This window comes from Nuphar pumila, chromosome 3 (assembly GCF_984573655.1).
Source record: "Nuphar pumila chromosome 3, dmNupPumi1.hap1.1, whole genome shotgun sequence".
Classification (NCBI taxonomy): Eukaryota; Viridiplantae; Streptophyta; class Magnoliopsida; order Nymphaeales; family Nymphaeaceae; genus Nuphar; species Nuphar pumila.
Window position 1 is genome coordinate 4,912,191 of NC_143251.1, and position 72,089 is coordinate 4,984,279.

At 39.1% G+C, this 72,089-nt stretch overlaps 4 protein-coding genes across 5 annotated transcripts; all 4 read left to right on the forward strand.

Moving 5' to 3' along the window:
• Positions 1-3,782: 3,782 nt before the first annotated feature.
• On the forward strand, positions 3,783-6,739 carry LOC149841711 (cysteine proteinase mucunain-like). 2 transcript variants are annotated; one of them, XM_089998662.1, is made up of 6 exons: positions 3,783-3,944; positions 4,159-4,650; positions 5,270-5,505; positions 5,590-5,730; positions 5,823-6,275; positions 6,405-6,739. In XM_089998662.1, the coding sequence occupies exons 2-6, from the start codon at positions 4,182-4,184 to the stop codon at positions 6,498-6,500; spliced, it is 1,395 nt and encodes a 464-aa protein (XP_089854788.1). In that variant the 5' UTR covers positions 3,783-3,944; positions 4,159-4,181; the 3' UTR covers positions 6,501-6,739. The 2 variants fall into 2 exon arrangements, with proteins under 2 accessions (XP_089854788.1, XP_089854789.1); XM_089998663.1 differs by having other exon boundaries at positions 3,785-3,944; positions 4,166-4,650.
• Positions 6,740-15,323: 8,584 nt separating this feature from the next.
• LOC149841712 (cytochrome P450 81Q32-like) lies at positions 15,324-31,806 on the forward strand. Its single transcript, XM_089998508.1, has 4 exons — positions 15,324-15,626; positions 21,810-21,935; positions 22,189-22,338; positions 31,050-31,806. Exons 1-4 carry the CDS (start codon positions 15,324-15,326, stop codon positions 31,671-31,673), a joined length of 1,203 nt encoding a protein of 400 aa, XP_089854634.1. The 3' UTR covers positions 31,674-31,806.
• An 8,348-nt stretch (positions 31,807-40,154) lies between these two features.
• On the forward strand, positions 40,155-40,985 carry LOC149841713 (MFP1 attachment factor 1-like). Its single transcript, XM_090001127.1, has one exon. It carries the CDS (start codon positions 40,213-40,215, stop codon positions 40,648-40,650), a length of 438 nt encoding a protein of 145 aa, XP_089857253.1. The 5' UTR covers positions 40,155-40,212; the 3' UTR covers positions 40,651-40,985.
• Positions 40,986-57,951: 16,966 nt separating this feature from the next.
• Positions 57,952-59,276, forward strand: LOC149841714 (transcription factor bHLH112-like). Its single transcript, XM_089998509.1, has 6 exons — positions 57,952-58,131; positions 58,234-58,377; positions 58,494-58,559; positions 58,660-58,725; positions 58,812-58,847; positions 58,952-59,276. The coding sequence occupies exons 1-6, from the start codon at positions 57,952-57,954 to the stop codon at positions 59,108-59,110; spliced, it is 651 nt and encodes a 216-aa protein (XP_089854635.1). The 3' UTR covers positions 59,111-59,276.
• Positions 59,277-72,089: the final 12,813 nt, after the last annotated feature.

Below are 72,089 nucleotides of genomic sequence, written 5' to 3' on the forward strand. Positions count from 1 at the left end.
CTGAATCCCACAATTTTAAGTGATCTGTAACTTATAACTTGGTATATGACTTTCCACAAAAGAAATTTTGCTATTTTATCTTATGGGATGGTCAAATTTTCTACATACAAAAGATTGATAGCACTTTGTTGCTTGATTCCTTTCTCACCAAGGGACGGAGGCCTTTTTCATTGTATTTTGAATAATTTATAAAAAGGTGCAAAACATTTGACATATTTACAAAGACAGGCTTAATGTTTTGCAATATTACGTTTAACAGCCTAGGTTAACAAAATATTTCTCAAATGACCACTTCACCGACTGAACGGAACCCATCGATGTTTCAAAAAGTTACTATTTTACCCCTGTACTGAAAATGTAGACGAGGGTGTTTGCCGACCGCCGGACTTCGCTGTTCTCTCTCTCTCTCTCATTAATCCTCTATAACATTTTCGTTATTCTCATCTCCCCATCACCACCGACACACCATTTTTGTAAAACAGAAACCATTCTCGATCATTTCAGAACTTTACACATCCCAATCGGGTTCTTCCCAAACATTAAATGAACACCACAGAATTGATGGGTATTATATCGATTGATCTTTCATTTCATGCATCTGAAACGTGCTTGATACTTTCAAAGAAAAATTACCAAATTTTATCCTTTAAACCATGACTAAATGCCCTTCTCTTCCATTGTTAATCTCCCGAAATGTCTACAAGGGAATTCCAAGCCCTCCGTTCACCCCCAAAAGGTCCTTTTCAAGCTCCAACAAGTTTCACAGTATGAGATGCTGTTGGTCATTTGGGCTGTGATCCAGCAGCGCAAGGAGAATATCGTTTTCAGAATCATAACTTAAGTACCTTAACAGTATTGGCATCATCTCCAACAAGCTCGAGATCGTTGAGCTCTCCATCATTGTTTAAGGGATGAAGGAGTGAATCGAGTTCCTGTGGCAGGGCCTCTGAGATTTTCGCGGAGAATTTTTCAGTGTTTCCTGTCCGTCGATTTAGTGGCGAGGAAGCTTTGAGAGAGAGAGATAAGGGTTAAAATTGACTTTTTTCACTCACAAACATTAAACTGAAATTAGATGATGATGTGACTTTGAGCCGCTATTTGAGATATACTTACAAAAGTTGACCATTTGAATGTAATATTGCAAATGTTAGGCCTGTCTTTGTAAATAAGCCAAACAATAGGCACCTTTTTGCAATTTTTCTTGTATTTTTTTTATGTCTTTTCTCTCTCTCTCTCTCTCTCTCTCTGTATATGAGTTGTATCAGCTCTTCAGACCTAATAGAGGAGAGAAAAAGACACTTTTATGCAGGCGGCTCTCTGACATGGATCTCGTGTCGTGTCTTCATAAATACTTTTTAATTAAAAAGTGCATAAGATTAGTATATCCCGTGTCCTTTTAGGCGTGTCCATGTGACATATTCGGGCAACACAAACAATTGGTATGCACACCTTTTGACTGCAGCCCAAACCATTTGCAGCCTCGTTCATCTGGTGGGCTGTCCGTAGATTCAACATTTTGCACTGTTTTTTTTTAAAAAAAATTGATTGGTGAACGGTGAGCGATAGGACAATTTTTTTTTCCCAAATACAAGATGATATACCACGAAAATTGCTTAAACATCGAAGGGCCTAAAGGTCATTTCTGGCAACCAATAAAAGCAAAAGAACAAACCAAAAAAGAAGTCAAGAAAACGGCACCGTAGCAAACACTGTTTTGCTTCACGCAAGGGGTAAAGGTGCAAGTGCAAGCGTTCATCATTATGACAAAAAAGTCGGAAAAGGTTGTAATTTAGTCAAACGACTAGAGCGATAAGGAGCTAAACGGATGATGAGAGTCTGTGTGGACCTGGTGAAGGACAAGCGATAGGGTTGGAAATTGTGTCCTGTTTGGTTTAGGTTAAGAAAATACTGTAGTTGGTCTAACCCTTCCCAAGACATCATGGTTATTTTGTCTTTTAAGTCTTCCTGTGCTCATATTTTAAGCCATGGTTTGATATTCAGAAACTCAACTCGACCCTTTTTTCTTGGCCTAGCCAGAGCCCAGGTCCTGTAAAAAATTATAGGACGACTCTTACAGTAGTCTATGCCTAGCCCATTCATGCTAATAACGACTTGGCAGAATTAGTATGTTGGCCAAGTCAAGCCGATCTAGTCCAGGTCACTGAGCCCATGCTCATTTTTGGTAGGTTTAGCTTAAAACTTGGCTTTGTAAGAGATATTTTGCGACAATACTGATGGTACACGAAATCTAAGGTTGACCTGGTAGAGTATGCAACTACAAACTAGAGGGAAGATGTGGGTTCAAGAAACTTTCTTGTTCATATCCCCAACTATCCACAGAAAATATCACACCATTTGGACTCAAAGTAATTCCTTCACTTTTTGTGATCTAAAAGCGTCCATGCATGCAAGAAGTTAGCTTTCTCTCTCTCTCTCTCTCTCTCACACACACACACACACACTATATATATATATATATATATATATATATATATATATATATTATGTGTGTGTGAAAATATTAATAGCTGCTAAACAGTTTTATGTCCCAAACATCCTAAATAATTTTTAAAAATCATAGTTGCATGCATGTTTTGCATAATTCCAATCTGCAGATGTGTTTATCAGTGTTTATTTACAGAAAACCACATTATGGCTCATATCAATTTAATGAAAGAAATTAATTTTTAGGTATGTCAAGTTCCATTAATTTTTTGCCACTCTAAAATCACATCTAAATATGAAAAATATCTAATCTAACATGTTTTCTGCTAAGTATAGTTTGGGAGATAGAACTGCTTATGACCTGCGGATTACCCCTCTCTCTCTCTCTCTTTATATATATATATATATATATATATATATGTGTGTGTGTGTGTGGATTAATACATATATTTCGTAAAGAAATACATTGTTTTTTCAATGCTAAAAGAAACATGTAAACGGTCCCAATGGAACCAAATGTTATTAAGTAATGACAGCAGAAATTACAAAAAGTATTTTGCAAGAGGTCTGTCGATTCTGTCCAATAAAAGTTCCACGTCACATGATGAACCATCCAATCAGGATGATGCAAGTGTGGGACCACCCATCCCAACGCTGGCTGAGGTCAATGATGAATACGGCTGGTGAAGGAATCCATCTCATGTTCCAATCAATAATTTTGCACTGAACGACCGCACATACCCTTAAGCCCTTTGCATTTCTATTACAACTAGGACTTGGGGGACACGGTTAGCACGTAGGACACGGGGGACCACATGTGCCTTGTGTCTATAAAACTTCCTAACCTTTTTTTTTTTGTTGTTGTGAAGGTCAGGAGGAGTCTATACAACCTCCTTAACATTAACAAGCTAGGTTAGTTGCTCGTTCCTTGCCGCAAGGTTGAAGCTGGGTATATGTGGGTAGGGGACCTCAAGGTTTTTGATCAATTGGAAGCTAGCCAATGTGCGGTCAGTGATAGAGTTTTCTCTTGAATTATCCAAAAAAGAAGTTGGGTTTGACCAAGCTGTTCAATGCTTGGTACGAAACTTTTGACTAGGACCACAACCGAACCCGAGTCCTAAGTTCCTAAACGAGTTGGGTGGGTCGATCAATAAGTCAGGCTGTCAGGGCTAGCAATGTAACTTCATCAGCAAAACTCGGAAAAAAAAAATAAACAAAACTAAAAAGGTAACCCGTGAATATAGCCAAAGTTAGAAAAGTAACCATGGTCAATGGGGTTAGGTTTGTTAGTGGTAGAGTTGTAGACGCTTTAAATAAGGGAAGGGGGGTCCTGCGATTTAGGCCCTCACAGCCACAGGGTGTAGATTCTCCTTCAGTTGGGTGTTTTTAGGTCCTCCTCCTTTGTCTTCTGTCCTCTCTGTCCCTCCATTAGAGGGCTGATTCAGGACACTCCGGAGCCACAAAGGAGGAGGCCTCGTGTATCCCCTCCACGACACTAGGTACTCTCTCTCTCTCTCTCTCTCTCTCTCTCTTTTGCTGTGGCTATTGCTGTTTCTGGTTGACACAGGTTTTCAATTTTAGCCATAAGAAGGGCGAATTTCTAGTGGGTTTCCTTTTATTTTTTCCTTCCCAGAACAGCCTTTCTTCTTCACATGCCTGATTTGCTAATTGGGTTCCTCTATTTCTTTCCGTTCTGCGTTTGTTGGGTGTCAGTATACAGTATTGTTGTTGCATCCATGGCGTCCAGGACTCTGGTTCTGTTGTTGGTGTGCCTCGTTTCGGTCCTCGCCGCCGTCTCGGCGGCGCTCGACATGTCGATCGTGAGCTACGACGAGCGGCATCCGAGCGGCCGGACCGACGGGGAGGTGAGCCGGATTTATGAGTCGTGGATGGCGAGGCACGGCAAGGCCTACAACGATCTGGTGGAGAGGGACAGGAGGTTCGAGATCTTCAAGGATAACCTCCTCTTCATCGATGAACATAACGCCGGGAACCGCTCATACAAGTTGGGGCTCAACCGGTTTGCCGATCTCACCAACGAGGAGTACCGATCGATGTACTTGGGCACCAAGATGAGCAAGAACCGACGGCTCGCCCGTTCGCCTAGCCCGCGGTACGGCGTGAAGGGGGGAGAAGAGCTTCCTGATGAGGTCGATTGGAGGGAGAAGGGCGCGGTCACGCCGGTGAAGGATCAGGGGAGCTGCGGTAATCATCAAAATTATCTTCTTGTTTTATGTTCTTTCTTCTTTGCTGTCGATGAGATTCTGTTTGTGTTTGGTTCATAGTTACCGGAAGTTTCTTGCTACGTGGGAAAGATTGCTTTAGAAGTGAAAAGCTCCTCTCTCTTCGGAAGGGAGGGGAATTTCTGTTCTGAAATATGGGAAACTTAATTTCCTTTAGTGGGAATCTTGCTTGCTTCTCGGTTCCCAGATCGCTTCTCTTTCCCTTCCTTGAAGTTTTCCTCTTGCTTCTTGTCACTTTCCACTTGCTTGTTCACTTTTAATTATTTTCGTATTAAAAAGTAATACTTTTTATAACAAGCTTGCTTGTTGGTTTTATATCGTCGTCTTGTGTTCATGCCCATTTCTTATTTGCTTCAGGCTGTACTTCATTTTGTTTTTTATGTGTTTTCTTTTCATCTTTCATGCACTTGCATAATTGCCCCTTCCACTTCACTCATCGCTTCTTGGTAACTATGGCTTGGATTCTCGAAGCTAAACATAATCAATTTGAATTCGTGACACAGAAATTTGAAATCTTAGTGGAACACTTGATTTGTTATCTCATATCTGCTCTTTGCTGCTGCTGTTTGTGTGATTCTTAGGGAGTTGTTGGGCATTTTCGACGATCGCTGCTGTCGAAGGCGTAAACCAGATCGTCACCAACGATCTTGTTTCTCTGTCAGAGCAAGAATTGGTGGACTGTGATATCTCTTACAACCAAGGCTGCAACGGAGGCCTCATGGACTATGCCTTCCAATTCATCATCAGCAACGGTGGTATCGACACTGAAGAGGACTACCCTTACAAGGCCCGTGACGCTACCTGCGATCAGTACAGGGTAATTCATGATTGCCCCTTCCTCTTCTTCTTCTTCTCTCTGTTTCTCTGTTCTTCTGATGCTGATTAAGAGAATTGTGAACAGAAAAATGCCCGTGTTGTTACCATTGATAGCTACGAGGACGTGCCAGAGAATGATGAGGAGGCACTGAAGAAAGCAGTTGCTAACCAGCCTGTGAGCGTTGCCATTGAGGCTGGCGGCAGGGTTTTCCAGCTGTATGAGTCTGTGAGTTTCCTCTGTCAGTCTTGCCCTTGTTCTCCCAACAATTCTGTTAAGAGATGATCTAATGAAGTCATTTATTTCGGCATCGCCTGTAGGGTGTGTTCACTGGAATTTGTGGAACAGCGCTAGACCATGGAGTTGCAGCAGTTGGGTATGGAACAGATGATGGATTGGACTACTGGATTGTGAAGAACTCGTGGGGTGAAAGCTGGGGTGAGAAGGGATACGTTAGGATGCAGAGGAACGTTCCTGGAACTCCCACCGGAAAGTGTGGCATCGCCGTGGAGGCTTCTTACCCCATCAAGAAGGGACAGAACCCCCCTAAACCCGGTCCTTCTCCTCCTTCTCCAGTGAAGCCACCAACAGTCTGTGACAACTACTATTCATGCGCGGAGAGCACCACCTGTTGCTGCATCTATGAGTATGGGAGGTACTGCTTTGCGTGGGGTTGCTGCCCTCTTGAGTCAGCCACCTGCTGCGAGGATCACTACAGCTGCTGCCCATCAGACTACCCCGTCTGCAATGTGGATGCTGGCACCTGCCTTGCGGTAATAAATCTTGGTCTTGAATTATGGATCTTTGTTTGATTATTGGCTGTTTCATGCGTTTGTTTCAATATGGTTTTGTCTTTGTGATTTAATCTTGTGGGTTTTTTTGGTTTTGATTCGTTGATGCAGAGCAAGAACAGCCCATTTGGAGTGAAAGCACTGAAGCGCACCCCAGCCAAGCCATTCTGGTCTCTTGGTGCTCCTCGGAGAAGCAGCAGCGCTTAGATGTAATAGGAAGGAGACGCTTTGCTGGTTCCTGCTGCTAATAACGCTTCCTTGTGAGGGGAGGGGATTGCTCTGTCTGATTTTATTTCCTTGGGGATGCAAAGTCCATTATGGCCATTAAGGACGATGGGATTGGTTCTTTCTGCATTCATAGTTTAATTGAAGATTGTAAATATTTTATATGAACTAATTTCATATTGGTAATATTGCAGCTCTGAATCTATATCGTTAGTTTTCTATTTTGTTGGCATCTTTAAATGTTTCTTGATTGATAATGAGCCGTGCACGATAAAAACGCTGGGCTCATTTGCAAAACGCACTGTTGTTTCTTTTCTAGGCTTTCAAAGTGACTGGTTTGGAATGTACAAAAAGTTCTGGATAATGAGCCTTCTGTATTTGCCTTGTCGGAAGGCGTGCCTGGCATCCATCTGTAGGTCTAATCATCACCTTGAATCTGCAAGTGAAAAGAGTGTTTTTTTTTATAGGCAAGCTGGGTAAGGCAGACCCCTACGAGATGTCTCTTAAGCCCCATGTGGCAGAGGGATTCAAACCTATGCCCGACCCCGCTTACCACATGGGAGGGATACCACCTCAATGTGTTCTAAGACGGTAAAAAAAAATGTATATGTGATTCTATAAGGTAGGCAAAAAACTCTATATATTATTCTAGATATGTGCTCTAAGGCAGACAAAAAACTTTATACGTGATTTTATCATGAATAATATGTTTTAAGGCAGTAAAAAAAACTTTATATGTGATTATATCATGCTCATATATGTTTTAAGACAGTCAGAAAAACTCTATATGTGATTTTACCATGCTCATATGTGCTCTAAGGCAGACAAAAAACTCTATATGTGATTCTATCATGCTCATATGTGTTCTATGGCAGTAAAAATATTATACTAAAATATTATATAAAAGGTCAGTACTGATAAACAAAATATACTGAAATAAATTATATCCAATGCACCTAAATTAAGGCAATCAAAGTTACATGAAATCTAACGACATGCAATATATTGTATGAAACTTTCATACCTGAGAGGCACCTGCAATCGAAGTTTCCCTGTTCAGCAAAAAACTGTTGAACTCAGATCGGAGAACGTCGGCGATGGTTTCATGTAAGTGGTCACACATTGTGTCCTCAACGATCTGGCGTACATCATCACCAGAAAAAATAGGATGCTGCTTGGAGCTTATGTCGATGGAAGAAGTCTGTGAGCCATGACTGGAGGAAGCAATGACAGGTGAGGTGTTCATATTACTCCCAAACCCGAACACACGACCCTTTTTTGGTTCACCTACTGCAATCACCCATGCTGCAGGATCAAATGATGGATGCTAAGTAGAGTCATCGTCATATCGCTCTACCATCTGTTGCTCATATGCCTCCTACAAAATAATGTTTACAGTATGCATTAATAATTAAGAATTACAAAGAAAATGGTAACTTGTATATTGCAATGATTATTAATAGAATAATCTTTCCTGATAGTAATAGGGCCATGGCCCTTCCACTGTAGTTGATCATCTATTTCGTCAGATGTTTTTTTTGTTGCAGTCTTCATATTGTGCAGCATGTCTGCAAATCGATTGACAACCACATTCTACCACACCTTTCTTGCATCATGTTCCTCCACCGTAGTCGCGAAGCAATTCAAAGCCTATATATATTTTCAAAAAGTTAGTAGACATGACTATAAAAAAAAATTAAATACGAAACACATTAACTATGACAAACAACTGTATACCGTGAATGATGACCACAATCTGTCTATCACCTCTTTTGAATACTCTTTTCATTGAGCGACCGATCCTGGTAGATGTTGAAGAAGTGAATTCCTAATCTCGCGTACTACTTCTTGTGGCTCAAACCTCGTGCTGCACATGAATTGGTACACAGTAAATATCAATATAAAATATTTATAAGATATGCAATAAGTGAAAACGAAATACTTACGGTCGATTATCGATATACACTATTCGAATGAGTCTTCTTGTGCCAGACTGAGAATACCCTGCATCCTGTGTTGACTCCTGACTTGTGTGATCAACTGGTGTAGATGAGTTATGTACAGGCAAAACATCATCTGTAAAAAAATATGTTAGAAATTCTCAGAATGCGTATTTCAACTAATCAAACATCCAATTAGTTAAATGATATACCTATCACAGGAGCCCGTGAAGATGAAGGTTGAGCCTGACTACTACTGGATGAACGACCACTGTAAGCTCTACGAACCATATTCTAACAAATAAAAAATGACATACAATACATTCAAATAATTCGCATAAAGTATTACAATACATTCAAATAATTCAAATCATTCACATCAAAATTGTTTCTAAATTCTTCTTCATGAAACGTCCAATTCTGATAATCACTCACAAAACCCTTCTTGTATAGGTGATGTCTAACGCCATGAGGTTCTACAAATCAATTATTCTTATAAATCTTGCAGGGACACCTAATCCGACCTGTGGGATCCACTGTACTGACACTTGCCGTTGCAAATTCAATAAAACTTTCAACACCATCCATATATTCATGCTATAACTCATTGTCCACTATCCTACAGTACATTCATTCATGGTTTGCAGTCATTTTGTCGTATGATGTTACGAATAGTATCCTAACTAGTTAAAAGAGAACCATCAGAATGATATGATGAAAAAAATATCAAATTTATCATGCAATATATGATGTCATACAATCACAAGAATTATGATGCATGCATTGATAACTTAATATTTTCATGTGCAAACTATTCATTACACGATACATTCATTTGAATCATACTTTCATTATACAATTTCACATGGAAGCCATAATCAAATTGAAAGTAACTACATGCAAGCATGGATACAATCACATCAAACATTGCAATGCATTGAAATCATTCATATCAAACAAATGTCAAACATGTACCTGCAACAAACACACTTCAATATCCCGCTAATTACTACCATGCCTAGCATGGAATCCGTACTCCAAAAATAAGAACACTTCTATTCTCATACATTAAAATCATGCTCAGCATGATCTCCGAAATCCAACAAAGCAGTCCTAGATATCAACAACTAAGTGAGTGTGTGAACAATAAAGTGTTACATTCAATAAATTAAATAATATGTGATGCGCTTGCATCACTTACTCACCACGGGTATTTACCCGATTTGCATTGTTTTTGTCACTTACTTACCACGGGTGGCGGGGCACAAGCGAGTTCCGTTGAGAAATCTACAAAAAACACTATGTTAAAATGAAGTCAGCACCTGCCAAAAAAAAAAAAACCGAGGCAAATGAAAACATCTTGCATAAACCTTTTATCTAAAAAATGCGGCCCTTCCAGAAGCCGGGCTTTGGTGCACGTATTAGCTCTAGCTTTACTAGAGTTATCAGAGTAGCAGGAACCATCAAACAAACTATAACTGATTTAATGAGTCATTCACAGTTTCACAGAACGCAGGGGGCGACCCCCTGCCTGCCGGAAGCGCAGGGGGTCGACCCCCTGCCTGTCGGAAATGCAGGGGGGGGACCCCCTGCCTGCCGAAAATGCAGGGGGGCGACCCCCTGTGCCCTGCTGCTGAAAACGCAGGGGGTCGATCCCTTGCTGCTGGAAACGCAGGGGGTCGACCCCCTGCCGGAAACGCAAGGGGTCGACCCCGTGCCGACGGAAATGCAGGGGGGTCGACCCCCTGCCAGAAACGCAGGGGGGTCGACCCCCTGCCGATAGAAAGTTTTACCTGCACGTCGCCGAGTGGAGGCGAGAGGCTGACGAGGAGCGGCGGCCGGCGAGCGGTGGACGGTGAGGGTCAGAGAGAGGCTGACGGGCGGCAGGAGGAAGAGGGCGGCGGGAGGCAGAGGGCGGCAGGCGAGGGCAGTGGAAGAGGCAGCGAAACAAAAAAAGAAAAAGAGGGTTGAGATTAAGGATTTACGTGACATTTAGCGATGGATTAGCGATGAAATTATTTCGTCACTAAGCCATCGTAAATAAAAAATACGAAAATAGCAACGGAATCTATTCCGTCGCCAAATTCGTCGCTAAATGGCGCGACTATTATGACAAAATACGAAAATAACGACGAAACCTATGCCGTCGCTATTTTCGTAAATAGTATTCATTTTAGCGACGAATTTGTTTCTCTCGTTAATCCGTTGCTAGTTAGCGGCAAAATTATTCTGTCATTAACTTTTGTCGCTAATTCCATATTTTCTTGTGGTGATTATGGAAGTTCAGTGTCTTTGGCAAGTTAGTGCTTATAATCAAGGAGGTCGATAAAGAAGGAATGGATATACTCCTTTATCTATGAATAACGGTAGTTCTGAAAGTTCTGATATAATGTCGATTATTTATTTGTTTGTTTTTTTTGAAAGGCTGCGGTTAGGCGGACCCTACCAAAACAACAATCGTCCCATGGGACATAGGGATTTGATCCTGGGCCTTCAGCTTGACACAGGACCCCGCTTGCCACATGGGATACCACCTCGTTGGTTATTTAGAAGTGTTTTTATCTTAACACTAAATCAATAGTCCACAATATATTGCATTGTTTTTAGATGCATTGCATGCCATTGATTTTTCATGTTTTAAAAACTATTTCTCGATGTTAAAAAATCTTTATAAAACATGTTTTTTATTAAATAAATTATAAAGGTTACATATGTAAGGTTCGATTGATGAAATACTCATTTTTTGCAGGAGAGCTGTCCAATCACCGTTAGTGTAGATTTTGGAGAGAGAGATGATGATGAATAAAGATACTTTTGAAAAACATGAGTTGGAGATAGCTATTGACTGATTCCAACGATACATTGTTGGAGCCGGTTATGAATTTTAGGGCCTGTTTGGAATCTAGGAACCGGGATAGGAGTTAATCATTTTACCAAAAATTGGTTAAACTACCACCGGTGGCTGTTTGGAAACTGGTAGTTGAGATGGGAGTTAATGCATTTGGGATGGGAGGTGGCATTGTATTTACACTAAAGCTGCCACTTCCCATCCCAGCTACTAGTTTTCAAACTGGGCCTTAAAGATAGGAATGAGAATTTTGGAAGGGCTTTAGGTATGAAGCTAGTTGTATATGGATCTGAACCTCCGAACAGCAAACAGGGCTGATGCAGGTCATTGGACCAAACTTGTGGGCCAAATCCACCAAGCAAAATGGGTCTCCGGAAAAACAAGATCAAGCCTATTACTTCAGTTCTCAAAATGGCAGCTGCTATTGAGGATTCAATCGAAGATGTTGAGAACAAAGACTCTTATCAAGACTTGGTGAATGTGAGAGGATCCAATATTACTAGAAAACTAGATTTGAATTTGAAGCGTGTCCTCTTAGCCGCATCATCGTTTTATGAGACTCGAGTAGTGCTTGGGTTGAGCATATTTTTATATCTGATCAAATTGTCTCAGTGAAGATGGAGAAGGAAGGAAATACAGTCATTGCTTCGGGGATATATGCTTACAATTATTATGTGAGCCGCAGAGCTCTTTTGGGTTCATCTCAGGAATCATTCTACCACTCTTTCGTGGATCTTACATTTGAATTTGAATAATGAGATCCAGATGCGATAAAGTATTATATTTGAATTTGAACTGAATCCAAGTCCATCACAGATCTGAATCCAAATACATGTAAACATCAGATTCCATTAGCGTTTAAGCCAGTTAGATCTGGATTCTGTTTTAGCCTTTTCCATTCAAATCTGGATGAGCTTCTGAATTTAATTGTGCAAAATTCATTTGGGTTTGATCGAGTAATGCAAAGGTTCAACCCGAGTGTGATGGGTATCAATGGGTTGGACCCTGGCGAAAATGGGTGGGTCCTGACCCAGATCCGATTGATGTGCCAGTACGGCGTTTGACCTGACATACTATAGGTAAAACCATACATAGATCCATCAGGATTAGATAAATCAAACCTCGCGTCTACTCAGTAAATTAACATAAGGATCCAAATCATATTTTTTAATATTTGTTACATTGAAATTTGCTGATCATTGTTGGAACTCAGGTCAGATATGGGTCTGGCATTGATGCAGGAGCGGAACAGAAGAACCGGGTTTATAAGGATCCATTTGGATCTATTTGCATTTTAGATTTTTTGTTTGCTATTTTGGATATTGTATTCGGATCATTGTATTTGATCCACAATTTTATGATAGATTCTATCTTTTTGGAAAACTATTTTAAGAAGGTAGTTTGTTTTGATTATAATAGAAATATCTTTTTTTTTAAAAGCATGAGAGTTCTAGTTGTCAATTCAGATTTGGATTTGAGATAATTTATAGTTTTACTGATTTTAAGTTAAATTTCAGTTTTGTGGAATTTCCTTTTAATTTTTTGCAGTTTCGTAGATATTCTTAGATAAGTTTGTAATTGGGTAGCAGCGGGGGCTCCGCTTGTCTGGTAGGAGCAGTTAGTGCACGTCACTTTGTGTTGGGACGTTGCAAGTTCGAATCCTAATGGAATATGCCCAGCTTTCTCCGTCCAAAAAAAATTTGTAGTTGGGTAGATTTTTCTGTAAATACATCAGGAATGAAATTACATAAACAATATTCGGCCGGTATATTAATAGGACCCGATAAGTCTGACCTGAATTCTTGATCAAACCTTTTTCTGTCATAACCAATCCCGTCGAACTCAGTATGGATCAGGATCGGGTATGAGGATCAGGCCATACCCGATCCATTGAAACCCCTATTTACACCTCTTATCACACCAATGAGAAACTGAGTTGTTTCTCAAAACAAAAGGGCCGGCCCTAAGAAGTTCTTTTTTATTTTCAAGATCACTGCCGTCCACTTTCCACACGCTTTTTATGTGAAAAGTCACTTGTCTCACTTTCATCATGGGCATTCATTTTTCTAGTTTTCTTTCCTTTGGTTTATTTAATGAGTAGCTCCACCTTACCTTGGGGTCCATAACTTTTGTGAATTGGTATTCAACCCGGTTTTACTCGATCGGTTCTTGCAAATTTATTCTTGAATCGACTCAGACCCGAAACCCTTTTTTACTCAATCCCACTTTAGAATCCAAATATTTTGGACTCTATCCATTTGGTTCTTAAAAATGTTTATCTGAACCAACCAAAAGTCGAACCAATTTATGATTTAGGCGGTTATACCCCATCCAATTTTAAAGAAACCCACTTAAACTTGCTTCCCACCTATCCTTCTATACATATATCATTAACATCAATATAGGCGCCCACCTTAATAAATCAAAACCAAAACTATGAGTGAACCATTTTGGACCTGGCCCATTTCATACCCATTCTAGAACTAAGCTCAAACCCATAAAATCTTGACCAAAAGCCACTCTTAACCCTGTCTCATTTCTGTCTAACTGTCTCATTGAAGATGGGCCTCTGTTTAAAACTCTGCATGCTTATACACGAACCAATTAACCTATATAGGTTCATAAATTCCGTCGTATCCAGGCCCAAATCCAAACCCAAATCAAATTAGATATGGCTCCCGGTTGGTTGATCTCCATCTAAACTATCAAAAATTGTGCGCACAGGAATATGTATAGAGAGATGCTCCGGTGCTCCGGGAGTACTTACTCTCATATATTAGAAATCATAAACCATGTAGATGTACTCAACATAGTTTATTTGACAGGAATCATGCTTTGGATCATAACTTTTGGACATAAAAGCAGGATCTTTTAAGTCATGAAATTTTAATACATTGTGAGACGTTGATTTTTAAAGGTCTTAACAAACTTACATATCTGCTATAATCGCATGATCTAAAAATTGTTTTCTATTAAATAATGCTTATAGATCATATCTAGGGTCTGTTCAACTAAAAAGTTTAAGAAATTTGATAATTTAAAGCTTTAATTAGGTGAAAGTAGGTACCTTGGGAGTAGGGGTGGCAATCGGGTCGGGTTGGCGGGTCGGGTTGGCATATCAGCATACCTCAACCCAAACCCGACCCGATTATTAAACGGGGTCGGCTGTGGCAAACACTAACCCGACCCATTTAATAAACAGGTAACCCGACTTGACCCGCCAACCCGTTTAATAAATGGGTTGGATCTGGAAAACGGGTTGCTGGGTAGCGGAAGGGTTGGTGGGCGGGTTGGCGGGTCAGGTTGGTGGGTCGGCGGGTTGACCCGCCCGCCTAACCCGTTTATTAAACGAGTCAGCCGGGTTGGCATACCCCCAACCCGAACCTGACCCGTTTAATAAATGGGTTAGACGGGTCGACCCGTTTATTAAACGGGTTGGCTTAAGCCTAACCTGAACCCGCCTAAGAGGCGGGTTGGCAGGTCGTGTCAGGTTTTGCCACCCTTACCTGGGAGCATTATATATATATATATATATATATATATATATATATATATATATATATATATATATATATATATATATATATATATATATATATATATATATATATAGATAGAGAGAGAGAGAGAGTTTGGTAGCTGACAATTACTTTTCTAATTAACTGTCATGCTAACCTGTCAAGACAATCACTTTTCTAACTAACTGTCACGCTAACCTGTCAAGGGGTTTTTCCATGTATTACTTAGATCTGACCATAATGATGTGCTTAGCACAATAGATTTACTACAAAACTACACTTGGATCATGTTTTTTTAAGCTTTCAATACTTATGAAAAATCTTAGACCATTGATTTTTCAAGAAGAAATTAAAAAACCTTTTAAAACCCAGTTAGCTAGTAAAATGGCTATTGGTTTGCACCTTTTATATATATATATATATACTCATCCAAATCCAAGTCAACTATATAAACCCCCTCACTACAATAGTGCAACAATCTTCATCCGATCAGGAGGAGATGGAGCTGTGGTATCCGTCCATCATCCTCTCTACTACTCTCATCGTTGTCATCGCCTTCTTCTTCAAATCCATCTCTCCAAGAAACTCTCCACCATCACCTCCTTCTCTTCCGGTGATCGACCATCTCCACCTCCTCAAGAAGCCCACCCATCGGAGCCTCGTTGATCTCGTGGTCCGCTTCGGCCTGATCTTTGCCGTTCAGCTCGACTGCCTCCTTGTCATCGTCATCTTCTCATCAGATCTTGTCGATGAGTGCTTCGCCCGCAACGACGTCACCCTTGCTGACCAGTCCCGCCCCATCGTGAACAAGTTGAAGAATCAAGATTAGGGGAACAACATAGGGGATTGAGATCAATATCAGATGTAGGTAAGTAGTTGACTTTGATTTCATTTCTTTCAATTATACCATGAATGTAATGGTATTTTACCATTATATGTTTATTCTTTAAATTAACAACTTCACTCTTCACAAGAGAGATGACAACTTGATTATCATAATAAATCTATACTGACTCATTGGTTATTTTATGCTTCAAATCATTAATGAAGCGGTTTATTCAAATGACAAATGTGGTAGCTGCATTGCATGCAATATATTCAGCTTCCTGAGTATGCTGAGCTACGAAGCCTTATTTTTTACAAAACCAGAAAATTGCTATTTCTTTTAAGAGAAAAACATATCCAGAGGTAGATTTACTATCATCTCAACATCAGAATACCCAGTTAATTCTAAAAAATCACCTTGAAAACATAATTTCAAGTTTATAGTTCCTTTTGAATATCAAAATATTCTTTTTATTGCTTGCCACTGTAGCCAACCAGGACTACTCTGGTAGCGATTAACGAGGCCAACAACAAAGCTGATAGTCGGCCTAGTACAAAGCATAGTATACATCAAGCTTCCAACAACTTGAGCATAAGGGACATTTAGTCTTTCTTGTCCATCACCTAGACTATCTTTTTTATTCAACTTCACATCTTTTACCACAGGTATTCTAACTATCTTACAATCACTCATTTTAAATTTCTTGAGTATATAATTTAAATACCTTTCTTGACTCAACCTTAGAAGTTTATAACTTCTATCTTGAGTGATTTTAATTTCAAGAATATATGATGTTTCACCCATGTCTTTCATTTCGAATTGTAAATTTAACCATGACTTGGTTTTCACAATCATATTATTATCGTTTCCAGTCAAAAGAATGTCATCCACATATAGTGAGAGAATAGCAAATTTATTCTCACTTTTCTAAATATAAACACAGTGGTCAAACTTATTTGCCACACACCCTAATAACGTAATAGTCTTATGAAACTTTAAGTACCATTGACGTGGTGATTGCTTGAGTCCGTATAGGAATTTTTTCAACCTATATACTTTATCTTCTTTGCCTTTTATTATATAGCCTTCAAGTTGCTCCATAAAAATGGTTTTCTTAAGCTCATCATTAAGAAAAGTGGTTTTAACATCCATTTGATGTAGATCTAGGTCATAGTGAGCTACTATCGCAAGAATTATTTTTATCGAGGCAAATTTTGCAACCGGTGAATATGTGTCAATATAATCTAATCCTTCTTTCTGAGAGAAACCCTTAGTGATTAATATTGCTTTAAATTTATCAATGCTACAATCGGACTTGAATTTCTTCTTTAAAATCCATTTACATCTGATGGCTTTCCTTTCTTCAGGTAAATCAGTCAATTCCCATACTTGGTTTTTCTCAATGGAATCAATTTTCGCGTCCATGGCTTTTACTCAGTCTGTTGACTCATGTGAGTTTATTGCCTCACCATATGACATATTATCTTTCATGTTATCCATGTCTAAGCATAACACAGTTCCTCCGATAGATAAACATAATAGTCATCTAAGTAAGATAGAGGAGTCTAGACCTTTTGTGTCCAACCTGAGACTATTGAAAAGAAAAAAAAAGAATGAGTGATTTCAGAAGGTTCGCCGCTACTTATAGGTTCTTGTATGTCATCAAAATCATACTATAGATCAAAAGGCTCGTCTTCATTTATTTCTGGAATAACTTCTTCTATGTTTTGATCTTTCAAGAAGATAACATCTCTACTTTCGATTAAACCCTTATCTGGGTGATAAAATCTATAGTCTTTAGATCCTTTGAGATATCCGATAAAAATATACCTTATAGATTTGGTATCGAGTTTATCTCTTAATCGTTTTATAACTTTTATATGAGCTACAAAACCCCATCTATGAAGGTGAGTTACACTAGGTTTTCTTCTTGTCCATGTCTCATAAAGGATTAAGATAATAGTTTTACATGAAACTCTATTTAGGACATATGTTGTTATATGCAAAGCTTCTCCCCAAAATATTTTAGGTAATGAAGCATTAGATAACATACATCTAACCATATCAAGAAGAGTCTTATTAAATCTTTTAGCCACACCATTTTGTTAAGATGCGCCTGGAGTAGTAGTTTGAGGTCTGATCCCATTGACTTTGCAATATTCAACAAATTTATTTAAGGTATATTTTCCTCCCCGATCAGATCGTAAAACTCTAAATTTTCTATCAAGTTGATTTTTGACTTCTTGACGATATTCTTTAAATTTATTTAATGCTTCAGATTTATAAGTTATAAGATAAACATAACTGTATCTACAAAAATGGTCAATAAATGATATAAAATACTGCATTCCTTTATGAGTTGAAATCTTGAAGGGACCACATATATCTATGTATATGATTTCTAATAATTCGACTGTTCTAGTGACGATTTGCGAGAATGATTTTCTTGTCATGTTTTCATAAATACAAGGTTCACATCTATGAAATGATGATTCATTAAAGTCACGTAATAATTATAATTCAACAAGTTTGTTCATTTTTTTTAAGTTAATATGACCAAGTCTTTGGTGCCATACATTTACATCCACATTAAAGATAATATCAATATAAGCAGAAGTCAAAGTAATTTTATTCATGTCAGAGTCATAAATTTTGAACAATCCCTGGTTTTGATCAAAGACCCCATCAAACAAGACTCGACCATGTTTTCTTATAGTGACCTTCCCTGGTAAAAAATGAACTTCAAAACCCTTAGCAACTAAGGTCGGGACAGACACTAGATTACGTCTCATGGACGGTACAAACACGACATTGGACAACAAAATATTATTTTTAGATATTTTAATGCGGTAAGTCCCAACACCCATAACATTAGAGTAGGTGTTGTTGCTTATGTATACTTGATGTTCATCAAGTTTATAGTTGATCATGTCCTCCATCCCTTCTTTGGATATTGTGATATGTCGAGTTGCCCCAAAGTCCACCCACCAACCGAAAAGAGCATGGTTCGTATAAGAGCATTCTGATATCATGCAAATAATATCTTGCCTCTCCTTTTGTTGATTGCTTTCATTGTTTCAACCAATGTTATTATTTTTCTGGCTCCTACAATCTCTCTTGAAGTGTTCAGGTTTTTCACACTTGAAACACTTCACTTGTGAGGCGGTTGCCTGCGACTTGCGAAATGTTAAACCATTTTTCTTATCAGATTTGTCATTTTTTAAAAGTATTTCTTCTTGAATTATAGACATCTAGAAGGGTTATAGTCCTGAGAAGGTCCATCTTTAGCGAAGTATAATTCGTTCTTTCGTTCTTGTTGCATGTGTTGTTGCTTAATTTTCAGTTGAGCAAAAAGTTCTTCCAAGGTTAGGTTTTTTTAATTCAACCTAAGAGCAGTTTGTACCATCTTCCAAGAAGATGGTAAACTATGCAAAATGATGGATATCTGTATCCGGTCAGAAATTACATTTCCAACAATTGTCAGGTTCTTGGCCATAACTAACATTTTGTTGACATGGTTAACAACATTGTCATTTTCTTGCATACGACATTTATTGTATTATTCCAAGAGAAGTTGAATGTGGGTTTCTGAGGTTGTGTCATATTTCTTGGATATAACTTCAAACATTGACTTTGTTGTAGGGTAATCCTCAAATACCCTAATGAGATCATATTCATATATGTTAACATGATGGTTTTGGCCAACATGTTGTCCCTTTTGTATTTAGTATATGAGGTTTTAACCTCGTCAGAAGCTATAGGACCAGGGTCATTCAACTTAGTAGTAAGGGTATTCTCGATGCCCTCCAGAGTCAGAACAAGAGAAATCCTCCTCTTCCAAATGTAAAAATTTGTGCTATTGAGTTTATTAGTTTTGGCTAATTCAGTAGCACAAACTCTACTTGTCATTTTTTTGTTGTTGGTTATTTTAATATATCATAACCTGATAAGTTTAAGTCCAACAATCAACAAGTAAAATGACAGGAGAATATCAGTTATGAATGCATAAAAGAGTGTATTCATAATCAAAAGAAAATTCATGATCAAATTCACTATTTCATGCAAATACAAAAAAATGTATGACAATCAAGCTCTTTGATTTTAACTAAAATTGAACTAATTTGCACACTCTGACTATTTTTTTGTAATTTCAGAAAAGTCAAAGGACAATTCTGCAATAATAATCCCCAAAAGTCAAACTTCAAAGGAAATAAGGAGTTTTCTGCAAAAATAAAAAAACTGGCCCTATTTCATATTTTTTTTGAGATTGAGTCCTTTTTTGAAATTAACAACAAAAAATAGGACTTTTAATGTAATTTAGGGACAAAAAAGTAATAATTAAGAAAGAAAATGGTCTTATTATAATTTACAATAGAGGAATATAATTGAAAATTAAATTAAAAGCAGGGGCAGTAAGGTAAACCAACTGCAACAGGACAAAACATTCTTTAATGTAAATGTGCAGGGTCAAAAAAGGTAATTCAGTTGGTCAGAAACTTGACTGAAATAACTAAAAGAGAACTCAGTAAAATAGTAAATTGAATCTGACAAGGATATGATCAGACTTTCCAAAAAAGATTAGGGGCAAAAATGTATTTTGACCTGGTAAACCGTATATAATTCGGTCTTTCTTGAAAAAAAAATCAGAAGCTTCTTGATGAAGCTTCTAGTTGTTTATTTTTTTTATTCAGCTGACGAAAGGAAAAAAAATTGATCGCTATCGATTAATTCGTCGAAGATAAGAAAATTGGCGATGTCGCCTGTATCTGAAGGCGTCAGAGCTGCCCAGTGGTTGTCGGAGCAACCTTGCCCGCTGTTGTAGTGGTGTAAGACGCTAAAAAAAAAAAAATCAAACCGTTCTTTGCTGTTCACCGGAAAAAGGCAACAACGTTGGTCGGAGAGAAAACCTAAGGAAGAAAGAGGGGCCAATCAGTGTGCTTTTCACTTTTTTTTGTTTTATTTATTTTTTTATTATTGTTGCCAATCTCCTTTGGCTCGTTTGTCAAAAGAAAAAAAAAGAATAATAGAAATGCCAAAAACTATCTGGAGATCACCGAAAAATAGAAAAAAAATGATGATTAAAGAAAAACAATATTCCCCTTTCCCTTTTTTTTTTTGTTTTTTCTTTTCAGTTGTTGTGATATGCTTCCCGGATTGATCGTAAAAAAAACAACAAAATAAACAAAAATATTCTACTGATCGGCTTGCCTGATAAGGTTGCCGACGATAAACAAAAGGTAATTCCCCTTTTTTTTATGTGATCCAATGACAGCAGATGCATGCCTCGGTTTGGGGTCTGTGTTCTACTTCAAAACCCTTTTTTTGTTTTGATTTTTTTTATTTACCGCGGTCACCGAATGCCTGTGACCTACTTTAGAAAAAAAGAGAAAAAATCAGAGGCCCTCTCTATTTTTTTCCCCTGCCTTTTGGGGTCGCCTGAGACCCTCTGAAACTGATATAGATCCCAGATGAGATCAATGTTTTTTTTATTTCTTTACAGAATTTTTTTTAACATTGGTGACCCTCTTTTTCTTATATATATAAATATAAGTAAATAAATAAATAAATAAATAAATATATATATATATATATATATATATATATAATACGGAGGTCGCCCGATGCTGGCGACCTTCTAAAAACTAGAGGACGAGATTTGAAACAGGCAGACTGAGTATAGGTTTGTCTCCCTTTTGTTTTGCAAACCAGAACAGGGGTCGCCGGAATCTGGCGACCTGCCTGATATCTCAAAAATAATAGCACTGATCTGTTTTGTCGATCTTTTTTTTGTGTATCGGTGACTGTTGCTCGGTGATTCGGAGACGGTCCTGCGCACACCGCCAACTTTGGCTTTGATACCACTAAAGAATCGAGATTAGGGGAACGACAGAGGAGATTGAGATCGGTTCGTAAACAACCAGCTTGAAAGGGTTTTTTAACTCATGCTTGTCTGTCGGTGAGTAATCCTCCTCCAATTTATAAAAGAGGGTTGCTGGGAGTTTACTTCTCCCTGGGTAGCCGTTTACCCCAGCAATCTATTATGTTGCTTATCCAGAATGAGGGGATCATTTTGGACAAGGCCTTGATCTAGGACAATTTCATCCATTAAGAAGAGAGTGGGCCCTCCTCTCTCTTTAATGGATGAGATTCTCCGTGAAGCATGGCCATGGTTATCAACACAAGTACCATGACTATGACTACACCATGCTCACTTGGGCTCCCTACGGCCATCACTGGTTCATCCTCCGCCGAATCTTCATCATCGAGATCTTGTCGTCGACCAAGGTACAGATGTTCTCATGGATTCAGATTGATGAGGTCCGAACCATGATCCAAAAAACTGTTCACAGGGTCGGACCCTGACGGGTTCAGGGTGGTTGTGCTCACGCCGGCGCTGGGAGTATTCCAGTACCAAATCGGAGCGGGTCATGGGTATCATCAAGGAGACGTTTCGACTGACCACCGAGACCCATGTTGGGGATCTCATACCTGGTTTGAGATGGTTAGACCCACAGGGGCTTAAGGGCAAGATGAGAAGGTTGCATCAGAGGACCGAGGAGTTCCTTCGTGGGTTGGTGGAGGAGAAGAGGAAGGAGAGGGCGAGAAGACCCTCATCGACGTGCTCTTGGCCTTGCAACAAACGAACCTGGAGTATTACACGGAGAACCTGATCCATGGCCTTATACTGGTAAGAACAATGTCAATTTAGCGCTCTCTCGCAAAGACACGGGACACGGAGATACGTGACACGGGTTCGACTCGCAAGTTCAATTTTTTTTTGGACATGAGGACAAGATTTTTTATTTTTTAATCAATAAAAAACTATTTTTCTGACACTACAAGAAAATTGTTAATTAGCGACGGAAATTAGCGACGGATTTTTTCCGTCGCTAATTAGCGACAGATTAGCTAGAGATAGAATCTGTCGCTAATTCGCGACAGATTAGCGAGGAAACAAATTTTATCGCTAATCTGTCGCTACTTAGCGACGGATTAGCGACTAAATTTTTTGTCGCTACTTTTTATTACAAGAACACCATTTTAGCGATGGATTTAGAGAGGGAACTCTGTCGTCGCTAATCCGTCGCTAATTAGCGACGGAGTAGCGACAGAATATATTCCGTCGCGGTTTTTGTATTTTGATTTAGCGATGGCTTAGCGACGGAATGTTTCCGTCGCTAAGCCGTCGCTAAATATCGCGTAAATCCCTAATCCCATCCCTCTTTCTCTTTTTCCTGTTTCGCTGTATTGCTCCCGCCCGCCGCCCTCTCCCTCCCGCCGCCCGTCGGCTCTCGCCACCGTCCGGCCGCCGCCGCCTCGCCGACGATCCTCGCTGCCGACCTCCCTGCTTGGCTAGCGGCTGCGCCAGGGACCCCGAGCACCGGCGACCCGCCGCCGACCTCTTCCTCCTCCCTGCTGTTCCTCCCTGTGGCTGCTGCCGGGAGGTGTTGTCTCCCCTTCGCCGGCGACTCGCAACCGGCGTCCTCAGCCGCCGACGACCGACGATCCTCCCTGCAGCCACCTCTTCGCCTCCGCTCTGAGTTCCGGCGACCCAGTGGCCCCCGAGCTTCGCTCCAGGTCTCCCCCTCTCTGCTGTCGACTGCGCCGGCCACCGGCGACCTCGCCAGCCGCCGCTCCCCGTGCTTTCCGGCAGGGGGGTCGACCCCCTGCCGGAAAGGCATGGGGGGTCGACCCCCTGCCGAAAACGCAGGGGGTCGACCCCCCTGCCGTAAAGGCATGGCAGGGGGTCAACCCCCCATGCCGGAACTGCCTTTCCGGCAGGGGGTTTAACCCCCTTCCCTGCCGGAAAGGCAGGTGGTTTAACTGGCTAGGTTGAGATTTAAAATTCAAAAAAAAATTTAATTATAAAAAAAAAATTCAAATCGAAATCAACCGGCTAGGTTGAGATTTAATCAACTGTGGTTAGTTAGAGTATTTCATAAATTTTTATCAATTTGTTAGTTTGTTCTAGTTAGAGTAGTTCATAAATTTTTATCAATTTGTTAGTTTGTTAATGTCTACTGGTAGTTAGTTTTACTTCAATTTGTTTTCTTGAAATCTGGTTAGTTAGAGTATTTCAATCTATTAGTCTTTTATAATTATATTTTTCTTAGATAGATTGGTATTTAATGTTCTCACAATCAGTTAGTTAGATTAGGGCTATTTGAATTCTTTATGATAGTGGTGGTTAAACGGAGTTCACATCTTTTCTAGTAAACTAATTGATTGATTTACTATTCCTTTGCTAAGTAGTTCAGATTAGAAATTGTCTATGACTTTATGTTAGTCGACTGGTTCAACATGTTATAGCTGGTTTGTTAAATTAGCATCTTCTAGTTAGATTTGGCTTAACATATATACTATTTTTCTTTTCACTTCTTTCAATTAGTTAGAGTTGTTTTAATTTGTTTTAATTTTTTTAGTTAGTGTTTCATCTTGTTTCATGATTAGTTAGTTTGTTACTTAATTTGTTTTGTTTTTGTGCAGATTTTTCAACGGAACCAACTCGTGCTCGGCCACCTGTGGTAAGTAAATGACAAAAACAATGCAAATCAGGTAAATACCCGTGGTGAGTAAGTGATGCAAACGTATCACATGTTATTTAATTTATTGAATGCAACACTTTATTGTTCACACACTCACTTAGTTGTTGATATCTAGGACTGCTTTGTTGGAGTTTGGAGATCATGCTGAGCATGATTTTAATGTAGAAATATGGAAGTGTTCTTATTTTTGGAGTACGGAGTCCATGCTAAGCATGGTAGTAGTTAGTGAGATATTGAAGTGTGTTTGCTGCAGGTACATGTTTGCCATTTATTTGATATGAATGATTATGATGTATTGCAATGTTTGATGTAATTGTATCCATGCTTGCATGTAGTTACTTTCAATTTGATTTTGACTTCCATGTGAAATTTTATAATAAAAGCATGCTTCAAATGATTGTATCATGTCATTAATAGTTTGCACATGAAAATATTAAGTTATCAATGCATGCATCAAAATTCTTGTTATTGTTTGACATAGTATATTGCATGATAAATTTGATATTTTCTTCATCGTAGCATTCTGATTGTTTTTTTCTTAATTCGTTAGGATACTATTCGTAACATCATACGACAGAATGACTGCAAACCGTGAATGGATGTACCGTAGGATAGTGGACAATGAGTTATCGCATGAATATATGGATGGTGTCGATAGTTTTATTGAATTTGCAACGGCGAGTGTCAGTACGGTAGATCCCACAGGTCGGATTAGGTGTCCCTGCAAGATTTGTAAGAATAATCGATTTGTAGAACCTCATGGCGTTAGACATCACCTATACAGGAAGGGTTTTGTGAGTGATTATCAGAACTGGACGTTTCATGGAGAAGAATTTAGAAACGATTTTAATGCACGGGTGAATGTGGTGCACGATAATCCATATACGAATTTGATATTTGATGCTGCAGGAACAAAACTGGGTTCTGCTATGAGTTCTAGTGATGTAAGAACTGCCGTAGATGAAGAATCACCAAACGATGCAGCTAGTAGATTTTATGATTTACTTAAAGATGCTGATGAGCCACTTTGGAACGGTTGTGAGAGTCACACTATCTTGTCTGCAGTTCTTCAACTAATGAATTTGAAGTCCGAGTATAATTTGAGTCAATCATGTTTTGACCGTTTGTGCATGATTGTGAAGAGTATGTTGCCTAAAGATGAGAAATTGCCACAAAATTTCTATCGTGCGAAAGTTATGGTCAACGCTCTAGGTATGGGTTACAAAAAGATTGATGCTTGTCCAAATCACTGCATGTTGTATTTCAAGGAGCAGGAAAACGACATATCATGCCCGTCATGTGGGCATCCTCGGTTCAAGCCAAAGACAAGAGGCAATGGTAGCACGAGATCAAAAGAAGTTTCATACAAGTCGCTCCGCTACTTTCCTATCACTCCTAGATTGCAGCGATTGTATATGTCTTCAAAGACAGCTAAACACATGAGATGTCATGCAAATAAAGTTCGACACGATGAAAACAAGATCACGCATCCTGTTGACGCTGAAGCTTGGAAGCACTTTGATCGTACTCATCAGAACTTCGCAATGGAAGTGCGAAATGTTAGACTCAGTCTATGTACAGATGGATTTAATCCATTTGGGGGTAGATCAACTCCATACTCATGCTGGCCAGTATTTGTAACTCCATACAACCTTCCACCAAGCTTGTGTATGAAACGTCCAAATCTTTTCTTGTCTTTGTTGATCCCTGGTCCGACCTCACCTGGCCAAAATCTTGATGTATATCTAAGGCCATTGATTGATGAATTAAAAGTACTGTGGGATGACGGTGTTACCACGTATGATGCCCACAAAAAACAAATTTTCAACATGAAGGCCGTTGTTCTATGGACAATCAGTGACTTCCCTGCATATGGTATGTTATCTGGTTGGAGCACACATGGGAGGTTGGCTTGTCCGTACTGCATGGAGGATTCCAAAGCTTTTAGATTGAGGCATGGAAGGAAGCCTTGCTGGTTTGATTGCCATCGTCGATTTCTACCCAGCGATCATCCGTTCCGACGTCAAAAGAATGCATTTACAGCAGGCACAACTGAAATGGAAGGTCCATCCTCAAGATTGTCTGGCATAGAGATTTTAAGAAGATTGCGATACTTTCCAGATGTATTAACAGATGCCCGCAGTCCTACACCCTTCCGTGGATTTGGGAAGGAATACAATTGGACGAAAAAATCTATTTTTTGGGAACTACCGTATTGGCCGACCCTATTGATACGACATAATTTGGATGTGATGCATGTAGAGAAAAATGTGTTTGATAATGTGTTCAATACAGTAATGAATATTAAAGTAAAAACGAAGGATAATCCGAAGGCCCGTATGGATTTAAAATTAATATGTAAAAGACCAGAATTGGAACTCAAAGAGTATAATGGCAAAGTACTGAAACCAAAGGCGAAGTACGTGCTCGGACCTGATCAAATAAAACATGTATGTCAATGGTTGAGACAACTGAGATTTCCAGATGGATATGTCTCTAACATTGCTCGGGCTGTGAAGATTGACGATGGACAGTTATATGGGTTGAAGAGCCATGATTGTCATATCTTTATGCAACGATTGATACCCCTAGCATTCCATGATATGTTAGACAAACCTATATGGGGGGTATTGTCTGAGTTGAGCGGATTTTTCAGAACATTGTGCGCATCGGAGGTCATTGTATCAGATGTAAAGAATCTCGAGGACTCTGTCATCACCACTGTTTGTCTGTTAGAAAAGATATTTACGCCAGCATTTTTCGATGTTATGGAACATTTGATCATACATTTGCCATATGAACTAAGGGTTGGTGGCCCTGTGCAATATCGATGGATGTACCCATTTAAAAGGTATATGTTTTTTTATATTTGTCTCTTTAATGACAGATATTTAAAATTTGAAATGTATATTCTTGTCAGATGCATGTTCGACCTAAAAAAAAGGTTCGTAATAAAGCAAGAGTAGAAGGCTCTATTTGTGAGGCGTACACTTTAGAAGAGATTTCAAACTTCTCATCTATGTACTTCGAACCTCATATTTCAACACGTTACACATGCCCACCCCGTAACGATGATGGAGAACAAGTAACTGTAGCTGACAAGCTGTCGATATTTCAACGACTTGGGCATGCATTTGGTAGTTGCCGATCAAGGCTATTGACAGATCGAGAGCAAGATGCAGCACGCATCTATATTCTTTTTAATTGTTCAGCGATCGACCCATACATCGAGTAAGTATATGTATATGCAACTCAATTATAAATCCTTTTATGTTCTATATGTGGATACATGGCTCGGTAATATAAGTATTTGTGGTTTGCAGACGATTTGATCTGGAGTTGCAAAGCAAAGTTTCACATCTCACTAATGCAGAAGTACAAAAAGAACGTGAAACTAAGTTTGTAGAGTGGTTGAAACAGTTGGTAAAGAAGCTAACATAAATTTTGTACTTATAAACAACACTAAGTTACTTAATTGATCATGATCACAATAATTGTTTATGTCTGTGCGTAGGTTCGCCATGGTGATGTTAAAGATCAAGGAATATGCGATTTAGAAAATGGTCCGACCAAAGTTGTGCAATGCTACAACGGGTATATCGTAAATGGTTATCGATTCCATACAAAAGACTATGGTATAAACAAATCAACGATAAATAGTGGCGTGTGTGTCAAGGGTAGCAGCTACGGTGAAAATGAACATGATTACTACGGTGTTATAGAGGAAATAATGGAGTTGACTTACTTAGGCATGAATAACAGGGTTACGGTATTCAAGTGTCATTGGTTTGATCCAACTGCAACAAGACTCGACAAAGCTTCAAGCATTGTGGAGGTGAATCATAAATCCAGGTTTAGAACATATGAACCATTCATATTAGCCTCGCAAGCTCAACAAGTTTATTATACTTCATATCCGAGTATAAAAAAGTCAGATAGAAATGAATGGTGGGCAGTTTGCAAGGTGAAATCCAAACTATACCCCGAGTATGATCAGTTACAGGAAGATGAGTTAGCTGAAGACAGTGATTACTATCAATCAGATGATGTCTGTGACTTCGCTTATGGTCACGATGTTGCGCATGATATGCATGTCATATCTCCATTGGCTGATGAAACATTCATAGAGGAATGTGATCCAAATGATGTACCAAGTGGATGGGCAAACAATGAAGAAGAAGAAGAAGAAGAAGAAGAAGAAGAAGAAGAAGAAGAAAGTCAAACTAGTGACGAGGAAGAATTCTCAAGCTAGTGAGCAAAATCTTATACTACAAACCTCTATTTAAATGCATTGTAATACTTGATGTGAGTTGTATTGCAATACTTGGTGTGAATGATTAAAAATTTTATTTCAATGTATTGTAATACTTGATACGAATGATTCGAATGCATTGTAATACTTGATGTGAATGATTTCAATTATCTGAATGTATTATAATTTATGCAATTAACGAATGATTTGAATTAGTGCAATACTTGATGTCAATGATTTGAATTATTTGAATGCATTGCAATGCTTGATGTGAATGACTTGAATGCATTGTAATACTTGATGTGAATTATTTGAATGTATTGTATGACATATGTTATTTGTTAGAACACATATGAACATGCTATAATCACATATTCAATTTTTTGACTGCCTTAGCACACATATGAGCATGATAGAATCACATATAGAGTTTTTTTATTGCCTTAGATCACACATGAGCACATGATAGAATCACATATAGTGTGTAATTTATTTCATTATATTTTGTTTATCAATACTGATTGTTCTTTTCTTGTGTAGGCTGCTAGCGATAATCAGGGTAGTGGAGCTGAAGGGACAGATAAAGACAATGAACAAGAAGACGCACAAAATCTTGGCGATGATTAGAGGACTGTGTTGAAGAAGTTCTATTTTTTTTATTTTTCCTAATTGTAATTGTTGAATTGTAAATAATTAAACTTCTTAGTTTTAAGGTGGAACGATTAATTATTATAGATACTTGTTATATGAATTTTTTTGTGTGGTTTGTTTTTTATTTACAGGAAATATAAATTGTACAGGAAATATAAATTGTACAGTTCTCGGTAATTAATTTTTAAATAAATTTTTTTTGATTTTTTTTCGTTTTTGCGACGGATTAGCGACGGATGATTCCGTCGCTATTCATATTAATCTAGCGACGGAATCAAATCCGTCGCCACGCCTGGTCGCCATTTAGTACCGGCGGATTGGCGACGGAATATAGCGCTCGTTATTCCGTCGCAATTAGCGACGGACTTGGCGACAGAATAATTCCGTCGCCAGTTAGCGTCGAAATATTCGCGACGTAAGCATACTGTCGCCGCGTTGTCGCTAATCCGTCGCTAACCATGTTAGCGACGGATTAGCGACGGAATGTGGTCGTCGCTAATCTACTGCTTTGTTGTAGTGTGACATTTTAATGTTAAAAAATGTAAATTTATATTTAAATAAAACTCCAATTTTTTTTATCTGTACATGTCAGTATCCGTGTCCAGATGCCCCCAAGCGTGTCTGTGCATGTCGCCATGGATACATCACCAAAAGAGGGTGTCCCTGTGACATTGATTTAGCGTGGTAGACGGTCTGGGCTTGGGTGGGATATTGACTGAATCTCTGGGTCCATTTAGTCAGATTGGAGAGAAAGCCCAGTCCGATTATCAATCAGACTCGGATCAGGTTTCGACATTTTTACATCCGTGTCTGAATCTGATTCCAAGTCCAACTTAAAGTTTGTCAAAATCGAACCCGTTTCACATAAATTTGTCAATGATCCAGTATAAACTGGTTAAGGATCTGTATTCTGGAGTGGGATTTAGTTGGATTTTGGAGTATTCATCTCTTTCTCACCAGGATTTGGATCAGGCTTTGATTTCCTACCCAAGTTAAGTCTCCCAACCGGGTGCGGCTTTGGCTGGACGCAAGTGTTTCTATGTTTGGGGGACCTCACCAGGTCGGATCCTGGGATCCAATCTGATCCTGCACTGGGTTGGATTCAAATATGACGCTGACTTAAACCTGGTCTCCCTACACGGATCAGCATCATACCCAATTTCTAGAGCTGCACAAGAGCCGAGCCTTTGGTGTTCAAGCTCAGCTCTTTATTTCTGAGCCATGTTCAAGCTAGCTTGAGCTTGACCTGATCTTGAACTGTCTTATTCAAGCATAGCTCGAGTCGAGCTCCAAGAAGCTTATGCAGGCTCGGAAACTCAGTTTCCTCTGAGCTTGATATTTCTTAACAAGCTAAGTCTAAACAAATGTTGTCGGAATCAATTTTCAAAACGATTCAGGGAATGAGCCAATTCCGATTCTGAACTGAAATCAGCCAATTTTTTAACCAGTAGACTACACATGTTACAAAAATATTAAAATGATATTAAGTACATAAAAAAAATTAAAACGATTTAAGAAAATATTTAAAAATAAGATGAATCAGTTTGGTCTCATATCGATTTCTGACTGATACAATACAAATCGGCTTATTCGCAATGATACTGACAAGCTGATTGATCTAAACAATCTAAAGCTTTGTTTGGTGTCATGTGGGCCCAACTCTTTGGCGACATGCCACGTGGCACATCATGACATGTTCCACAATAATTTAATAATATTTTAGTGTTTTAATAAAACACAATTTTTGTATATTAATTAAAATATAAGAAAGAACTTAATTTTATCATTGAAAAAAAAACTGCGTCCTAGTGTTTTTTTCTTTTCCAAAAAAATGTGTATTCATGTCTCGTATCCATGTCAAGTTTGCATGCGTGTCCATGTGACGTAGGCGACACTTTTGGTGTCATTATCAGCATGTTGAACCTTACTGGGAGGTAGTTTACTTCATAGGTGATGCTAATGGCTGGAACTGATACATCGGCCGTGACACTGGAGTGGGCAATGACACTTTTGCTGAATAACCCAGGCGCACTGAGGAAGGCGCGCGCCGAGCTGGAGAATGAAGTGGGCTCGGATAGGCTCGTGGACAAGTCCGACCTCCCAAAGTTGGCATACCTTCATGGCATCATCAAGAAGACACTTCGGATCTACACTCCTGGACCCATCCTAGCACCACATGAATCAAGGGAGGACTGTAAGCTCGGTGGGTATGACATAGCCAAGGGCACCATGTTGATTGTGAATGCATGGGCAATTCACACGAACCCAAAATGGTGGCCCGAGCCCACAAGGTTCGATCGGGAGAGGTTTGTCGGCGATGACTGGGTGGAAGATGATGGTTTTAAGATGATCCCGTTTGGCTATGGCCGAAGGAGCTGCCCGGGTGCGGGCCTGGCGATGCAGGTGGTAGCATTGGCTCTTGGAGGGTTGATTCAGTGCTTTGACTGGGACCGTGTTGAAGGCAAAGAGGTGGACATGAGTAAAGGTGTGAGTGTGACTATGCCAATGGCGCATCCCTTGCAAGTGTTGTACAGGCCTCATGGGCCCATGATGGGAGTGCTCTCACAAATATAGCTTGCTTGTATGTGCTATTCCAGTGTAAATTTAAGTTGCACCTCTCGACTCGTAACGCAATGCCCCAACTATAATGGTGGTTTCCCCTTTTTGTAGGTTACTGTATATAATAAACTTTGTGGCTTTGGGTGAACGGGCGTAATTGCGATCGATTGGCTACATTTGCCATATTTCCCTACTTCGTGCTCAATCTTGGCATTATGCCCAAAAGTTAGTACCATCTACTTATTTGTCAAATTTTTTATTAGTTTTTATCTAAATTTAGTGGTGGTGAATGTTGGGTCCAGCTCTATTCCTAATTAATGTTGTGGGGAAGTGGAATAACCACCCACTTCTCATTAATGCAAGAAAAGTTGAAGGGTCAGCCCTATCCCCTCATTAATGATGTGGGAAAGTGGAATAACCACCTAACTCCCATTAATGCAGTAAGTTGAAGGGTTAAAACCCCTTCGGTTTCTGGAATGAGTATAGAAGGCTCACTTCTAGAAGGTTCATATCTAGAAAACTCTATGCCATCTATAAATAGAGGTGCAGAGGCTATGTGCTGGAAGAAGAAGGGAAGAGTGGCTGTGTGCAGAGAGAGAAGAAATAAGAGAGAAAGTAGAAAGAAGAAAAGGAAGGAAGAAAGTTCGTTACCATGCATTGATCCTCAGAGAGAGGTGTTGGTTGTGGTGTGGGCTTTGACTCGGGTTGTGCACCTGAGAGATAATCTTGTATTCATTTCTTCCTATGATTTCTTTGTTGTTATTATCTTTAGCTTTGGGCAAGCTATTGGACGTTGTACTCTCTACATTGTACTCTCTACTTTCATTATAGTGGATTATTCTCTCCGTGCCCCGTGGATGTAGGTCGTGTTGACCGAACCACGTAAACCCTTGTGTTGTGATTTGATTGTGCCTTTGTTAGATCATATATTGCTTCCGCATATTTTTTGTTATCTTAATTTCTCTGCAGTGAACGGATCTGGATATAAACTTAGAGCTCGTCCTTTAACAACCTCTCTCAAGCTGAACATCCATAGGGTAATGTTGAGCTTGGCATGAAAACTATTGAATTGACCAACAGAAAGAGGTTTAGTGAGGATATCAGCAATTTGATTTTTGGATAACAAAGGATGCACCCGCCGGAGCTTTTAAGCCACATTCTCACGCATAGCTATTTCCATATGTTTACTTCTTCCTTAAAAGGTTGGATGAATGGCACTAACACTGTCACACGAGGATTCAGCTGCAGCATTAGCAACTCTATATCCTGCTTCTGTTCACAACATGTTTCTTCGAGCTCCACATAATTAAATTCTCACCAACATGCACAACATAACAGTTCGTTCATCTTCTAGACACTTGGCTCTCAGTCAGTATCTGAATAGATAGCGATCCATTTGGACTTCAAAGGCCTCAATAATAATCCAAATAATACAGTGTGCTTTAAATAGCGGAGAATTTGCTTCATAGTCATTCAATGCTCGATAGTAGGTCGATGCATGAATTGATACACCCTATTAACTTAGAATGATAGATCGGTCCGAACTCCTACAATACTGTGATAAAGAGTGGGATTTTCAAATTCAACACCAATAAAGTTTGGTAGTTAGACGTCATTGGAGTGAAAATAGCCTTTGCATCAATCATATTTGTTTTCTTGAGGAGATCCAATATATGCTTTATTTGAGACAAGAATAAGTCATGGGAGGTATAAATGGCTTTTATTCAAGAAAATAACTCAGCTGACCAAGATCTTTCAAGGCAAATTGCTTTTCAATAGATTCAACAAACTTCTAAACAAGCTCATTGGAATTCCCACTAAAAAAGGAATATCATTTATGTAAACCAAAAAATAGACTCTCACATGATCTCTATGTAGAACAAAAAGTGAGGGATCTGACTGAGAACAACTGAACCCCCTGTAAAAAAGAGTATTGCTCAACTCTTGGGGACAGAATTGAGGAGCCTACTTCAAGCCATACAGACCCTTTCTTGATGGGTCCGATCAGCTAGATTCATGCGCCCCACCCAGGATCTACCCCGTTGGAGTTTCGCCAGTTGAGACTGCTTAGAGAGAATTTTATTTTTTCCCAGAACTCCTAGAGAAACCCACCCAGGCTCGAACTCTGGTGGGATGCTCTCCCTAAAGTCATCTCTATGGTATGAACTGTGTGTATTTTAATGTTTTGTCTTCTTGTAATTTTTATAAATAGTTGTATCCTGCTTAATTTATTTTTAATGAAGTTTATTTATACATTTCTCTAAGCTTCATTTTTTGTTCTTATTCTTGTTTTCTAAAGGAACATATTTCTCACTCGCCTCTCTTCGACGTCCGTCATCGACTCATAGAGAACACCATTTCACCCTCCCTTGTCATTGCTCTCTATTCACCTCAAACTTTCTTGTGTAGCTGACCAAGAGAAAGGACTATCTCTATCTTTCCCAACACTGTACGCTCCTCCTGCTCATGGAGTGCACCTCTTTTTGGAATCGTGTCTCACATTTAGCTTGGCAGAATCTGTAGAGCTATCCTCGGTAGGAGTTTGGGTTCTAAGACCATACATGGCTTTATTCAGTTTGAAAACATATTTTAAAAAATTTAATTATGATGGCTAAACCTTGTAAACAACTTCCTCCAGTTAACATCAAGCTGTCTCACATGCCACCTAGAATTGAAAGTAATAGATCAAACAATGTGAATGATAGTATGTTTAACAAACAAACTAAAAGTCTAAAAAAAATCTACTTCTTGATGAAAAACATTTAGCGACCAATCGGGCCTTGTAATGTTCAAGAGATCCATCTGAATTCTTTTTTATTTTGTAAATCCACTAGAAACCAACTAGATTATGAGATGGATAAGTTGGTATAAGGGTCTAAATCCTGTTCTTTATGAGAGCATCATACTCTTCATTCATGGCTTGTGACCACCTCGGTAGGCTTGTTTGAAGTGGGTTGGCTCTTTTTTTATGAAAAGTTTGACTAGGAAGGCAACATGAAAGGAATATTTTGACATAGTAAAGAAGAATCTAAGCTTCAAGGTTCCATCTTGAACACGGGTAATCATATAATCACTTCACAATGGATGTATGGGACCAAGGTAAACAACCATTCTCAAAGACTTTGGGGAGGTAGACCCTATAGACTCAGATGAAGACAAGTTGTTTGCAGATATTGGTTTGGTAGATGAAATAGGACTTGGGTTTGATTCTTGTGGAGAAGGCAATGTTGTGAGAGGCGCACGCCTCAATACCTAAAGCGTACGCCTAAGAGGCAAAGCCTAAGCAAAAAGTATCGAAGCGCTGTAGTGAAGTGTTTGAGTCTCGAAGCGCATGCTTCACATGGGTGAAGTGTACGCCTCGCATCGAAGCACGCTTCGCATATAAGGCGTACACATCATGTTCACCCGCCAGAAGGGAACCTCACCATCGGTGATGTTGCTCTGAAGGTCGAGGACTTGCAGTGAGCTTGCGACCTCGCCGACTGCATTGTTCTCTGGCGGAGCGATGCCGGTGAGCTTGTTAAACCCAAAATGCAGGATTCTGAGTAGTGACAGTGAGGAGCCGGAGGTGTTGAAGAAAAGCGAGGACGGGAGCACGCCGGAGAGGTTGTTGTGCGAGAGAGCGAGCACCTAAAGGTTCGGAAGCATTCACAAGATTTAACAGTTGTCTTGACTGCCCTAAATCTCTGGGCAGACCCTCCCTTCCCATGAGGCACGGTAGGCGGCACGGACGATGGGGGCAGAGGTGACCCTACCCTTTCCGTGGACTGGCAGTGGATGGCGGGGGCGAAGGTAATCCCCGTCTCACCTTTGATCGGTGAAAACAGGGAGTCCGGGCAGCGATGCTCCAGTCCTCGAGTAGTTTCAACTAGCCGAAGAAAGGGGGAAGAGGGCCGGTGACATTGGGTCACCGTGGGTGGCCGTCTGGACACCTCGTTCACGCGAGAAAAGCAGGGGAAGTTCGGTGGGGGCGGCAGTTCTCACCGGAAGAGGAAAAAGGGAAGTGGAAGGGTGACTTGGGTGGGGTGACACCGTCGGCAAAGGTGCCGACAGAGGTTCTAGTTTGTCGGAAGAGCAAAGAAACAAAAAAAAAAACAAAAAAAAAAAGAATTAAAACTTAGGAGAATGATGGCATTCCCCTGCAGTATGAAATAAAAGGAAGAAGAATTGGGTTTGGGGTATGGGTACCTAACACAATCCAAGTGTTTTGGGTCTTTGGGTTGGATTTGGTGAGACTTATTCGGGTCTCATGAAATCCAAACCCATTAAATTTTTTATTATTTTAGTAATATTATATATTTTATTAATTTGATCATGAAGCTTACGCTTCAACGCCTCAAGGCTTACGCCTCACTTCATAACAGGCTCAACACCTTGAGAGCAAGTAAAACTTGTGGAGTGGATATAGGAATAGAAAAGGTTTGGTATATAGGTCGGATAGATTGGTTATTCTTTAGACTTTCACTAAGAGGAAGGAAACTCTGATCGAAAGTAACATCCCATGACACGATGGTTTTGCTAGAGGCTAGATCTAAATACAGATAACCACTATGGCTATTATTGTAACCCATGAACACATGCATTTTGACATAAAATCTAGTTTGTGGGATCTATATAGTTTGAGGTTAGGATAACATGCACACCCAAAGGTTCTAATAAACTTTAGTCCAGAAGTTTAGTTTGAGGTTGTAGCCAAACATGATTTGTTACTCATTTAGAAAAACCATAGAAACTTCGAGTAGGCATCAACAAAAACCACATAATAACGTGAACCATTAATACCCAAGACAAGACCTGGACCACAAACATTCAAAAAAGCTATTTCTAAAGGCTCAACATAATCATACGAGACCTTAGAGAAGAGAAGTTTGTTGTTTTCCATCCTGACATGCTTGACAAACATACAACATGCTATCATGATATTGCAAACTACAACTTTGAATAATATTTTGAACAGTCTTCAAATTAGCATGTCCAAATCTACTGATCAAAATCAACTTTCTCACCATTAAAAACAATGTTATCAGTACTAGTAGTTCTAATTAAATGAACATACTAAAGACCATCCTTGGATCTCTCACGAACAAGTGTCTTTCCTGTCATTAGATCTACCACTATGCAAAACGATGGGTAGAACTCAAGTCTATGTTGTTGTCTTGGGTGAATCTTTGCAGAAAAAATAATCTTTTAGTCATGCTTGGCACTTCATGGAATCACTACCCTGGTAATCTGAGTGAATGGATAGTGCATTCAAATTTGGAGAAACATGGTGTGAAGCGCCTGAATCTGGATAATACGAATCACCTCCGGTCACAGCAGGTGAGTATGATAGGCATGAGGGAGTCCTGACTGAATTTCTCCTCTGATTTGCCAACAGGTCTTTGGGGTGCACGAATTTCTCACAAAACTGACATATGATTTGAGTACCAGCTGAACTAGAATCATTAGATGACATGTCTGAATAGCCTTGAAAAGGAGGATGGCCACTGAACCACCCACGTCCACCTCTAAAATTCCCACAAGTATTGTTTTGAACATAATTTTGATTTTTCTAAACAAAATTGGCTTCCTGAATCTCATTGTCATAAGCTCTGTCAGAGGCTATATGATCCAGCTCAAGAGAACCTGGTCATGTCTATGCCAAACAATGTATTCAGGATTAGGCACTCTCTTATCATCCAGAGTAATAAACTCATTAAGTTTCGATTTCGAGCGATCAATGTATTCATCCAGATCCTACGATATAAGTAATGGTTTAAATTGAGAAGACCATAAGACGAGATGCCATGAAAGAAGTTGTAGTAGACTAGCAGTCCTCTAAGATGAACAGGATGATGAGGATGATGCCTCTGATACTATCATAAATTTCAGCATGCACTCAAACACACAAGGGTCGATCCTTTAAAGATTATATATATATATATATATATATATATATATATATATATATATATATATATATATATATATATATATATATATATATATATACCTACTCCCTTATCTAAACCTTTGGATTGTATCCAATTTAACGGTTTAGATGAGGTTGAAAATTTGATGGTCTTCCATATTTAGTGGCTTTCAAAAATGTAGATGAAAGAAAAAAAGGCACTGAATTTAATGGTTTTGCAATATTAATTGTTCTCAAAAATTAAATGAGGGTGGCCTGGCTGGTGGAATAAAGGATTTCAACATTAAAAATTCTCTACCTCTCATTTTATTTGCCACAGCCGGCCATGACTTCAAACCATGCATCATGTTGATCCAGTGTCCATGTCTATCATTTGTCCAGTATATGCACCATTGTACAAATATGAGCCAGAGATGGAGAAAAATGCAACTTTTTATAATAAGAGAAAATTGTGAGATGATAGACAACGGATACATGCCATACACATCCTTATTCATCATCCATTCATTATATGCATTTCATGCCCAAATATGGAAGAGAGTGAGTTAGAGAGATAATTTATTTCATCTATGGAATTTGGAAACCGCCTACCCTCTCTTATTTAATTTTCTCAAAGCCTTTAATTATGAAAAGCTATACCAATTTCAACCTTATCTAAACCATTGGTTTAAAAACAATCCAACGGTTTAAATAAGAGAGCAGGTGCTCTGTGTCATATATATATATATATATATATATATATATATATATATATATATATATATATATATATATAATAAGGTGCTCCCAGAGTACCTACTTTCACCAAATAAAAGCTTTAGATTTTCAATTTTTTTAAACTTTTTTTGTTCATCAGACCCTATAGATATGATCTATAAGCATTACTTAGTTGAAAACAAGTGATGGATCATGTGATTATAGCATACATGTATCTTTTTTAAGACCTTTAAAAATCAACTGCTCAAAATGTATCAAAATTTTATAACTTAAAAAATCCTATTTTTATGTCAAAAAACATGATCCAAAGCCAGATTCCTATCAAACAAACTATGTTGAGCACATCCATAAGGTTTAATTCAGAAGATACAACTTACAATCATGATTTCTACTACGTAGTATATATATATATACACGGTTAACCTATATCTCTCTCACAGATTCAATGAGAGAGCTCTATTAATAGATCTCATCTTGATTATAATTTTCGATAGGAAGTCTCTCTAGTCTTGATAACAATTTCCAACTTTCTTTAGAAACCCACTCTTATTAGAAAGCTTTTTTAATGGGCTTTTCTTTTTTACAAAAGTCCTCCTTAAGCAACTTGTCGAGGTGACACGTTGATGCTGATCTTTATCTTTATCTTTATAACCCAAGAGAGAGTTTAGTATGCGTGATGTACTGTGTTGAAAAATTGTTAAGGTGTTTGTTGAAATGAGCTACTTAATATCTCAATCTTTTGGATTCAAGTCAAATGAGAAAATGCATTGCCAAACTGAATCCAATTATCTTCAAACAGCTAATCGGATACAGGATACCGTTTTACGTGTAATCGGATCAGATTTGGATATAATACTTTAAACCCAATTTTCACATGTTTAGGTAAGAATGTGGTTTGAAATCCAGCTAACCAGTAATGGATTGGTCGGATATCCGAGCCAATCCAATTTTCTGACATCCCTAACAATAAGCAGCTTTATTGGATAAAGCCTTGTGATTTCCAGAATGCTTCACCACCAGCCTTAGCCCGATCCAAACCCAGAACCAACCGGACCTGATGAAGCCAGATCTGGATCCGGACATAACAGTAAACCCCACTTGAGACAATGCCAGTCCAGGTTTCTGTCAATTCGGGTTTAGATTAGGATCAGTACTTTCTGCCAGATTTACAGTGATTTTGTACATTTTGCATGCAAAACCCTAGTTTTCGATCATGTTTTCCCTATCCAGTGTTGCCATTTCACATTCAAATCCAGGTTCAACTCCACTTTATCAGATCTAGTTCCGATCCGCATCCCTACTTGTTGCCCAGAATTCAGACTAGGGAGTGTTAATGGGTCGCGTCTGTATCAAGTGCCCAACCCCACATGGCCAATTACCAGGGCATGGAACGGATATAATTAAAAAATGCAGACCTGAATCCGAGTAATATGTGGCACTGGTTTGGGCTATGATTTTTATAAGATATCTTACCCGATCCAGCTTGGCCCGAGCATTTTATGTGTGTGTTTTAGTGAATTTAAGCTCTTTAAATTGTATGGATTTAGGTTTGGCATTTTATTTTCTTGATCCGACAAAACCAAAACCGAAACCCGAATCCGATGACTAGTTATTTGGGTGGGATTTTGGTACACCCTAATGGGTCAGATGCCCGACCCGTTGACAGCCCTAATTCAGACTCCGATTAAGATATACCATGATCCGAACCGTTTGCACTCCCTGACTCCAGAATCCTCCTTAGTTACCTCAAGTGCCTGACACCGGGACCCGGTTCAGGATCGGAAACCATTGAGAGCACACGAGCGCACAGCACGTGCAAACCTCCTATAAATTCGTCCCTTCACTTAACATTTGCCTACTGCCTTGTTGAAGCCTCTCCCTCGTTTCTTCCGTGCGTTGAGAGAGAGAGAAGGGATCGATTCATCGATGGCGGAAGAAAAGCAGGCCTTGGCGTCGTCTTCCCCGTCGTTCAACATATGGCCTCCGAACCAGAGGACGAGGGACGCGGTGATCAAGCGGCTAGTGGAGACCCTCTCCTCCCCCTCCGTCCTCTCCAAGCGCTACGGCGTCATCGACGCCGACGAGGCCGCCTCCACCGCCCGGATCATCGAGGACAAGGCCTTCCTCTCCGCCTCCGCCTCTGCCTCCTCCGGTGGCGGCGCCGATGATCCCGTCGTCCTCGGGATCGAGACCCTCCAGTTCTACTCCAAGGAGATCAGCAAGCTCGTCCTCGACACCGTCAAGTCCAGAGCCTCCTCCGCCGGTAAGCCGCAATCCCCGCCCCCGCCAGATCCCGCCTCTGCCGCTCCGAGTGATGATCCTTCTCAATTTTCTCCAGCTTTATCCGATTCATCTGAAAGTTGAGAAATTCTCTCCGATCCTTTAGGGTTTTCGTTTATTTTCCCTCCTTTTGGTTTCTCGTTAGGGTTTATTTGCGTACTGCTCCTGTGATTAGGCAGGAGTTGTTTGCGTTTTCTGTGTTTGTAGTTTATTATGTAAATCGTATTGGGAATGAGATCGTCGTGCTTTCTTTCTTCTCTTTTTTATGTATGAAGAAAAGAAATGTAGAGGGTGAGATCGCGTCCCTTATCCAGACCTTTTACACCTGCTGCTGTTGGAAACTATTTTGGAATTCCTTTTCTCTATAGATCCAAGAATGGTGACTTTTCAGTTGATTTATTTGCTTCATTCAGTTATCAGTTAATCTCTTCTTGTTTGTATAGAAGCATTGTTGCTATATATGCGGCATGTTGTTGTGATCTGATCTTGGAGTTTTGATGAAGGCAGAAACATCGTCATTGTTGTTGCCATTTATCTCTGTAAGAAAAGGAACTGTATTACATAGCCCAAGCTTATGACCTTTAATGCACCAGAATGCTAGCACTGCTCGAGTTCCCTTTATTTTTCGGAAAGAAAAAGGGGATGAATTGCTAAGGAATTTGTCTTTAGCATGTTCATCATTTAAATTAGGATCCACGGTTGATTCTCCTTGAAGTTGTGGTCTATTTGTGGAGCATTCTAATATAAACCGGTACTGATTTCTCATAACTTGCGATTTCTTTGACGCCATTGGCAATGGTTTGCATCCAGAGTTCTTGGATTGAATTGGTGCATTGACACAGTAATTCATCTGTGTAGGTAAGGCTTGCCCTCAAATGGTTTTGATTGGATGAACTGCTTGCTTCCATATGCCTTTCTGTGTTATTGTTTCCTTCTCCTTCTTCTTCTTTTAAATTTGTTATTGCTTTCTAATGGTGTATTCAGTTCTTTATCAAGTGTGTTTTTTTTAGGACATGGATATGATTACATCAACATAGGCTGGATAACTATGGTTATCAATGGGCTGGATAGCTACAAGCTGTAGGTTTCTCAAGATTGGCTATGATGTGGGCCTGATCTTGAGCTTGAGCTTGGCTTCAAGCTTAAGTTCCTTTTGAGATTTTGAGTCATCAATTGGATCATTGAAATTGACTCACCTTCTCTGCATTTCAACTTGCAAATTCTGGCTGCAGTAGTCAGCACATGGTAGGCTTTTAGGGCTTCCTTTTGTTTGGCTTTATATATTAATTATAAACGGTTAAGTAATAGCTGATAAATGACTGCATGATATATAATTTATGTCCATTCCAAGCATTATAGTGTCAATCCAGGTCTAGTTCTTTTCAAGATCCACTTGTTTGCCTTCAACCTTGATCTTCAGGCTGGAAGCTATACTCACAAACTTGCATGTTTTAAATGAAATATCTTTTAGATAAGCCTCAAGGGAAATTTTTGCTTTGAGGCTTATACCTGTTTGTGGCTGTAGAGATGTATGCCATAGGAGCGGGTGCCTCTTGACTTACTGAAAGTAATGGTAGCAATCATGGCCATGAAATTTTGTTTCATACTCCTCTGTTGCGGTGTTTTTTGATATTATTGCCCTCTCATCTCACAAAACTTTTAAAGAACAAGAACAGATAAACGATCAGTTTTATCCTTGGTGGCAAGAGAATGGTTGGGTAGGAATCTAAGTCACGGGGATTCGGCCAACCGGGTGCTGCACCCACGTCGACGCAATGTGGGTGCACGTGCGGGTGCAGCACCCGGTGCGGTCAACCGGACCTTGGGTGTGGTCAACGCACCTAGGGTCATTTGTGTCCAATTTTTGGACAAAAAAATGCCCGATGAAAAGGGCTGACGGGAGGAGGATTAGGGCATTTTTTTGCCCTAATCCTCCTGAGTTTTCTTCCTGTAGCCGACGCTGACACCGAAGTTATCAGGTATGTCTCTCTCTCTCTCGCGCGCGAGCTCTTCCTCACTCTCACAGTCTCTCTTCTCTCACTCTCAGTCGCTATCTCTTTCTCTCACTGTCTCTCTTCTCTCTGTCACTCTCTTTGTCTCTCTCTCTCTCTCTCAGCTGCTCTCTTTCTCACTCTCATTTTCAATTGGGGGTTTTGGAAATTCCAAAAAAAATTCATTAATGTTATTTGGGGGTTTTGGGCTTTCCGAAATTTCTCGATGAATTGATGATGCTATATCCTGTAATTGTGCGTGCGTGAATGAGGCTGAACTCTGCATTTGCTAATGCTGTGATTTGATTTTTTTATGACTAATTTATGTGATTTTGTTGTTGGCTATCGGATTGTTAACATTGATCGTTAAGTAAAAAAAAAAATTGTATACACAATCTGTTTAAATGTTTTTCTTGAAATAAAATATTTTTTATTAGATTCCTGTAAGTGTTATCGTTTTCCTAGTACTTGGTGTCAAACTGATTCTCTGTGGAGTTCAGTTTTGACGTCCTCTAATGTTTGACAGTGATGCTATGTCCTTCCTAGTGAACGGTTTGATTTAAAAAAATAGTTTTTTTTGCAAATCTGATTATTGTTCTTTCAATCCTGTTGAGATACATATCTAAAATTTTGTTCGTCCATTCTTTGTCATCTGAATGCAATATCGAAAGTTTGTTTATTGTGAATATGCTTAAAAGATACTACAATAGTGCATGTTTCATTCTCTGTTTTTATATTATTGTTACAGACTTGCAGTCTTGAATGTGCATTGAAAATTCAGAATGAACTGAATTTGTCCAACTGATTCACATTTTTTGATATTAGCCTGTCTGTCCAACTAAAATTAATTTTGGTAATGCCTGCTAAAACTGACTTTTATTGCTTTGAAGTTTTCTGCTTTACTTGTTTGATTGTTTTTATAATTGTGGTGTTGGTTTTTATGATGTAGAATAGAATTGTAGATTGTTAATTTGATTTATTGCATGCATGAGATGAATTGATTTGATGATATTGTGATAATTGTTTTTTATTTCATTAGTGTTAATGTTGTTAACTGTTAAAACTTAAAAATTATATATATATATATTGCCGCACCCATGTGACATAGGTAGGAATCTTGACCTTCTTTTGTGCATTTTCCTTTGTTTTTCAAGTTCTGCAGTGATGGACTTTTGAACCTTTCTTAAGACTCGTTTCCCCTGTTTGTTTCAATGAAATTTCTTTTGTCTTGTTCTTCTGTTGTTTTCTAGTAATAGAATAGGAGTTCTCTTATATTAGTTTTAGATAGAAACTATTTCTTCATGATGATATTTGTTACATGTTATTTGTTAAGTTCTCAAAGATTTATCTTGATTTTTTGAACTTATTTATTATATACTTAGATTTTAATGTTTTCTTATTTTTCTTTTTTGTTGAAATCTTTGAATTTTCAATGGTTATGCCTTGGATCGTCATAGGGATTTAAGAAAGGATTCCGTGAAGATGTCAACAAGTTGAAGTTACAACTGGGTTCGGGGCTAGGATACAGGGTGACAATCAACATGAATAGTCTATATGTGCTTTCCCAAAGTTTTATCCTTGCAAATAGGGGGTACTGTCATTGCCTTGAAGGGGAGATCTAAAGATGATATTAACACCATCGCATTTAGAAGTAGACCATAAAGTGAAGTGGCCAAAATGTAAGTGAAGCTCAAAGGTGATTTTGTCTTGATTGTAGAAAGTGAAACCTATTTGTGCTTCTTGTTGTCATGAAATGCAAGAAGGCCAAGAAAACAATGGAATATGCTCTAGATGAGGAATGAAATCATGAAGGGATGAAAACTGAAGAAATCCAATTTTTTTTACATAGTTCACTCTAGAATCAATTTGAGACAATATTATTAAAGGTATGCATAATGTTTAGAAGTGAATCATGAGGCAGGTTGGGTACCAATAATTTGTCGATTTGAAGTTGGATTGAGGAGAGATTCACCTTAGTAGCTGGGAATTTTACATTGAGCTGCTTAAAAGTGCCACATGTTAGGAGCAAACAATGAGGTTGAGGCACACTTCATCTTGACTAGGTGACAGTCACGTTTGTCTGTGGAAACAAATTATTTGCTAAGTAGAACTTAGATAACCCAAGTCTTGTCATCTCAAGCTGGCATATCTTTGTTGCTGGATCATGGAGTTGCTAGAGATAGCACTGCTTGTAATCATCATGTTATTCATATGTAAAGGAAGCATGTAAGGCCTTCAATGGAGGATCAGATGAATTATATGCCACAAGGCCAAAGTTTTTTGAATTAGGCAAAAGACACGGATCTACGGCTGTAAAGAGCCTTCTATAGCCAACATATCATAACAAGTGAAAAAGGTTAGGAGGAGGCTCCATGTACAATTTCTCTTAAGAATCTTATTTCATTTAACTTCTCCGATATCCACTTGCTACAAGGGCCATTAAATCATGGCATCAACCTAAATGAGGATATGCAGTTATGCACTTACTGTTATTGAGACACTAATAGAAGTGTTGCCTTCAGTTGTGTGTGGAAGGAGAGGGAATTGTTGACATCATTAAGGCTCTGCTTGCAAGCTGGAGATGGGGAGTTGATAAGTGTTACCTACTCCCATTTACCCTCATTGATGTTTGGAAGCCAGGTTTTGGGAGATGGGAAGGCTGATGGGAGTGGAGAAGGGCTTTTTTCAATTACATCCTCACAAGGATGTAGTTGACAACTCCACTCTCATCATCCATTTTTTTCTCCACTCTCATCTCCTCTCCAACACCAGCTCCTGAACAGAGCCTAAGGCTTGATTCCATTGCCTGCTGTTCTGGTTCAACAGTGATTTATCTCTTGGCTGTAGTTTGGATTTGATAAACTTGTTGTGAAGATGGCTTTTTGGGTCGTTTTCTGCAAGTGGGAAATTGCAGTTATATGGAGACTTGGACCAAATCATCTCTCAACGTGATTTTATTCAGAATTGCAGTTAATCATATAAAAAGACCATGAAACCAGTTGACTTTGCCCTCATAAATAAACCTGTTTGATGTTCCCTAAAAATATTCCGACTTGCAAAGGCTATAGGATTAATTATGGAAATGTGAAAATACTCCACCCAATCTGTTCATCTTTTGGAATATTTACCTTTTCAGTAAGAAGCTTTCTCTCTTTGAGGAGAATTTGGCAAAAAGTGGACTAGCTGTTACTGTAAGTGTGGATCCTTATCAGGTGTTATCTGTGTTGCATCGTCGAAAAGATATGGCATGGAAGGAGAACCAAGGGGCTTCTCGGCAACTGCTTTAGTGCTCTCTTTTGACCTCTAGAGTTATGTGATGTTACCTTAGTGTAGGATCCTTATCAGATGTCACCTTGTTGCATTAAGGTTGCAGTCTTGCAGATATGGCATAGAAGGAGGATCAAGGGGCTTCTCTGCAACCACTTCAGTTCTCTTTTTTGATCTCTAGATTTGTGTAATAGTGTAATCCCTGGTCTTGCATCTCGTGTTTTATGTAACCATGCAGGACATGAAGTTAGATTCTCCATTTGTAACAGGTGTTCTTGTCTTTAGCATTTTAAAGAAAATAAGTAAATCTGCTTGCGTGATTACCTTTCCCACCGTTGTCTGGCAAACCTGCCTATATTTTCACTCATCCTTCCTGCTTAAGGTTCTGGCAATAAAGCTTGCTTCCATAGCCCTTTTGGTAGCGTCAACTACTGTTAGGGAAATGCATGCACCGTGTGTAGTTGAAGACTATTGCTTGGCTGGGGATTAGATTGTCAGTTGCTACTTTTGACACAAATCTTAATATCAGATTGATCTTGCAGAGTGAGCCAACCTCGTTGAATCATATGCAATTGATTATAGGTTTATTTCGTTTTCCCTCTAGTTCTATGTTTATTAATTTAGGATTCTTAAGCTCAAGTGCCTTTAGACTACAATGCCTGATGGCTGCCTGTATAATGGAATTCCTAGTAACAAAAAGCAGGCCAGAAAGGAAGACAAACCTGAAGAAGCTATCAGATTATCTAGATTTAGGAAACAATGAATTACCCATTGATTGATAGATCAACAATGTCCAAGAGGACAAAACTGGGGAATGATAGGTTTTGCTATCGAGATTAGCATGTGATTACCCATTGATTGATAGATCAACAATGTCCAAGGGGACAAAACTGGGGAATGATAGGTTTTGCTATCGTGATTAGCATGTCTAGAGTCAATTCTTTTGTTTTTTTGAGGGAAGTCAATCTTAACTTTTAACATTAAGAAGTCGCTCAATTTGAACACAAATTTAGGTCCAATCAAGAACCAACTTCCTATTTATGGTGTCTATTTTCTAGCAGCGTTTCAGTCACCATGATTAAAACAGAAAATAAGAAAGCTGAATGAAGGTGAGAGTGCGGTCTGGCAACTGAACTGGTGACAGCAATAGTAGAGTGAATCATCAGACGAGTCTACCGAAGTTTGGGTTCTTGATAGGCAGTAGAGGATGCAGCCAGAGTAGCCACCATGTTGGTCCAAGCCCAAGGTTGTTAAATGCGATGAGGCGAAGCGAGGCGCAAGCCTCGAGGCGTTGAAGCATAAGCTTCATGATCAAATTAATAAAATAATAAAAATTTTAAATAAAAACTACTAATAAATGGCAGTATAAAATAAACATTACTTTCCTATAATTAACTCATATTATTCATTTTCTTTTATGCAAGCACATGTAAAACACAATTAAGTTAGACTCATAGTGCAAGATAAAACAAGTTATATCTACAATCATGAAATCATATTCAATACAACGAGGGCTCCGCTTGATTTTGAAGATTCACTTACATCTAACTACATTGTACTCAGGAGAGGGGAGAACTAAACTCCATGTGTGATTGTGGAGTGAGGCATTAAACTCGTCTTCCATAGCACATCTCTAATGAACAGAAGATTTATGGGCTTGAGAATAACAAGTAGGTTCACTAGGAAGGAAATTGGGAAAGTATCAAGGTGAGGCTCCAACAATGAAGGTTGTGGACCCAATGTAGTAGAGGGTGTGACATAGTCAATTATGGAAGGATGGGGTAGGCTGGGTACTACTAGGGAAGATGGCTAAAGGAATGGATATGGGGTTGACATCGGTCAGGGCCTAGGGCCTTGGGTGTAGTTGAAGTGGTTAGCATATGTTTGAATTGAAAGTCACTTTTGTCAAAAACAACATTGTGACTCAATTATTTTTTCATTTTCAAAATTCTGGCAAAGATAGCCTTTATGTTGGCCACTATACCCAAAAACACACTTGGACGACATGTATAACACGCACAACCAACAAAGCTTTTAAAAAATTTATAATCCATAGATGTCTAATGTAAAATTTGGAATGGGGACTTCATCTGAGTGACAGAAGAAGGAAGACGGTTTATCAAGTACACAACTGCTAGGAAAGCATAATCCCAATATTTTTGAGGTAACTGCGCAAGTAATGTGAGACCCGCCTCACTGCACACCCATTTTGTTCGTGTGTGTGTGTGGGGGGGCAAGTAATATGACGTGCAATACCACAAATACGACTTCAAATAAGTGGATAGAGACCTATATTCACCTCCCTAGTCAATTTGGAGTGACTTGATTTTTGTTCGAAATTGATTTTCTACACAGAGAGTACTTGAGGTTTACGAGAAATAATAAAAATCCAAGTGTATATGGAAAAACTCATCCACAAATTACCATAATAATGTTGTCCCTTAATGCTAGGAATCGGGGCTAGTCCCCAAACATAAAAAAATATGAGCTCCAGTGGTCCACCAACTTTGTGAGACCGTGATTCAAAGGGCAAGGAATAACTCTTGCCCTTTTGACATACCTCACAAATTTTATTCAGGCATTTATCATAGCTAGGAAGGCCCTATTTATTAAGAATATGACGAACGAATTTGAACGAGGGGTATCCCAACCTTCTGTGCCATTGATCTATCGAAGCTTTTTCTCCAACATATGCTTGTAGCCTTACGAGCTTTGCTGGTATGAGTCACCTTATTGATGTCGAGACAATAGAGGTCTTTGTCATTTGTACCCTTCAGGATTATTTTCTCCGTTTTGGAGTCCTTCACATAACACCGATCATTATGAAATTCAAGAAACACATTATTATTATCTCTGGTGATTCTATGAACTGAAAGAAAATTTTGTGTAATGGATGGAACATGTAATATTTCATTCAATACAAAATTGGAATTAGAAGCATTGAAAACTAAACTGCCAATATTTGCAATTTGTAAACCTAAGTCATTATTGATTTTGACTTGGTCAGTCCCTTGATGTTCATATTGCAAAGAGAGAGTGTTGAGATCGGCTGTGACATGGTGAGTGGCGCCTAAATTAGGGTACCACCCACCATCGTCTACCTGATTGGTTGCAGTCACCTGGTAAGCTTCCGGTGATTCTGATTCTTTTTGAAGCTTGAAGAACTTGCATTGAAGAGCACCGTGACCAGATTTCCTACAAGCTTAACACACGGTACAACAATGTGAAGCAATATGACCAGTGTTTCCACATGAATGACATCACCAAATTTGATGAGTTTCTGGTTCCTCTACCGCCGCTGGATCTATTTTGATATCTACCTCCACTCTTTCCCTTATTGTTGAACTTCCCTTGATTACGTGACACTTGATTGTTTACGAGGCTTAAAGTGATTAAATCTACCGTTTGTACTTCAGATTCAGAGTCAGATGTGGCATGATCCCGCCATATCCGATCCATTAGAACCCTATCGTATCCAATGGATCCATTCTTAGGCACCAACATGGGCCCCTTAACGACTCACCAGGATCCCATCCGTCCTAACCATTCCCAATCACTGGATTTTGTGCACATTGCACCATGTTAACAGTGCATCGAAAACTAAAAGCCCTCCCTCCAAATCCATGGAAGCGAAGTTGCTGACATACGTGCATTTCACGTTCACATGTTCGTAGCTGTGTCTAACGAATTCGTATATGCATGCCATTTGTGAATATGTGACACATGGACACGATGAAAAGGCACGTGGGTTACACCATTCTCGTCCAATTTTCCATTAGAATAGTATGCAAGAGGACACGACACGAGAACAAGTTGTACTCGTTCGACACTGTTTTATTTTTAACTGTGTCGAACGTATACAACTTGTTCTCGTGTGGCGTCCTCTTATATACTATTCTAATAGAAAATTGGACAAGAATGGTGTGTCCCATGGGCCCTTTAATCGTGTCCTTGTGACATATTCACAAATAGCATGTACGAACAAAAATGTTGGGTCTCGGTTTTCGAATAAACATGCTTGGGACGCATCACCCTGTGTGAATATTCTTGTGAGTTGCAATTCTTGCAGTGCAGTGAAAGACCGGTGAGAAGACACAGACGGGATGGGCAGAGGGGCCTTTGTTTACGAGGGCCAATGGGTGTGCCCTTGGGAGCATATCATGTGGGACAGTGCCCGTGGGGAAATGGGAATGCTGCCCCATGCATGGAATTTCCACCACCAACCTTTGGTTCGATTTACCATGCAACATATAATATGTATTTTAGTTGTCAACTTACAGGATGGTTACTTGGTTAAACTATGCAAAGTTGAAGACTCCCAAAAGAAGAAGCATCCAAGGAATATTTTCGCTCCTAAGAACGTTTTCTTTGTGGAGACTGACAAAACAAGATCCCTTTTCTTTTCAAGTGATTAGTTCAGAATTATTATAAAAAAACATATTTTATTATCTCAACACTTACAAGAAAGAATTATATATATCCCTTTTCTTTTCAAGTGATTAGTTCAAAAATTATTATAAAAAAGAATATTTTATTATCTCAACGTCCCCAACATTACAAGAAAGAATTATATATATAGGGGTACTCCGGTTCACCTACTCCACCTAATAGAAGCTTCAAATTTTCAAAACTTTTGAGTATTTTTTTTTTGTTATTAAGAATCTATAGATAAGATCTACAATCATTATGTAGTGGAAAACAAGTTTTGGATAGCGTGATTATATATAAATGGGGTAATGTTTGTTACGGTAAGGAATTCCTCAAGTAAAAAATGTGATATTTTAATTTTTTTACAGTTCTCATGCATATTGACCCTATGTGATCTATATATTAAGTACAAATTGACCTTGGGACCATATTTTTCTGACACATATGTCAGATTTTATGAGTACTGAAAAATCAACAGCCTAAAACGTGCTTAATTTTCAAATCTCAAAAAAACATAATTTTAATTCAAAAACTATGATCCAAAAGGTTTATTCCTACTACAAACATGTTGAACACATCCATAAGGTTAGATTTGGTCAAAACTAGTTCCTCTTATGAGTTCCAACTAAGGGGGTCCTTCTAAGGGTGTCAATGGGTAGGGTTTGGTTCAGACCCAGGACTTGAACCAGATTTTTGAGTCTGGTATCGAGTCCGCACCAAGGTCTAATTGGATCCACTATACAAAAAATCATAGTTTTAGGTGCTTTATGCTAGATCTGAACCGTCATATGTGTTTATCATTGCTTATTTATTAAAAAGGAAGATTGGTTTAGTATAACATCAACCATTGTTTTTTTTTTACTTCTGTAAAATACACATCTGAGCATAAAAATGCTTAATTAAAAACATGTTTCTTATTAAATAAGCAATAATGAACACATCTAACGGTTCGGATCTAGCATAAACACATAAAACTATGATTTTTTGAAGGGTCCTAATGGTGACCTAACGAAAAAGGGGGCAGCACAATCCCCACTTATATATATATATCTATATATATATATATATAACAATTTGATCTAAAAATTTTCATATCAAATTAAGTTAGTAGAGTTCATTTGATTTAAATGATTAAAACACTTATATGCATTGTTATTTTTGAAAAAATATTATCATATTTGGAGCTTATACTAAAGAATTTGATGTCAAACTCACCACATCGTAGCGGCAAGGCGTTTGACGTACTGGTAGGGGGACCTTGGCTGCTAGATGGGTATTCAACCACTTGCGTATAAAGGTGAAGGGCATTGTGTCCCTTGCTCGTGCGGAAGCAAGGTGACTCCCTAAGGGAAGTGGTGCATCATGGGTTTACAATGTCAGGAAAGCAATTGTAAATAAGGCTGGTTTAGCCAACGCGATGAGGTCTCTGATCTCGAGGGTAGTTTCCCCGTTTCTCATGAAAAAAAAAAAACTCACCACAATCGTAATCCCTAATATTTGACAAACTAGTTTCAATCTTCGAATGGTATCACTATTTTTATATGATCCAAAGTAGTTTCCTCAAACCTTTATCATTGTTTCTTAAAATATCCATAATAAGTTATTCATTATGAAATGCAGTTATAACAGAGAGAGAGAGAGAGTAACATATGAGATATAATGTACGTGGAACCAAACCAAAAGTAGCTAGTCTTGAAAAAAGTTGAGATGGATGATACACAAAGCACTCACAGTTTCCTACAACCACATAACATAAAAAGGAAAAAAGTGGATGAGAGAATCAAACAATTTTTCCTCGCCAGCTTTGAGGATACTCCGTGGATTTGGTGTATGCAAAAAGAGTGGATCCTCATGCCCTCCAAATTTCTCTTTTTCTGGGGACGTGAATGGTACAGGTTTGTATTAGATATTTGACAGAACCCTTCTTTTAGGTTGATGCGGTTATGAAAAAAAGGAATCCAATTGGCTAATCAAGCTGGATCCAGTTTTGTGATTTTATGTTTGAGTTTGAACCTGAATCCAAATCCAAATTCAATACAAGATCCGATTAGAGTGACTTCCAATTATGTATAATTTAAGATCTAATTGTGATATATAGTTAAATGCATCCGGATATGGTCCAAGGCTTTCTATATTCAGCTTTGGATCCAATTATGTCTTGTTCCAACCCCATCTGTCTACATGCCAATTTGGTTCCAAAGTTTGCCCGAGGGCTCAGAAGTCAGATCCGGACCAGCACAAGCCGAAGGGTATAAGAAAAATGTAAATTACCACAGTAATATATATGGTCAGTAAGGCACTTTTAGTTTGCTGCTCCACACCACATGCGAGAGTGGTATGAATCAGAATCACATGAGACTCCTTGCGATTCCGATTCTCACGTAAGAGAGAAAATGACTCACGTTTGTAAAAGGCAACTGAGAATCAGTTTCTCTCCACTCGTTTTTTTCTTTCTGATGTTTGTTCAGCCAACGCCAATGATGAGATTCATTCTGGAGAGACCGAAATCTCATGAGACGACGTCACCAAACATAACTCCCTTTTTTTCCTCACTTTGTTTGAAAAATACAAACAACAACAACAACTACGCCTTCATCCCAAAACAATTGGGGTCGGCGATATGAACCAACAAAGAAAATCATTCTGGGTCTTCCACATGAATCCTTCTCCTCCATTCATTTCTATCGAATGCCATGTCCTCGGTGAGGTTCAAAGCATTCATATCCTTTCCTATCACCTCCATCCATGTCTTCCTAGGCCTACTCCGACCTCTTTTAACTAATATATTTTCCCATTTCTCCATCCTTCTTCTAACTGGAGCATCATTAGGCCTTCGTCGAATATGTCCAAACTACCGTAAACGATTCTCTCTCATCTTATTTTCAATGGGTGCAACGCCTACCTTCTTACGCTAGCCTTAAATCATTCAGTCGAATATTGTTTAGTGAAACAAAAAAACAACCCAAACGCCCTCTGATCTTATTGCTTCAGATCGAATTTTTTCTCGCCAGCAAAAGGTAAAAGGCGAAAAAAAGGGTAAAAGGAAATTTCTTTAAGATTTCATAAAAGGGGTTATATAAGAAAATTATAAGATTGGTCAGGCTTTTCTCAAAACAAAATAAAAGCCGGACCTAGGGATGGCCCATCCCCGCACAGGTTTTGATTTTAACCTCCATCCCTGCCTCCATTTTTGTTTCATGTCCTCGGTTCAAATGGGGCCCACTGCCATATCTAAAGAAGGATAGGGAAACAAGGCGGGCGGGGATCCAGGACGGGGCGGGGAAAAGCGTAAGTTCACCCCCACCTCCATTCCTGTCTCATGTCCTCTATCTCCGGTCCAAATGGGGCGAGGTGGGGTGGGCCCCCGTTTCCCTTATATCCTGTCATCCCTAGCTGGACCCTCTTTTGTGAAACTGTTTAGGACAACCTTCGCCGGTGTCTTTGAACTTCTTCCTGTCACGTGTGAATCCCTTCAAGACAGTAGTACAGCAGGTTTTTTTTTTTTTTTTTAATTATTTTAAAAGTACGGCCCACCGGTTCGGCAACAGGCATGAAGCGGCTCGACTCGCTAAAAAAAAACTGATAGAAAATTTCAATTAAACCCCTTAAAAGAAGCAAACTTAGTAAGTTAGTGCCTTTTCAATCTTTTATATTCATATTCAAGCGGTCCGCCCCCTTTGTTTTTTACATTAACTCAATGTACATTTTTTTTTATATATTGGTTCCAAATAACATAAACAAATCAACTTTTTATTTGAATCATTCATCTATATTACATCATATGGTATAATGTCCAACCATTGAAATTCCCCTTAAGTTAAAGAAAATATAAGCGCTATTTCAACATTTTTTCATTCTAACTAGGAGGATGCAAGCGGTCTAGGGATGTGAACTGGTGCGATTCGTGTCAGATCTAGGCATTACCGATTCTGACTTGATCAAATCTGACCAAATCAGACTTGGATTCAGATTGGGAGGTGGATGAAAAAAAAAAGATAAAACCAAATCCAGATCCGATTAGACTAAAACCCGATATTTACACTTAATCGGATTTAGACTTCAATGCAAAATTAATACCGAATCCGAATTTAATTTTTAATCAGATCCAAGTTTGGCTACCGAATCCTACTAATCAGATTCGGATTTGTGTCTAAAACCCGGGATGCGTCCGACCCCTTGACATCCCTAAGCCGGCCCCAACTGGAGTCTGAATTCAATTTATTGCAGCTTTAATCAAATTAGGACTTGGATTCAGAGTTGCAGCTTTAATCAAATTAGGACTTGGATTCAGAGTTGAATGCACAAAGGTTTTACCAAACTTTGAACCGATTAGCTATCAATCAAGAATCTATTATAGCGTAAGATTGACACAGTGGGCACAATTCATTAAGTATGAATTGCTGATCTCCCGGGCACTGTTCAGAGTTGCAGCTTTAATCAAATTAGGACTTGGATTCAGAGTTGAATGCACAAAGGTTTTACCAAACTTTGAACCGATTAGCTATCAATCAAGAATCTATTATAACGTAAGATTGACACAGTGGGCACAATTCATTAAGTATGAATTGCTGATCTCCCGGGCACTGTTTTATCACAGAGTGTATATATATATATATATATATATATATATATATATATATATATATATATATATATATATATATATATATATATATATATATATATAGAGAGAGAGAGAGAGAGAGAGAGAGAGTGCTAGGTGTGGAATTGATACATGCTAAATGTGTTTTTCTGCCTTCTGAGTGTTTTTTTTTGCAGTTTCTACCCCATGAATGTGCATAGTCGATTTACGAGAAATCCACACCTAGATCATGTGTTTTTGATGAAAAAAATGACATTTGGAGCTTCTAAAATTTACAAAGATTTTGGACCGTTGATTTTTTAAACCTTATAAAAACCCATCCATGTGTCACAATCGAACACTTCAAGAGTTGATCCCTATAAAATCAATTACATAAATCACATTTGTATAGTCAAAATTTAAAAATAAAATAAAAAAACTTTTAAAAACTCATTTAACACCTATTATTTCGCACCTACCCATAATTACTCTCTCTCTCTCTAAGCGTCACTTGATTGGTTGACGTTTGGTAGTCTTACCTCGATGTATGGCTGGTTTAGGCATTCCTGCTCCCAGACTGCGAAGCATTGTTCTTGTCGCCAAGCAATGTTGGTTGGCCCACCAACTAGATAACACTTGTGCTAGTTTGCTTCTTGCTAAATATGGGGCTCCAGCTCTTATCCTGGTTCGTCTGGGAACCCGGGGTTTGGCGCTCTCGCACTTACGTAAATCATGGTTGAGGTCTTTAGCCTGCTTTAGAGACTATTTTGAGGACTCCGAAAATTTTGGTCAGTGGTTGGGCGTTGGTGCCAAGCAGAGAGTTTTTCACAAAAAAAATCTACAGATCGTTGCTCTCGACGGGGGCTGATTGGTTGTCCGAGGATGTGCTTTGGGTGAAGAGACCTTCTCCCCGTTCTCGAGTCCTGGCTTGGTTAATTTTGCACGATAGGATCCAAACCCACAGTAATTTAAAGAAGTGGGGCATTCAGCTCCCGAGTTGGTGCGTACTTTGTCAAGTTGCAGAAGAATATACGGTTTACTTGTTCTAGTCTTGCCCAATATTTGTGCAACTCTTTAGCAGGACCTGAAGGCATCTGAAAGTGTTTGTTAAGGAGGAGTCATTTGCGCTAGATCTGATCTTGGGGCCGGTTTGTATTAGGCGCAACAAGAGGTGAAGGTTCATCTGGCGGACGTGGTTGCTTACTTCTTGGTTGTTTGTTTGGATGATACGAAACAATGCCCATTTTCGTCAAATTCCTGTTAACATTCAAAACCTGGTGCATAAAATCTTGGTAGATGTTTATGCGATCTTGATGCATCTTAGTGATCTTCCGCTCTCTCCTGCTGACGCTACCTCTCCTTTGCTGCAATCTGGGCAAGCGGCTCCGGTGTGAGCATGTTCTTTTCTCTTGTGCTTTCTTTTTGTTTTGACTTTTGCTCTTGTTCAGTTCATGGGTTCAACATTTTGTTGATCCTCATGAGTGGTAATGTTGAATTACTTTCGTCTCTCTCTCTCTCTCTCTCTCTCTCTCTCTCTCTATATATATATATATATATATATATATATATATATATATATATATATATATATATATATATTCAGAAGTTTCGTTTTCATTAAAACGGTGAATATTAAGATCGTTCAATATGTATTTCCTGACACTACTGGAGTGGGAAAGATTTTGGGTTAAGTACTTTTAATTATTGTTAGAATTAACTCTAAATTGGATGTGGGCAAAAGCTGGGTCTATTTTTTGTTGAGGGACGCCCGTGGTAGGAATTTGGGGTGAATGCCCTTCTGAGTTTGAATCCAGGTATTGATATATCACATCGATTGATAATCAGATTCAATTTTGGTTTTTGAGGTTTGCATCGGATCTGATTTTCAAGTCACATTAAAACCCGAATGCATCAATAGTTTATCCGGTTTTGATTCGGCAAACACTTTTTATAATTTTCAAATTTGAATCCAAAACTGGTTAGATCAGATCTGCAAATATAGGATCTACGTCTACTGGATACTAGGGCTGTAAATGAGCTAAACAAAAACATAAGGTCAAGGTATAAAAGTCAAAGGGTAAACCCTTGCTGTTGCTCAACAGAAGCTGGGCGACTCCCTGGTACACCATCGGTAAAGTGACTGTAAGTATGGCAAGCTTAGCCAGCGCAATTAGGTCTCTCATACCGAAGGTGGTTTTTCCATTCACGAAAAAAACGCTTTACTCATTTTTGTTGCAAGTCAAGTCAAGCCAAGCCAAGCTCGGGCTCATGACAAGCCTGAGCTAAATAATCCGGCTAGAAAAAAAATGCATTGCTTCAAAGTTGGGATAAATAGGATTTGAACTCTAAACTTGTTGAGCTAAGCTCAAGCTGACTCGTTCGGGGAAGAAACACATTTTAAGTTGGGAGCAATAGAACCTGCATTTTAAATTTATTGCTTGCAAGTCCATTTATTTTGCACTATATTAAAAAGATAAAAAATACATGAAAATACTACTTAATGAGTTTGTACTTTGCACAAGTCCCGTTGAGTTGAGCTTATTTTACAAATTCAAAGAAGCTCTTTACGCGAAGAACTATGAGCAGCTCGTCTTTGACTCATTGCAAATTTACACAAAAAAAAGTACATGAGTTTTTGTGATTCTTAGGAAATTGTACTCACTCTCAATTTTTAAGTAAAAACTAGGTCTGTTTGTGAAATTTGGTCCAATAAATAAAAAAAATAGCAGGAGTTTCTGCTTCCCGCCTACTGAGAAACCCCAGAACCGCCTTTCCAAGGGAAACAGCTGTTTTCTCGTGAGAATGGCGGTTTTCAGGGTACTGAAGAGCGTCCGTCCAAAGAAACAAAGCAGCAGAACCGACGAACGAAAACCCTTCTCTCTCTCTCTCTCTCTCTCTCTCTCTTTCTCTCTCTCTCTCTCTGTCTCTCTGTTAGTCTGTCGCACTATCACAGCTCCTCCCTTTTTAATTACGTGATGTTCGTTTCCTCTACTGAGCCAAGCAGTTCCCGCTTCTCTAGAAGTAAGTGTTTCTGACAGAGCCCTTCGCAGCGCTGGACCCGGGTTTCCGACTTGCCGGAAAACCGCTCTCTCCTTTTCCTTGTTTTCTTTTGCCGAAATGGAAAGCGGGTTTGGGTACTCCGGTGTGGGGTATGGGGTTCTGGGGATCGAGGAGGAGGATCAACGGTTTATTTACGGGAATGCTGGTGACTCGAGGGGGGTTCAGAAGCAGGGGATGAGCGGCAGAAATTCGTCTTCGACGACGTCGTCCAGTAACAACGGTCCATCTGCGTGGTGGGTAAGTTTGTAATATTATGAGGAATGATGGGTTGTTGTTTGAGAGAGAGAGAGAGAGAGTAGGAGGAAGAGGAGGTGGTGGTTAACGCTTGTGGGTTTGCAGAGGGCGGAGAGCGAAGAGCCTGCGACGGAGCAGAGGAGGAAAACGGTGAGCGCCCTATCCGGCTGCTCCCCGGAGAATGGCGACTGTGGGAAGAGTCCGGTGAGTTCGAAGAAGGCCAAGACGGTGTCGGGTAGCCCTCTGAAGGTCGGAATAAGGGGGCCGAAATTTTTCGTTATTCGGTGTACGTTTTCTTTTTTCGAACTCTAGCTTTCTCTTCTTGCTTAATTTTTTTTTGTTATTTTTGTGGTGGTGGATGGTAGGTGAGGAAGGAGAAACTTGGTGAGAGAATTACGGCGTTGCAGCAGCTTGTTTCACCATTTGGGAAGGTAGAAAATGGGTGGGGAGTCCTTTTTATCCACGGTGAAATTCTCAAGAAAAGGGACTGGATTGTTATTTTTCTCCTCTTCTGATTTTTGTTTTCTGCAGACGGATACGGCCAGTGTTCTTCACGAGGCGATGGGTTATATCAGGTTTCTTCATGACCAAGTTCAGGTTAGAGACCATTAATTTCCTTTCTTTAATGGTGTGATGGGATGCGTATTTTATATGGTTTTTCTTAGTCTAGTGAATCTATTCAGGTGTTGAGCTCACCATATCTGCATCGGATGCCTTGTGTTCAACATCCGGTGAGTGCTCTCTCTCTCTCTCTCTCTCTCTCTCTCTCTCTCTCTCTGTGTGTGTGTGTGTGTTATTGTTTTTTCTTATTGAATGCGTGCAGGAGGGTGGTGGGTGCGAGGGAGGTGAGGAGGGCAGGTACGATTTGAGGAGCCATGGTCTGTGCTTGGTGCCTGTGTCGTGCACCGTCCATGTTGATAATAGCAATGGCGCGGATCTGTGGGCTCCTGTGAGGAATGGTGGTAACTCTTCCCAAGGCTGACCTTTCTCTCTCTGTTTTGAGTATCTAGTTATATTTTTAATGAAGAGGGAAAGGGAATTCGGCGGTGGTATCTTATATAAAACCAGTGGATAGGGAAGAAGAGGAAGTGAGAGGGGAGGTCCCATGTTCAACCCTCCATCTTTGTACGTATTCTTGTGGGAAACGTCATCGATGGTGATACAAGTCTTTCTTAATTAAACGAAGAAACCAAAGAGTTTCATTTTCAAATTGCTCTCTCTCTTTCTCTCTTCTGTAATCGTCTCTGCGAAGAGCTGAAAATTTTCGGTGGTACGTCGCGTGTGAAGGGCGAGATGGAAAAGATGGCGAGGGTCCCTTGATAACTGAGAGAGAGAGAGAGAGTCAAAAACCTCCAACTCGCGTCCGGACGATTCCAGTGCATGCTGCCACACAACCCAATGTCCCAATCTCTAAATGCCTCTGCGCGTTGAAAAAAATGTACGCTCTCTCTGGGTTGCTTTTTTTGTCACTATGTCCTGCTTTTGGAATTTCGAGCGGCTTGTCTCGTGTATGTATATTGATTGTTTTCATGATTTGGCTGTGTGATGCACCCGTACGTTGACCCGCCTGGGAAGGAGTAGGAGTTGGTAGTCTTCTTCAACTGTCTCCTTGCCTTCAAGGGAGGGAGGGAGGGCTAGAGATGCTTAGAAGAACTTAAAAACCATCAACTAAGCCCACCACCCAGCCAGCTCGTGACCTGTTTTCACTTTCAGCAGGTCCCCTACGTGCCCCCTTAGTCTTCCTTTTTACCGTGAACGTGAATTGGTGTTGAGATTTACAAATATTATTTTTTTTTGTTACGTGGGGTTTTTAAAATCTTTTTATAATTTCTTTTTTGTTGCTTTTTTTTTTTTATGAAAAATAATTATTTATTGAAATTTTTTATACGTTATTAGGTGCATTGAATATGCTTTGATTGCATGTTGGATATATTGAGAATACCAGGTTGGTTGTCTTACATGAATGAATTTTAATTAATTCCTCATTTATTGTAAACTCCTTTGAGTTCTTACATTTGCTATACATGTCATGTTTTCCTTAGTATAATTAATAAGTGGTATCTTATTTGAAATATTTATCCAAACCTTATTGCAAAATTGTTTTTAGCTTATTGATATTTGATGTCTAATATGCCTTTTTCTAACTCAGTATTTTTTGGCAATTCAAAAACCAGTGCTTGATAAAACACAAATTTTTGTTAAAAACGACAATCCAAGGGTGGATTCTTATTAAATATATTCAATCATGCTGAATCCATCTATAGGGTCAGATTCAATAAAAAAAACTTGGTATGAAGATGGGGGATGACAGAGAGGATGTGTGGAATTGAACTCCATCCAAATAGCATATATAGCTTTTTAAAGAAAGTACCCTCACAATAAACTTGTGTTGGTATTATCGACTGTAGATATGGTTCAATCACATTTCACATGCTGCACCTAATCTGCCCTCAATCTTCCTTTGCGCCCCCACAACTACCGGTTGTACCCCATAGATGAAGGGTAGTAAGCTAAGCAGCAAAGGCAGAGCCACATTAGAGGGTGGGAGGGAGGGTGGGTGCTCGATGAAATCCCTTAAAAGGGATATGGGACAAGGTGGGCAGTGCCCAACCCAAAGGGTGCTGACCCCATTTGGTTACACATTTTCTCAATCTCGCCCTCCCTCCCTCAATTTTACCCTCTCTATGTCTCTCTGGCCCTTTGCCTTCCCTACGAGCCTGTGAGGCTCCACAAATGCTGGCCTTATGCCCTTGTTGTGGTCGGTGGTCCCCTCCTCTATCTTTTTGTCTTAATTCCCTCCATATGATCGCCTACGAGGTTCTTCCAGTGTCGATCATTCGCCCTTAATGTGATCGGCGGTCCCCTCCTCTCTCTCTCTCTCTCTCTCTCTCTCTCTCTCTCTCTCTCTCTCTCTCTATGCAAGCATGTGAGGTTCCACCAATGTCAGTCATCGGCCCCTGCTGTGGTCTCTTCTCTCTCTCTCTCTCTCTCTCTCTCTCTCTCCCCGGTTGTCCGCCCCTGTTAGGGTTTTGTATGCGTGTGTTTTTTTTTTAATTAGCAATAAGCATGAATAATGAATGTTTGGCTTTTTGTTAGAATATTGGAGTTTTTATTTGTTCCTTTTTAATTAGCATAAATCTATGTGTTCTTTTAAGATTTTGGGTATTTATTTGTTTTTTAAATTACATGATTATATAATAAAGGTATTAGGTATTTTTATCTGGTATTTTCTTTTAAATTATCATTAAGCACGATTACATCAATAAATGCTTCTTTTGGTTATCAAACCCCTAAATCTTTTACTTTTTTTTAGGATTTATGTCTTTTATTTTGGTTTTTCAAATGACATAAATATTTAATTAGGGTTTTGTTTTTTTCAATTAGCATACCTACAATGTGATGTTTGTTAGGATTTAAGGTTTTATTTGCATTTTTTAGAATGAAATAAATGTTTAGTTTATGGTTTTAAGGTGTGTGTGTTTAATTACCATTATGCATGAATCATTGAATATTATGTGGTTTGGTTTTGGTTAGAATATTAAGGATTTTTTATTAATTAATCATAACTGCATAATGTATAATGTTTGTAGGGATTAGGGTTTGGTTTTTTTTAAATGACATAAATGTTTAGTTATGGTTTAAGGGTTTTCTGTGATTTTTTTTTTAATTATCATTAGGCATGGATATACGAATATTGCAAGATGTGATTTTGGTTAGAATATTAGTGTTTTTTATTACTCAGCATAAATGCATAATTTATGTTATTTGTAGTGATTAGTTTTGATTTATTTTTTTAGAATGATATATATGTTTAGTTTATAGTTATAAGGTTTTTGTGTTTTTTTTTCTCATTACCATTAACATGAATCCATGAATATTGTGTGATTTGGTTTTGGTTAGAATATTAAATTTTTTTTCTAGCATAAATAAACCATTTATGATGTTTGTAGAAAATGGGGTTTTGATTTGGTTTTTTTTTGAAACATATTGTTAGTAATTTTTTTTTTTACTGTCTTTGTGTCCACCCTAGGTTAGAATCCTGGCTCAGCCCCTGGTGAGCAGCACACTCAAAGTGTGCAATTGCACCTGATCTGCCTTCGGTGTAATTTGGGATTTCTTGATGGGCCTCAGTGCTAATCAGGCACCCTCTTACTAATTCTTCGCATGCATAGCCTTAACTGGTTGGGTAAACGAGCTGAATGAACCCAACACAAGACCACTGAATAGGTCTGGGAAACGAGACAAGCAGCTTGCCATTCAGCTCATGAGAAGTTCGGCTCGGCTTGGAAATCGAGCTCAGTGGGCTGATCTATGAGCCATCTTGTTTAGGTAAACGAGTCAAACCTGGCAAGCTCGGCACAGCTTGTATAAGCTCATTTTATATATTATATATTTTGTGCATATATACTATATATGATATATACTTTTATATATTATCAAGATTAAAAAATACTTAAAATAAAATTTTAAAATAAATGAGCTGGTTGGTGGCAAGCTGACGATTCGAGTTCAAGCTGGAGCGTACCCTTAATGAGCGGAGCCCGAACAGCCCAAGCTCAGCTCATTTGGCTCGTTTACCAGCCCAACCACTGAATGGCCCTCAGACTTGTGTTTATTTCTAGATAAGTTGAGATGAACACGAGCAGGCTTTTTAAAACCATGGATTTTGAAGAATGAAACCAACAAGATTTGAACCCTGTTCCTCCATTTGGGGAGCCAGTTACTCTAAGCAACTATATCATATTACTTTTCGTGACACACATTACACTCCAAACCTAAATATTTTATTTAGGTACGACCTGATCCTGCTCGACTCGTATAAGGTAAATGAGGTGCTCATGACTTGGCTCATCAGCTACAAGAACCATAGACGAAAACTGTGAGTCTAACCTAGTTGAGCAACGTGCCGCTTGACTTGTTTTACAGTGGGTTGGGATCAGGTGATATTGAAAATCACCACCAATGGTGATCACCACATGGAGAGTCCTTTTAGTAGGGGTGTCAACAGGTCGGGTTTGGTTTGGATCTAGGCGAAACCAGACTTGGATCAAATTTTTGGGTATGGTATCGGGTCTGGACCCAAGTCTAATCAGGTCCACTATAATAAAAAGCATACCCGGACCTGATAAGAATTACATCACCAAACTCGGACCATACTTGGTAAAACCATATTTTTTTATCATTTTTACATTGAAAAATTATGGGAGTTAATCAGAACTTGGACCTTCGGATCTGGACTCGGGTCTTAATTGAGTCTTCTTATTTATCACCATACCCAGACCTTATAGGGTTTGGTTCGGGTTGGTAAACCCGGCCCATTGACACCCCTACCTTTTAGGCTCTTTAAGGCATTTTCATATCACCTGGTAAGGATGCATGCAAGCTGGGTTCAAGTTCTTTTTTTAAAACCGCATGTGGTGGGATTTGATCCCAAGTCACTTTTCAAAGAGACAACAAATATACCCAATATGTTAACAACTCTTTTTGTGTTCAAGTATAGAAAAATAATATGCATATATAAACTCTAATTTCTTTATATAAGTATACGAACAGAACCTAATCGGGTTTATCAAGCTCGGATTGTTCACATGCACTGAGCCTAAACTTTTGTTCAAGCTCGGCTCATTTATTTTTCAAACGAACTTGAGGCCAAGCTTAAACGGGTCGGGGTCGAGCTAGCTCGGCTAGTTGTGCATCCCTACCACTAGGGCTTTTCCCTCAAGGGCATTTTCGCACCACCAGAGTTTTTTTTGGTGGTAGGGACATGCCTTGTGTGGTGGATATTGAATATCACCTAGGGGTGGCAAAACCTGACACGACCCGCCAACCCGCCTCTTAGGCGGGTTCGGGTTTGGAAAAAACGAACCCGTTTAATAAACGGGGTCGACCCGCCTAACCCATTTATTAAACGGGTCGGGTTCGTGTTAGGGGTATGCCAACCCGCCTGACCCGTTTAATAAACGGGTTAGGCGGGTGGGACAACCCGCCAACCCGTCTGCCAACCCGACCCGTCAACCCGCCAACCTGACCCGCGAACCTGAGAACCCGTTTACCCGTCCCAACCCATTTATTAAATGGGTTGGCGGGTCATGTCGGGTTACCCGTTTATTAAACGGGCCGGGTTCGGGTTGAGGTATGCTGACCCGCCAACCCGTCGGGTCAACCCGCCAACCCGACACGATTGCCACCCCTAATATCACCTGATCTCAACCGGTTTTCCAGCCCTAGTCGGGTGGCCTACTTTTTTTTCTGAGATGAAAGAGAAAAAGTTGGGTGGCCCACTTGAATGCTGATATTATTCCCACAAGTAGTAAATGGTTCGGGTTCCAGGTTGGACTGAACCAGAGGCGGAGCTGGGGGGGGGGCTGCCTCCCCCCAGTCCTGCCCTCCCAAACAGTTAAATATTTTTTTTTTGTTTAAAAGTCCAGTCCTAGCCCAGCCCTGACTGCAGCAAATAGTTTGATTTGTTCATATGAAATAGATTTTTATTAATCATTGTAGCCATTTTTTATTTTATCTCAAAAAAAAAAATTTGGGGGGGCGCTGCCCCCGAAACCCCCTACTATCACACAATTTTTTTTTTTTTGCTACACCCCTGTTTGCCCCCCGCCCCTCACATGAATCCTAGCTACGCCACTGGACTGAACACCAATACGGAGCTTGACATGGCACAGCCTGTTTGCAGATCGGGCTTAAAGGGCTAGAGAAGACCCTGTTCGATAAGTCTTGGGCTGAATTCGAACCCAACAAGATCTGGGTCGGGCTTTCGGCAGATAAGGGTCTGGGTCGAGGCAGCCCTATGTACACCCGTAGAGTGTTCCACTATGCATGTATAGAGAGAAGAAATATCCAAATACTCTCAATGGATATGTTTTATAAGTTAGCGGGGCACATATTGGCACTTAAACCTTTTAGTACTTGAGCAATTCTTGTTCCATTACAATATCTAAAACTGATCAATGATGATCGATACGCCACTTGAGGGCCCTTCACTGGCCATTCCCAGTTGAAAGCTGATAAGTATTGGACCTTTGTACTAATCCTTATTAAAGCATCGATTTGATGGGTACTGTCAGTACCAGTGCGTAGGCTAAAGCATAAAATTAGCAACTTTAAGAAACTTTATGGGTATGGCTTTATCGATGCATGGGATGCAACAGACAAGGACAGCATCGGATATGAATCCCTTCCATGCCCAGGATCCAAAAGAAATTACCCGACATGAAAGAGTTGGTAAACTTCATAAATGTGTGTGTGTGTAAGCAAGACACCGATCTTGCGCCATCCAAGCTTGGTCGTTTGGCTTAGTAAGGATTGAGCCCGAGCCTACCTGGCCTCTCACAAGCCCGAGCTGAGCTTGAGCTGACTCACTGCAACCACAAGCTGAGGCTAAGCTGGCTTATTAGTTGGAAAGGAAAAAAATTGCGAAAGAGGAGGAGAGCATGCCCGGGAATCCATCCCCAACCGCCCTACATTTGCTTACCAATCAACTATACATTTTAAAATCATACACACAAGCAACCAAGTAACTCTTCAGTAAGCTTTTAGATTCATTAATTAGCAAACTGAGCCAATCCAATTACTGGACGCACTGTTTATTTATTTATTTTTTTTACCTCTTTTGCATGGCAACTGAACTCAAAATGAATGGAAAAAGAACATGATAAGCAATCTCAACAACCTCTCTATTCATGCAGAATATCAAGGTCTTGAAGAAGTCAAAATCGGTGATGAATATTTGTCATATTGGTTATACTTTGTTAGATTAAAAAAATTAATTTAAAGGATTTACATGTTCCATGCATTAGTCGTAATTTTTTATGTTTAAAAATTTGACAGAGATAATAAAGTTTATTTTGGATTTCACCATGATATATGTTATATTAAAGATCAGTTGTCTTCAGGGAAACTTCTACTTGAAGGACCAAGTAGTGGAGGCTTATATCGATTGGATTTGAGGCCTGGATCATAGTTAAAGTTGATCGATCGATGGCATCAACGATTAGGTCATCCATCTATTCTTATTATCCAAAAGGTGATAATATAATTTTGAACTTCCATTTGAGAATGTGTTGGAAAAACAGATATGAGTTGCTTGTCAATAGAGCAAAAGCCATGGTTTGCCTTTTCAGAAGTCTATTTTTGTGATTTGTAGACCTCTCGATATTATTTATCCAGATGTTTGGGGGTCTTGCACCTGGTTAGTAGTAATGGCTTTCAAAATTATGTAGTCTTTGTTGACGTTTTTTCAAAATATGTGTGGTTATATTTTTTTTTTCGAAAAGCAAGCTGCCAGTTATACAATGGTACCATTGGGATTTTAACTTACATCCCAACACAAGGTGATGTGAACTAGCTGCTCCTACCAGACAAGCTCCTTTGGTATGTGTAGTTATATTTGCTCAAGCATAAGATAAAATTTCTTCAAGCAGATTTCAAACAGTTGCAAATTTTTTTAATGAAAATGGTATTGGCCATCGTGTTAGCTATCCACATACACACCCGAAAAGTGGTAGCCTTAAACTAAGGCATTGACAGATTATTGATACGGGCATGGGCTTAATGGTGCAAGATGGAATGCCGTTATGTTTTTGGTCTTATGCATTTAGGACTACTGTTTACTTGATAAATAGAAATCCTACAAAAGTTTTTTCTCAAATCTCCAATGAAGGTTATTTTTCAAGAAGTCCATCATAAATTTATGAGAATTTTTGGGTGTCAATGCTGTCCTTGTCTGATGGATTACATGAAGCATAAGCTTCAATACAAATATGACTGGTGTGTTGTTGGGGGTATGCACCTCAACATCATGGTTACTATGCATGAATTTATAACCAGGAAGGGTGTTTATATCAAGAAATGTCACTTTTAGTGATGAAGTTTTTTCGTTTAAAGAGCCCAAAGAGTCAAAATGTCCCAAACCTTCTTTTCTTGAGAGTCCCACGGTTTTTATTCCTCTTGAAATCCAAGACATACACCTGAATCGGCCAATCACTGAAACTCTTGTTCAAGATGAGTCATCTGAATCCAAAAAGCAATGAACCTGAAAACTCCATTCCACCTTCTCTAGATAGGTCACATAGTCCAAAACCTACTCTTCAACCTGTTGTTTATGTTGGAACACATCCTATTTTCACAAGACTACAAGAGGGGACCTGGAAACCAAAAGTTTATCAAGTGAATAAAGGTTATTTCATTCCACTACACAGCTTTTACTGGCGCACCCCAGAATAGTCCCAATGTAAAGTCGCTTTTGCAGAAATGTTTTGGCTGGCGCAGTAAATAACTTTTTTACTGGCACAACGTACAGCTGCGCCAGTAAAACGGTGGTTTTTCTGGCATAACATAACGCTGCGCCAGCAAAACAGTTTTAGGGGAAAATATTTTTTCCCTCCTGACTTTTTATTTCTTCTTTTTTCTCCCAACCCCAACCCGGATTTTCCATTTCATTCCAGAATTCGGCGAGGAACCAATGATGCCCTCGGCCAGGTTCGAGCCGCACCCGTCTCTCGTGAGTTTGTGCCCGGAGTCGTCCGTCGACGAGCCTGTCCGTGTGTACGCCGATGAAATCTAAGATCTCTTCCACTTTGGACACGCCCGATCACTTGAGCAGGTGAAGAAATAGTGAGGATTTCTGTCCTTTTCTTGCTTTTTGTATTTGGATCTTTTTTTTTCTCGATTTTGTTGGGAAATTCGGTTCTGTGTTCGAAAATGGTGGGCATGCCCAACTTTGTGTTTGTTTTTTTGTGCTTATTTGATTCGGATCATTTGATCGTGCTGGAAGTCTTTGGAGGCAGTAAGCATTGTCTTCTGATCAATGTGAGATTTCAATCCATTTCAGGAAGATTTTGATATTTGCAAAGGGGAACAACGTAGACCATTTGTCTATGTATTTGGATGTGGCGGATTCGGCAAATCTGCCTTATTGGGTGGAGTCGGTACGCACAGTTTAGCTTGGCTGTGATCAATCAAATCCATAACAAGTATAGCATAAGGAAAGACATGCAATTGCACCTTGCATTCCCTTTCTTCATATTGCTGCTGAGTATGTTTGTCGAATAACTCCATTTCATCTCTGTGCACTTGTATGCGATCGTCGCATAACATTATGTTTGCTCATCACCCATATTGGGTGCATCATGAATTTGTTGGAATAGCTAGTGAGGATTGAGGTTTTGCTTGCTAAATACTGCTTCAGGCCCATTTTTTTGTTCGATCGTGTCATTTTTTATAAGATGCCTCATAATCAATGAATAATGAGGTTTTGCATGCATGTTTCAACTTATTTTGCATCTTCTCCAAATTGATGCTAGGCAACTTGGTTATGAAGGTTATGCATTAGCTACTTAACATGCATGGATCCGATGACACACTTTATGAAGATCATAGCATAACCTTTATGTGTTTTTTCCATCTTATTATGTGCTTTGATCAGATACACAACATCAGTTCAATGCACAAGAGGGTGATTGGGGTTTTACTTCCTTATGCCCCTCAGTGACCAATATGACCCGAGAACATAGTGACAAATATCGTGAGATTTATGAAAATCTTGCGATCATATCGCGAGAAATTGCCTGAAAGTTTAAAACGGCAATTTCTCACAAGATTTTCAAAATATTGTGAGATTTATGAAAAAATATAAATACAGTGATTTAAACGCGATATTTACGTTTTAAACGGCTATTTATCATGAAAAAATCATGTATTTTTATTTTTAAATAATTTTTATTAATATTTTCTTATAAAAAATAAATTTTATATTTTTTAATTTATTTTTTTATTGCCAAGATTTTGCCAAAAAAATGCGATATTTATGGAATTTTTTTCAATTTCTCTCGAGTTTTTGAAAAACGAGAAATTGCCGATAAAAATGTTTGTCACTATGCCCGAGAAAAGGGTTTCTTGTAAACGACACGTGTTGTTGAGGTCGAGGTTGTTGTTCGTAAAGGGGTTGATTATTGGACATATGACTCGAAGAAGTAAACAGGAGATATTAGTCTTAAGAACCAAGGGGCGACATGTTGCATCAACTCCCTTCTTCAAACATTGTATCATATACCTAATTTTAGAAAGGTTAGAATCGGCAGGGAACACTATAGTTTGGTAGTAGTTTTACTGTCATGACACCGCCAGTATGATTACTTTTGAAACAGGTAAAATTTACTGTTTTGCATCATTCTCTTCCACTAGAATTGCATCTCAATCGCTTAGATTCTCTTCCACTAAAATTTATTGCTTCACAGTCCAAGGGTCGGTGCTGTTATCAAGGTATCATTCAAAGTGCTTAGATTTTATCTGTGATAGTCTCTCTAGCTATAGTTGTTCTAAGTCGCATCTATTGTTGCATTTAAGATGTTCTTTTATTAGTTTTTGAATAATGTACTACATTTGGTAAAGGAGACAGGAAACTGGAGATAGCATTGAAGTCAATCCCGAAACTTTGAAGGGGCTGCCTGAAGTAGATGGAAAATGTAAGGTAGGTAATGAAAATGGAGATTAAGAGGCTTGGGTGGATGTATCCATGTAAAACAAGGGATTCTCTGATGAACTTGGAGAATCTGGCAAGGGATGCACAATCAATTTGTCGAGGCCACTATGCTAGGCAAAAACGCAGTTTCTTTAAATTTACTACATCTTATGGATATTCGGGGCTTAACAGTGCTAACTGATAGTCATAAAGGGGCCAAGGTAGTTCAGGTTGGGAAAATCATACGTGCAGGTATTTCCTTTGCACTATTTTCAGGTGGCATCTCAAACAGGAGTAGGGATCTTCTGTTGCATCCAAACAAGGGAAATTGCTGCAACAAATGTCTCTCACCATAATCTTCTATCCCCAACATCTTCTGGTTGAGCATTATTTTTGCAATCTAGATCCTTTGTGTTTCATATAGTGCAAGTTGTTTATTTTTGTTGTTTTCACTGTTTTTCTATATTTTAAATGTGTTTACCAGATGTGCTGGTGATACCTTGTTACAACCACTCTGTAATCTTTCTTTTCAATAATATGTGCATGGTTTTGTTGCCTATATTGCTCAGTTTTTAATGCCAGTCAATTGTATGCTTTTCGATAGGAGTGCTAGAGTAGTCTGTGATGGGTGCCTTTGATTTAGCATCCAATACTGCTTTTAGATCTTTCTGAATTGGCTTAGTTGTATAAAATAGGTTTTGTTGCCTATTTTACATTTTTTTACTGTTCCTTTCTACTGGAAGATATCTGCATGCTGTTCTGATGTCAGTTTGATTAAGAATAGTATTGATTAAGAACAAGAAATATATAATTTAAAAAAAAAAGTAAAAGTCTTTACTGGCACAAATTTGTGCCAATAAAGAATTTTTGCTGGTGTTGAACTGCATCAGTAAAAGATCTTTTTAATTTTGCAAAAGATCTTTACTGGCACAGAACTGAGCCAACAAGAACCATTTGTTTTTGGCAGTGTAAAGTTGCACCAGGAAATGCATTAATGGCGATGCCTTTCCTGACACATTCTTGAGCTAGCAAAAATGTTTTTTCTTGTAGTATTTCCAAAGTCCTTACCTACCTTCTCCAAGATCATGAACATGTGACTCTAAAAGAGGCTCTACAAAGTAAAACTTGAGTTTGATGCTTTGAAGAGAAACCAAACCTGGTCTCTTGTCCCACCTAGTTAAGGTCATCCTGTTGTTGGGTGCAAATTGATTTTAAAATAAAATGACGAGTTGGTGGGTCCTTAGAGAGGTATAAGGCATGTTTAGTGACCAAGGGTTATAGCCAACATGAAATGCTAGATTACTTTTAAACCTTACCACAATACTATTAGCTTTAATCATTGCATAAAGAAACTTGATGTTCAAAATGCCTTTCTTATGGTTTTATGTCTGAAGAGGTTTATATGAAGCAACCTCTAAGGTTCAAAGATCGTGGCCATCCTGATTATGTTTGTTGATCATGCATAATCTTATGCATATTAGATACATGTTTTTGTGCATGATTTATCGCGAAAAGGGGTTAATTACCAATATTTATCAATGTTTTCCAAGGCATTGATTAATTTTCAAAAAAGAAGAAAAAATTGCACAAAATGGATTTCACCTGAGTATTTTTTTAATATTTGATTTCTTTTAATAGTTTTTTTTAAAATATTTTTTTAGAAAAGATAGTCTTAGAAATTTTATAAAATTAGGTAGTGTTTAGAAAATAATTGTTTAACCTAATATTTGTTATAAATGGTAGCTAATAAGAGATGGCCGACGTTTTCCCTTGGAAAAAATGCCAGCCCCTCTCTCTTCTCTTTACCTCTCTCCTCTCACTCTACCGTCGGTTCCTCTCCCATTTCTTCTCTTCTATCGATCTTTAGTTTCTCTCTACTTCAGATCCTATCTATCATCGGTTTCTCTTTTCTCGTCATCGGAGCGTGCGTTTGACTATGGAACGACCACTTCTTTTCTCAACCCATCCATCAGAAGCGGCTGCGAGATTTGCTTCTTCTCTCTTGTTTCTTTATTTGTCTTGCATTTAGTTTAGATTTGTTTTATCTTATCGAATTCATAAAATTGTGTTTTAGCATTGCATATAGTGTAGGTTATTTTCTATAGTATAGTTGCATGTAGAATAGCATAAATCTTAGTTCAAGCATCGTATATTTAGTTTTTCTTTCATAGTGTATGTTTTAAAAAAAAAATTAGAATACATGTTGTGGTTTAATTTGTGTGAGAGTATAATCAGATCTGTCATCGTTGACAGATTTGGTCGCTCATTTGATTGATGTGAAACGGGTCTGATCAGATTTCGATCACGCCTAAATCAGCCTAGCAGTCATTCTAATTTGGATTGTATGAGTTCTGCAGACCTGTGCGTAACGTAAATCAATGAGATTTTTGTAAATCATATCCATCTTTTCTTTCCTGATCGTCGTGCACTGCAGATCATGCACACTTGTGTGATTTGCAACGTCTTCATGATCGAAAGATTAGATCTGATC

Coding starts and splice junctions, on each gene's coding strand:
- LOC149841713 (XM_090001127.1), top strand. CDS start 40,213: ATGGCGGAAGAAAAGCAGGCCTTGGCGTCGTCTTCCCCGTCGTTCAAC.
- LOC149841712 (XM_089998508.1), top strand. CDS start 15,324: ATGGAGCTGTGGTATCCGTCCATCATCCTCTCTACTACTCTCATCGTT. Junction 21,936..22,188: donor AGATCTTGTCGTCGACCAAG/GTACAGATGTTC, acceptor CAAGATGAGAAG/GTTGCATCAGAGGACCGAGG. Junction 22,339..31,049: donor TGATCCATGGCCTTATACTG/GTAAGAACAATG, acceptor TTTACTTCATAG/GTGATGCTAATGGCTGGAAC.
- LOC149841711 (XM_089998662.1), top strand. CDS start 4,182: ATGGCGTCCAGGACTCTGGTTCTGTTGTTGGTGTGCCTCGTTTCGGTC. Junction 4,651..5,269: donor GAAGGATCAGGGGAGCTGCG/GTAATCATCAAA, acceptor TGTGATTCTTAG/GGAGTTGTTGGGCATTTTCG. Junction 5,731..5,822: donor TTTTCCAGCTGTATGAGTCT/GTGAGTTTCCTC, acceptor CATCGCCTGTAG/GGTGTGTTCACTGGAATTTG.
- LOC149841714 (XM_089998509.1), top strand. CDS start 57,952: ATGGAAAGCGGGTTTGGGTACTCCGGTGTGGGGTATGGGGTTCTGGGG. Junction 58,560..58,659: donor TTGTTTCACCATTTGGGAAG/GTAGAAAATGGG, acceptor TGTTTTCTGCAG/ACGGATACGGCCAGTGTTCT. Junction 58,726..58,811: donor TTCTTCATGACCAAGTTCAG/GTTAGAGACCAT, acceptor GAATCTATTCAG/GTGTTGAGCTCACCATATCT.